The sequence below is a fragment of the Lycium ferocissimum genome, unplaced genomic scaffold (genome assembly GCF_029784015.1).
Source record: "Lycium ferocissimum isolate CSIRO_LF1 unplaced genomic scaffold, AGI_CSIRO_Lferr_CH_V1 ctg7419, whole genome shotgun sequence".
NCBI lineage: Eukaryota > Viridiplantae > Streptophyta > Magnoliopsida > Solanales > Solanaceae > Lycium > Lycium ferocissimum.
Window position 1 is genome coordinate 2,641 of NW_026726777.1, and position 72,089 is coordinate 74,729.

At 35.6% G+C, this 72,089-nt stretch overlaps 2 protein-coding genes and 2 long non-coding RNA genes across 5 annotated transcripts; 1 reads left to right on the forward strand and 3 right to left on the reverse strand.

The window, feature by feature from the left end:
• Positions 1 to 882: 882 nt before the first annotated feature.
• On the reverse strand, positions 883 to 19,646 carry LOC132045637 (uncharacterized). Its single transcript, XR_009412489.1, has 2 exons — positions 19,556 to 19,646; positions 883 to 1,095 (listed from the first exon to the last, which is right to left on the reverse strand). It is a non-coding gene; the product is annotated as an uncharacterized LOC132045637 (long non-coding RNA).
• A 1,047-nt stretch (positions 19,647 to 20,693) lies between these two features.
• LOC132045636 (zinc finger BED domain-containing protein RICESLEEPER 1-like) lies at positions 20,694 to 22,003 on the forward strand. The gene is made up of 3 exons (XM_059436218.1): positions 20,694 to 20,874; positions 21,227 to 21,477; positions 21,551 to 22,003. The coding sequence occupies exons 1-3, from the start codon at positions 20,694 to 20,696 to the stop codon at positions 22,001 to 22,003; spliced, it is 885 nt and encodes a 294-aa protein (XP_059292201.1).
• Positions 22,004 to 37,037: 15,034 nt separating this feature from the next.
• Positions 37,038 to 40,256, reverse strand: LOC132045639 (uncharacterized). 2 transcript variants are annotated; one of them, XR_009412492.1, is made up of 5 exons: positions 39,645 to 40,256; positions 39,208 to 39,312; positions 38,806 to 38,939; positions 38,134 to 38,235; positions 37,038 to 37,565 (listed from the first exon to the last, which is right to left on the reverse strand). It is a non-coding gene; the product is annotated as an uncharacterized LOC132045639 (long non-coding RNA). The 2 variants fall into 2 exon arrangements; XR_009412491.1 differs by lacking the exon at positions 37,038 to 37,565 and having other exon boundaries at positions 37,581 to 38,235; positions 39,645 to 40,001.
• A 7,092-nt stretch (positions 40,257 to 47,348) lies between these two features.
• Positions 47,349 to 48,087, reverse strand: LOC132045638 (pathogenesis-related protein 1A-like). The gene has a single exon (XM_059436219.1). The coding sequence runs from the start codon at positions 48,080 to 48,082 to the stop codon at positions 47,579 to 47,581; it is 504 nt and encodes a 167-aa protein (XP_059292202.1). The 5' UTR covers positions 48,083 to 48,087; the 3' UTR covers positions 47,349 to 47,578.
• Positions 48,088 to 72,089: the final 24,002 nt, after the last annotated feature.

The window sequence follows — 72,089 nt, forward strand, 5'->3', positions numbered from 1 at the left end:
GATTTTTTTCGCAAAAAAGTCAATCTCTTCATATCATAGTATCTCTTCATATCATAGTTATGGTACTAAAAATTTGGTAAAAATACCCCCCCCTTGGGGGGTTTGGTTCAAAAATCCACGCAAGTGTTCAACTCACTTCGTTGCCGAACTAGGACACACCCGAGATTTCTCTCGAGTAGAGTCGCTACTATTCTAGTCCTAACTAAATGGGTTTAATACTTACGGGTTTTATATATATATATATATATATATATATATATATATATATATATATGGAAAATATGGAGTATATCTCCGATTTTTATACTTATATATATATATGAAAGAAAAATACAAGTTGTTTTACTCAAACTCATTTTTTATTCTTGAAGCCCATGTAATCAAACCACATTCTATGTTTCCAGATCTGTCATCCCCCAAGCCCACTTAAGCAGTCCAGTTTTAGCCCAATTTTCAGTGTTGGGTTTCCAAGCCCAGAATTCTTTACCAAAATTTATTCCAAGTCCATGTCTCGGCAGTCCAAAATCTTTACCAACGTCTAAAAAACATTTGGATTGATGTTTCTTTTAACCGTGGTCCAATTGTCCTCAAAAACATTTTCAGCCTCTTTTATCACACTAAGCATTAATAGTTTCATACTTGAAATGGAAGGGCGTTTTTAGTCAAATTTTGAAGGAAGTGATCGGCTCATTTTGGGCTTAAAACCATTTTTTTCTTTCCAGTAAATCCCACTTACTGCTATTGCTTTAAAAATCGAGACAGTTAAAAGAAAAGGAAAGCCAACTCTTGAAACCTTTTTAGTTTAAAGAAAAAAGAATTAAGCCGTGTTTGGGAAGATCGATTCGTTTTGGCGACTTACCTAAATTACTAAATATTTTCCTAAGTTCTAACATGCATAGTGGGTTCCAATAATCACGTACATCAGTACATATACAACATATATTCATAAATGGAGGAGGAAAGAGATCAGATTTCCAACTGATGGGCCTACCCTGCCCATCAGTGCCATTTTCACCCACTGGCTGGGCCTTCAAGACATATTAGCTTCCCTTTCATATTTATTTCCCACGGACTCGATCAAGAGGAATGTTGGGCCTTTGGCCCAACGAATTTTGCGCAGTAGAAACCCCCCAAAACAATAGGATTTTCATGCAAGCAAAGAAGAAAGGAACGTGAATTAGAGAGTACCCAAAATATTCTAAGTACAGAGATATATGACATATTAATGTGTTGAAATGAAACAATTACCATTTTTGGAAGAATATTTAGACAGGCAGAACACATATTAATATTTATGAATTAAGGTAAAGGCCAAATTCATGATTCAAGGCTATAGGCCCAACAATACAAGGACCACGCAAAATACAGAAGAATAAAAAAGGGAAAATAGGGCCCAAATACACAAGTAACATAAAACAGATCACAAGATTTATTCATAGAGTAGGTATACATTCTCTTCCATCTGATATACCACTGATATACACAACTATAGGGATGCTCAAACAGCACCAAAAGGAAAGCTTTCACTTCCTTAATCCTAATGCCACACAAGATCCAAGGGATTTCATGAATCCCAGGCATGGTAGACATTAGGGAAAGCTTAAGCTTAATCCCCAAGTGCTAACTTACTTCCCTAAGTTTGTGCTAAACTTAGTGATATACAAGAGAAAGGATATTTGCACACATGGTTATACCAGGCCAGAACTAGTTAAAATCATAGTTAACAAACTGATAAAGTCCTTGTTGACACCCAATTTTGTCCCGCCTTCCATGACATTTATTTACATTTATAGTATTTTTGGAAATTTAAGAAATGATTATTTATATTTTTACTATAATTATTGGATTTTACCGGCGTTTCATTATTCCATTGCAGTCACTAGCTGTCGTTATTTTCCTTATTGTTACTATTATTATTGTTATTATCATTATTATTATTATATTGTTATTATGTTTGTTATCGTTATTATTATTATTATTATTATTATTATTATTATTGTAATTCGCATTATAATCATTTCGGCATTTTTACCATCATATGCACACGCATTGCATTTATTTCTGCGCGATTAAATAATAGCGTTTATTTACTATTGACTTTTGAAATATTATTGCATGGCTATTACGACGCAATATAATTTTATCCGGGCATTAATAATTACCTACTTTTATATTAAATAATATTTGGAGCCGTTATTATGTAATTAGTTACAATAGGTCTTTTACTTAAATTCAGAAGCCCAAATTATTCCTTTCACCCAGTCCATATTTTAATGGCCCAATCCGTATGAGACCAATGCATTACCCAACCCACATTTCAATACCCGAATCAGCCAGCCCATAAACATTTTCGGACTAATCCAGTCCACCAACCCATTAAACTCAGCCCAAAACCCGGAAACCCGACCCGGCCTGCTTCAATCAACATTAGTGAACCACTAGGGTTCACTTCTACCCTTCAGCCGCCCACGCCCCTCTTTCTCTCTCTTCTTCATCTTTCTCCTCCCTCTCTCTTCATCCGTTCTTGGCAAAATGGCAGCGACCCTTCGTGATAACAGGTCATGCGTGGCCATTTGAGGGAAGAAGTTAATGATCTCGTCCCTCCCCCTCAGATTTGCAGTCGTTGGCGAATCATTTTTTTTTGTTTGCTTCTCATCCTCCCCTGCCTCCGATCTGAAACTCTTAATGAGTTTTGTCGAGTTGTGAGTTCAAATTTCTCCTTTATCAGTCATTTGTTTTCGTTTTCGTGTACGGATTCTAGTAGGTCTTGTCTTCTTCTTCTTTTGGGTTTTTCTGATCATAGACAGAACTCCAACGTTATTTTGAACGCGTTTTGACCAAGAATCCCGCCCAAATTTCAACCCAGAAAGCCCTAGAAATCTTCCTATAAATACTCGCTTCTTAGTCCCCTGAAGGGAGTTCTTTTAGCCACCGGGAAACCCCCCTGAAAATAAGTCTTTTGGCTGTAGAAATCCCCTAAAAAAATTGAAGCAAGTTTTAGTCACGGAAATCCCCTTAAAAAATATTAGCTCTAGCCACCTCAATTCCCCCTAAATTATTAACTCACTGTTTTGGGATATTCGAAGCGTTGAGTCATTCGTTTTATTCTCATTTTTTGCCCCCGTTGCTGTTCCGCACCCGAGTCTACGCAAGCTCGGAGATTTGAAGTGGTCGAGGTTATATCGGAGGCTTGAACCCCATTTCGCTGCACCTGCAAAAGGTCAGCAATTTCCCCTCTTCTTTGAAGTTCATCCTATTTCTGATGTGATGTTTGGTATGAGTTAGCTTTCTAGGTCGACACATATTTGTTTTCGGTTTTAGTATTAGTTAAAGAGTAAGTGTTGTCAAGTGTTTGGTTTGGTATGTTGAAGTTTGTCAGTATAGTTACGTCGTTCGTTAGTCTAAACTAGGATTGCACATGATAAAGTTGATTATGTTTAGTTGTGTTCTTCGTATTTGTTAAGTTTAATCATGTTTAAGAGCATTTAATTCCTGCTTATTTGGTAGCTTTGGTCCTGTTAGTCGAGATTCAGTATGTTGAGTAATCAGTTCTTCTTGACCTCAACTCTATTGTTCTCTTCTTCTCTTGAAATGTGTCAGGAGTCTCTTATATGTTTTGCCTAGACTCTGTCCAGTTTGCCTTTGCAAGACACGATTAAACTAAAGAATTAATCTGAAATAGGATTAGGGACTGCTCCGTGTGACACTTGTTATTTATATGAAATCTGTGAACTTGCATCATTCGCAAGTGAATAAACTGATCAGTTTTCCCTCTAGCATCTGTGAGATATTATTGATCATCAATATGTTACCATTTGGCGTTCTGTTTCTAATAGCTGGTTGTTAGTTCCTAAATCTTGTTAAGTGCAAATGTTTTTCCCTAACTGTCATATTGTAGAGTTAAGGCAGAACATAGGCCAGTTCGAATGTTAGTGTGTGCAGCTATTGTTTGTATATCGCTGTGTAAAGACCATCGAATGTTAGAATGGATGCCTAAACTGAATCTATTTTAATCAACAACATGTAACATCCAAAATTCTCTTGTCCTGCTTCCTATTCCAGTTCATGGGCCTGTTTTAGTTTAGAACGGTTTGTACCTAATTGATTGTAATCTCAGTCTAAAATTGGCTGATCTGGGTCATCTGTTCATCTCTAGAGTCCTTTATGCTTCCGTGTATCTCACGTCTACCTACGTCTAAATGCGTACATGTGGATATTACAGATAGGCCGTGTTTGATTATGTATGTATCTGCGTATATTATTGGTATACTCAACTGAAGCACGTTAATAGGAAGGTTAGATTGGTCATTATGGATCAAGCTTAAACCATCCCCGGTGTTAGCCATGCCTGGGATTCATGAAATCCCTTGGAACTTGTGCAACATCGGGAAGACGGGGGCGAAAGCTTTCCAATATTGACCTTCTATATATCCCCATGGATGTGTATACATGAGTTATATACTTGAATATACACAATATATATACATAATTTATTGAATTATCTTAAGTTTACGTTTATATATATTTAACTTTTCGTTGATTGGATACTAATTCTTTTCCTTTCGTTTTATGCATGATCATCGCATACGAGTCCGAGGGGCTCGTTTTCCTCCGCATTCGGTGTTGGGCTGAAGCCCAACATGACTTCTTCTTCTGTCCAGCCCATCCGCAGCAGTCTATATATGAAAATTCTGGGCTAAGCCCAACAAAGAACCTGGTCATGGCAACCATGAAATGGGCTGAGCCCATTTAACTTATTTATTCCTCTATTTTATTCTTTTTATGCATTTAATTCGTATTGCATTACTAACACTTTGTTTTGTTAATTTAGATAAACCTTAGAGAATTAGTTGGGTTTAGTTTTAGTATAATGGGCAGTTAATTTAAGAGAGAAACTCACAATTAGTACTATAAGTTTCCTTTTTATGTCCAAATTATTTATAACATCTATAGTATATTTTTTAAAATAATTGATTTTCAAACTAGCGCGCCTACATATTTTGAGTTAAGGGAACATACTTTATTCTTACTATTTTAGAAGTTTCGAACGCCATCAATACGCAAATATGAACTCAAATATATTTTATAAATAACCTTTCAAGTATGGAATCAATCACGCATCATTTTAGCTAAGCATAATTAATAAAGTTAATGAAAAGGAAGAAAATTCATGCCTTTTTCATCACATTTAGAGACAATAAGTTAAGGCATTTCTACATTACCATATTGATACAATGTAAATTTTATCCAAAATTCACGTTAGCTATTTTGTACTTTTGTTTATACTCCTAAATTGCAAAAAGAATCATTAATATCTCACCATTTGAATTGTTTGAAATATTGCACAAACCCGCATTTTCTTCTACTTATATGCAAATTATCATATTTCATAAATTTTATTTTGAATAGCACTATCTTACTTCCATTTAAAGTATTAACAACATCTATAAACCTTATTTCAAATAGCATTTTAAGATTTCCTTTGTGCAATTATTAGCCCCCATTTTAAATAGCCTTATTATTGGAAGTCTTTTAAAAGTCTTATTTTATGCAAATCACCATATTTTTACAAGTTAGCTTAAATGGCATATTTATATTTTTTTCTTAAAACCCCAGTAATATTATAAGTTATTTTCCTAAATTTAAGCATCTTATTTAACTTTAATTAATTAACCTAAGTTTGACCGGATAACCCTAGTTAACGGATTCTAAAGGATGCTTCATCCCTTCCCTTTAGGATAACTAGAACTCTTACCTAGAATTAAGATTAAGCAGACCATTAACGGAGGTATAGTTAGATTTTACCTTAGTTAATAAAATAGGTGTCCTAATTCACCTTAAAATCAGTTAGGTGGCGACTCCTTAAAATAAACAAAATAGGAATCTCCAATATGTTGTACCTAATTTGACCCGTTTAAATGGGGTATAACAGTCCTAAGACCCAAATTCACAACCAAACAACTCAACTGAGTCCTAAAAAAGAAGTAAGGAAAGAGAGAAGGGGAAGAGATGAAGACATAGACTTCATTTAGCAGAATGAATCAACAAATAGCAAGCAGAAAATCCTCATGTAAAGGTCATCAACCAAAAAAAAAAAAAAAAAAAAAAACCAAGTCTGGATTCATGTTTACAAGTATGAGCAGTGTTTAGCAGCAAGTTACAAAATTTCAGAGACAGAACACTTGAACTTATATGACTCAACAACACTTATTCTCCCTTCCTCTTTAAAAGGTCTACTCCTCTTTTAGCTAATATTCCCAGTGCAGTCAAAAATTAGTTTAACACAGTAATTCATTCTCCTCTTTTTTTTTTCTTTGCAGGAAAAACAGTCATCAAGATGTGTTGTTCTATTCTTATTCCAAAGTCTAGACAAGTGACTCTCTTAGTCAGTGATGATTCATCACTTAAAGTCATGACAGCAAACTATTACAAAGAGACATGATCAAATAAGGCCATACATGCCATTTGTTTACTTCAATCAAACCTCAAACAAGACAAGACTTTGATGACATAGCATATTGCACAAAGACTCACATAGTTTAAACCTTAGGCCATAACTGACAAAACCAGATTCCAGGAATTCAAGTAAGAGGACCAACGTAAGACCTTCAAACACCATATCTTTTTTTTTTTAAAAGAAATTGTCACTAAGACATTGATCTATTCAATGGTGAGATGGCAGAAATCCCCCTTTTCCCAGTCTATTTTAAAGGTCCCAATTTCAAAGAGTGATATGAAGAATGTGCCATCTAAGAGACTGCCATAGTCCAAATGCTACACTTACCAGATCACAAAGGCCAACAAGCAAACATGCCTCCAGTTTTAAAATATGTAATGCATGGTACAATTTTAGACTACTCCTTTCCATAAGCAGATTTTAGAAAAAAACAAAAGAGAACAAGACTTGTCTCAAACAACTTCATCATAACAAACTTACACCTTGTACCATTTAAAAAAAAAAAAAAAAAAAAAAAGGAAGAAGAAGAAGACAAATCTAAACTTTGGCAAGAAATAGCTAAACCAGTTGGCACAAAAGAAAAATAGCACCAGTTTGGAATCACATAGTAACATATTGGTTCAAACAAGATAAAAAATGAACCTCTTGCACTCAACAGGGTAGGATCAAGCATACTGCCAAGAATTTATCCAGCCAAGGAACAACTCTACACTTTATGTTCATTCATACACATGTTAATCTTTTCTTTTTTCTTTTAAGCTAAACATGATCCAAAAGCATTCTAAGTAGAGTAAACAAGGTCAAGACATATCTCATATAGCACAGAACCCTTCCTTTAGAGATGAGACAGCAAAAACAAGCAGAGTATCTTGGAAATTGCCTACCACTCAAAACAAACAACTTACTACATAGGGCCCTGACCATCAGTCAAATAGCATATGCATACAAATCAACCAGGCTCCCCAAAGGGGTTTAAGCATGAATTCTTATAAGACTAGGTAGCCTAAGCATCCTTCCAAAATAACATTATTATTACCAAACTCCTTATGTGAACTTTACTACACAAATCATAACACCAATATCCCACTGATCCCTATTTACTCTTATGTGAACCTTTTATTTATCAAAAGAATTTCAAATCATCCTATTTAGATCAACTAAACTTGTTTCCTTTTTTATTTAAATCTGAGCAGGCAACAGTCTTCATCATTAAAACCATATTTAAACAGAGTCCTTTTATAGTTTAGACAACTCACATAGCTTCTAAATCAACCAACCCAAACTAAATGAAACTGAAACTAGATGAAACTAAGCCATTCTTATCTAACTAATAATCACATAAACATTAAGCACATGACTAAAACAAGGGGAAAAAAATAAGAGAACTAACTTAAACCAAACATAATAGACATAAACAACAACAAAAGATAACTAAACTAGCAATTCATACTCATAAGAGAATAAATAGGAAAGAGATTAACCTTTGCAAGTGCAACCCCTAGTCGAGATTCAAACTTAAGGATTTGTCCCTCCAAATCGCAAACTCAAGCCACAGAACTCAACAAACACAAGAAAAGAAAAGAGTTTCCCCTTTCCTTTGTTAAATTTTTTTACTGGACTCAGAAATTTCTTTAAAAGACTTCAATCAGATTTTGAAAGAAATCTTCAAGTATTTCGAGTCTAAACGAGTATATTTTCAGAAAAAATATTTCAGTTTTTATCACGACCCGACTAGGGGCCATGACGGTACCCGGAGCTATCCACCGAGCACCGCTCATCGTACTACTATCATCCCAACATGAACACATATAATCTCGCTTACAAATACCAATCATAAGCTATTCTAAAACATATGCATATATACATAAGCCCATTGATTAAAGGAAAGAATAATGTACGGAAGATACAATGAGGGTCACATAACATCCGCTACCCACACATGAGTATCTACGAGCCTCTAACTGAAGTACTGGAATCTTGAAGACGGGACAGGACCCCGTCATGTCCAAGTATATACACAAAAGAATATGTCGAAACCGCACTTTCGGCCTACATGGAAGTGCTCTGCGCGCTCTTCCGGCTCCTAGAAGTCGGGTCGTCTTCCCGTCCACCCGCAGCATGAACACAACATCCAAGGAGAAAAAAAGGATGTCGGTACGAGCAATGTACTAAGTATGTAAGGCATGAATTATAATGTAACAAGGGAACAAGAAGATAAAATAAAGATAAAGAGATAACCGTAAGCGACCGTTTGCCTCTTAAGGCGAGTCATGCATGCATACTCGTAAAATATCATCATATCATGTATTGTCTTTGCGGAATGTGCAGCCCCGATCCATATATCATCATATATCAATATATATTGCTGTGGAACGTACGGCCCGATCCATCACCTATATAGCCCGCGTCCGGGCATCCCGCGTCCGGGATGATATCATAAGATACCAGCTGATCAGGTGGCTATGCGTCTATAACGCCTCACCTTTTCCCATGTCCCCTATATACATATACATATCAAATACATAAATATAATATACGTAGCATGCATGAGAGCCCAAGTAAAAGTGTGCTCTATCGGAGAGACGTAAGGTCGTGAACCTCCGATTATATTATGGTGTCATCATCGTCGCTATGCCCCACCTTGAAGGACTAGTATCATGAGGTGAGACAACAACGAAGAATGGTATCACTGAAATCATAAGCATAAAAACATCGACATTATGAAGTCATCATTGTCATCTTTACCGTTATGGAACGTATCTCATGAGAAGTTCTCAAAGTTCTTCAAATTTCATCTTTAGGGATGTAAGAAGGTCATGGAAGTATAGAAAGGAATCATAAACAAGAGTCATGCCTTAGAAGAAAGGAGACTAGCCCTACATATTTGTATCTTCTTAACGATGTCAACTAAGAGCTCTCCTTCCGGCTTATAATTCTACCTACAAAGGGGTTCGTACGAAGGTTAGATTGTTGAAGGTATACTTAAGCCTGAATTAAAGCGAATACGGCTAACGAAAATTGGGCAGCATTTCGTTTGTTTCAACAACTTTCCCTCTAATAATAAAACAGCCCCCAAACAACACAACGACACCCATAATATCATCATACATAAATTTCCTCAAGTTAAACATTATTCAACTTCCAAATTCATTTCTGAAATCCTCCATGGCCATAACTATAGTACAGCTTCATGTCTATCGTTCACATAATACTTCCTCAAAATCATTAGCACCCTTCATAATAAGATTATACTCATATTATACCATGAATCATAGTTCAACTCCCTTCCAACCCAACGTACCATTATTTGCATACTTGAGCTTATATTCCATACTTGTTTCTAATACGAGTTCTTTAACTACTCAACACCATTACTAACATGAAATAATTGTAGAACTCACCTTTGGTCATGTAGAGATGATATTTGAATGCAAGTACTCCACTTGAGAAGAACTTAACTCCAATACCAAAGAGATTCTCAACTTTTATCAACCCCAAAACCATTCACACCCTTAATTCTACCAACTGTTGATGTTTGATCTTTGATTTTCCTTCTTGGATATGTATTAGTGTGATATGGAGAGGGTTCTAGAAGTTTTTGGAAGGTTAGAGAAATGAATAATGAGAAAAAGAAGAGAAAACCGTGTATATATAAAAATTGAACTCGGACCCGACCCGAAATATACGGTTCAATATACGGACCGTACAATTTATACGATCCGTATATTGGACCATATGTTTCCTCCGAAAACTCCAAAAAAATCACCCTTCAATGGAAGGGTTCTACGGTCAGTTATACGGGCCGTATAAAATATACAGTCCGTATATATGACCGTATAATCCGCAATTTTTTCGATTTTGTTCTCGTCACTTCGTTTGGTCTCGAATCCTTATGGAGCCTTCTTGGTACTTGTGTAACAATTCCTTAATGATCTAACGGACATTATAACTCATCCTCAACACCTTACTAAATATTCGTTAGTTCGACACCCATGAAATTCTCCCCAAACGTAACTTATACTCCATTTCCTCGTGAACCTAGTTTCTCCAAGTCCTATGACTCAAAAATCTTATCATATATACATTAGGGCTGCCAATCACCCTCTTATAGTCATAAAGGTCTCGTGTTCAATTTTACTGACATTAGCCTATTCGCGACGCAATGACATGAAATTGTCGTGGTGTAACATTCTCCCCCCCTCTTAAGAACATTCGTCCTCGAATGTTAAATTCTCGGGGATCCTACGAAAATTTTGCCAGAGTTTTCCCTGTAATTTGGCACTTCCCTCCTATCACAGCAACCCAGAATAACATCGCCACACAGGGCTATAACATCAACAATAAGAAATATGGCCACACACGACCCAGAAGTAATAAAGTAAAGCATTTCATACCTGGGAGCATTGAAGTTTCATCATGTGTCTCCTCTGGGGATGGAAATAGATGCGGATATTTAAACTTCATAGCTTCTTCTACTTCCCAAGTCATCTCCTCTCTGTTATCATTTTTCCATAAAACCTTAACTGAAGCTACCTCTTTGTTTCTAGGCTTCCGCACTTGTCTATCTAGTATGGCAACAGGCGCTTCTTCATAAGGCGCTTCTTCATAAGCCAATTTTTTAGTGATTTGAATGTCGCTTGTGGGTACTATTTTGGTCGGATCTCCAACACATTTACGAAGCATCGATAAATGAAAGACTGGATGGACTGAGTTCAGCTTTGGGGGTAAGTCCAACTCATAAGCTACTTGGTCCACTCTGCGTAAGATCTCGTACGGCCCAATGTATCGAGGACTGAGCTTACCTTTCTTACCAAATCTCATTATCCCCTTCATTGGCGATACTTTCAAAAATACCCAGTCATTGACTTGAAATTCCAAATTCCTTCGGCGATTGTCCGCATAAGACTTTTGGCGGCTTTGCGCTGTCACCAACCGGTCTCGGATTAGCTTAATCTTCTCAACCACTTATTGGATCAATTCTGGGCCTATTAATTGTGTTTCTCCCACTTCAAACCATCCGATAGGCAGCCTACACTTCCTCTCATATAAGGCTTCATAAGGGGCCATCTGAATACTGGCGTGATAACTATTGTTATAGGCAAATTCAATAAGTGGCAAATGATCCTCCCAATTACCGCCAAAGTCCAATGCACAAGCCCGCAACATGTCTTCTAAGGTTTGAATAGTGCGTTCAGCTTGTCCATCAGTGTGCGGGTGGAATGCGGTACTAAATTTCACTTGAGTGCCCAATCCCTCTTGAAAGGATTTCGAATTTAGTATGAATTGTGCTCCTCATCGGCAATAATAGATATAGGAATGCCATAAGCCACACTATCTCTTTGAGATACAACCTAGCATAATCCTCTGCTGAGTATGTGGATCTGACCGGTAGAAAATGTGTTGATTTCGTGAGCCTGTCAATAATCACCCAAATGGAGTCGTATTTATGCCGAGAACAAGGTAATCCAACAACAAAATCCATATTGATCGCCTCCCATTTCCAGGTTGGAATTTCCATTTCTGGAAAGAGCCCATACGGTTTCGGTGCTCAATTTTTACCTTTGACAAGCTTGGACATTGAGCCACAAACTCGGCTATATCTCTCTTCATTATTCCCGCCAATACATTAGTTTAAGATCATGGTACATCTTTGTCGCTCCTGGATTAACGGAATAACGGGAGTAATGAGCTTCTTCCAGAATTTGATGATGCAGTCTCGCAACATCCGAAACACATAACCTGTTTTGGTACCTGAGAATCCCATCTGCATAGATCTCAAATGGTGACATCTCTTTTTGGGAATGTGCATCTCTATAATACCTCAATTTGGGATCCTCGTATTGACGCCTTTTTACTTCTGTGTCTAGGGACGAAATCTTTTTAAGCACATTAACTCCCGTGTCGCCCGAATCTATTAAGCGAACTCCTAAGCTAGCTTTACTTTAAAGCTCGCGAGCTAATTCCTTCCTTTAAATGGAACATCACTTTGACTACCCATGGACTTATGGCTAAGAGCATCGGCCACCACATTTGCTTTACCAGATGGTATAGAATATTTACGTCATAGTCCTTCAATAGCTCTAACCATCGCCTTAGTCGACGCATTCAATTCTTTTGCTTGAAAATATATTGAAGACTTTTGTGATTACGTGCGTATGTCTACATGGACACCGTACAAATAGTGCCTCCATATCTTTAGAGCATGAATGACCGCCTAATTCAAGGTCGTGGGTTGGATAATTCTTCTCATGTTTAAACTATTTTGCCAGTAAGCATAGGCAATGACCTTGCCGTGCCGCATCAATACACGGTTAACCCGACACCAAAGGCATCACAATACACCACATACCCTTCCGATCCTTTTGGAAGTGTCGGGGCCGAAGTCAACTGTTTTTCGGCCTCCCGAAAGCTCCGCAACAATTGCATCCGTCCACCGAAACTTAGCTGTTTTTCTCGTGTTAGTTTCGTCAACGGTCCGAGATAGAGGAAAACCCTTCCACAAATCTCCCGTAATACCTCGCCAATCCCGAAAGCTACGGATTTCTGTAGGCGTTGTAGGCCTTGGCCAAGTCTTCACAGCCTCGATCTTTTAGGTGTCAACCCGAATACCATCAGCTGAGATGATATGGCCAGAAAAGTTACAGAGTTCAACCAGAATTCACATTTTGAAAATTTAGCATATAATTTGCGAGCTCGAAGAATTCCAAGGACAAGACACAAATGTTCATGCTCTCTCGATTTAGAGTATACCGGGATATCATCGATGAATACAAATATAAATAAGTCCAGGAATGGCTGAATACATCATTCATCGTGTTCATGAACACGGTACGGAGCGTTGGTCAAGCCAAACGACATCACCCGAAATTCATAATGACCATATCCGGATTAAAAGCCATCTTTGGAATATCTTCTTCTTTGACCCTACAACAAGTGACGGTACCCCGACCTCGATCTATCTTGAAAATCACTTGGCTCCTTGTAATTGATCGAATAAATCGTCAATCCTAGGAATATTTATTCTTTATTGCCATTTAATATGTATAATCGATACACATCCGTGGATCCATCTTTCTTCCTTACGAATAAGACAAGTTGCTCCCCATGGCGATGAAAAGGCCTAATAAATCCCTTCTCGAGTAAGTCTCTAACCGTGCTTTTAATTCTTTCAATTCCTACGCAGAGTCATTCGTAATGAGGATAGATATTGTTCGATCCGGCAATACATCGATAGTGAATTCAATCTCCCGTTCGGTGGAAGACCCGGAAGCTTTCCCCGAATACATCTAGAAACTCGTTACTACCGAACAAAACTAATATCATTTTGCTTCCGTGTTATGAACTCGAACTAAATGATAAATATAACCCTTGGCAATCATCTTCCTTGCCTTCGAGGTAGGAAATAAACTCCGCCTCTTAGAGATGCAGTGTTACCCTTCCACTCCAAAACTGGTTCTCCCGGAAATTGGAACCGGACCACCTTGGCCCTACAATCTACGTTTGTATGACAAGAAGCTAACCAATCCATGGCCATGATGACGTCGAAATCCAGCATTTCTAATTCAATCAAATCAGCTACAGTGTGCCGGACGCACACTACAATTACACAGTCCCTATACACTTGTCTGGCTAATACTGGATCGCCAATTGGAGTAGACACTTCAAAAGGTTCAATTGGCTCGGGTTTTATCCCGATACGACCAGCGATATAAGGAGTAATAAATGACAAAGTAGAGCCGGATCAATTAATGCATAAACATCATAAGAAGATACTATCAATATACCTGTCACAACGTCGGGAGAGGTCTCCAGATCCTGTCATCCGGTCAATGCATAAATACCGTTCTGGGGATCGCTCGAACTAGAGGCTCCTCCTCTGCCTCTGCCACGACCCATTGAAACCTGGAAAGCTTGCCCTACGGGGAGCACGGACGACGAAAAACCTGCTGCTGAACCTGTAGGCTGGGCCTCATCTCGGCCGCTCCTCAATAGCCAATCTCGCATCAAGTGGCCAACTCTGCCACAGGCATAACAAGCATCCGAGCCTCAGCGGCACTGACCCGAATGTAACTTGCCCCATTGACTGCACCGTGGTACCGGCGGTCTCCTCTGGCTAGAATCACCACGATACTGGGAACTTGAAGCTTCCAAACCCTGACTCGGCCCAGAATAAATAGGGCGATCAAACTTTTGGCCCGCAAATCGAGGAGGTGCACTAGATGCAGGCTGGCCTGAATATCTGGAATATTGCTGCCCCTGGCCTCCTCTGTACTCACTGCTAGCACCCGCTGATCTAGTCCTTTTACCATGTCCCCTATCCATATCTCGCTCTCCCCTATGCGGTTGTTGTTGCTCCTCCAGGTTCTGAGCATGCGCTTGAATATGCGAGATATCCATCCCTTCCAGTAGCAAAGCCGTCAGACAGTCTTTAAATAAGTGTGGACCAAGGCCCCTCACAAATTGATGTACCCGGTCTCCCATGTCTGCTACCATGGCCGGAGCATAGCTAGCCAATGAATTAAACCGAAGGCTATATTCCCGGGCACTCATATTCCCTTGCTTAAGATTCAGGAATCTATCGGCGCGAGCCCGACGAATCTCAGGTGGCAAATAATGCCGAATAAAAGCATCCACAAACTCTTGCCATTTTAGGGGAGGTGCATTTTTCCCTCTTGAAGAAATTCAATTGTTATACCATAAAATAGCTACGTCCCGGAGTCTATACGAAGCCAACTCCACGGACTTGGTATCAGAAGTATGAATAATTCTCAACGTCCTCAATACCTCATCGATAAAGCCCTGCGAATCTTCATCCGGTTTTGATCCGAAAAATTTTGGAGGATTTAAGCTCATGAAATCACGGGCTCCGGCACTAGTCGCCCTATCACTCGAACCCGCACTTTGCCGCTGAGCCTGCGCGGCAACTAACTGGGTTAGCAACTGAACGGCATCCCGTAAGTCCTGATTTGGAGCAATAGGGGGAGGAGTTGGGGCCCTCTCATGCTCCTCTGCTGCTGGAGGATAGGAGAAATGGCATGCGAGTAGGGTGGGCATGGAACAAAGATGGTACGGTATTTGAAACTTCGGTTCGGTAACTTCGGTATTCGGTTTTTAAAAAATATGATACCATTACCATACCAAACTAATTCGGTATGGTTCGGTATTTTTAAGTTCGGTTTCGATTTTACTACGGTTGCATTGCAGAACTATAGTTTATTTGATTTCGACTTATATATACTCATGTAATAAAGGATTATGACTTCGACTTTTCTCAATTATATTAAACTAACACCATACACAAATAGACATATTTAAAAGAAAGTACAAGCAATTTTCGTCATTAATCAATTACACAACGGATATTTGAATCACGATAGTAGTAGTCAAAGTTTCAAAGTCTAAATAACATTAGCCAAAATTAAGCATAATCTTTAGTCCTATACAATTTTACACCAAAATTTCATTCAAAAGAACAGAGAGAATAGGCCATTTCCACCATTTCGAGTCTTAATGTATTGGAAAATAATAGAGACAAATTAAAGGCTACTTTGAAAAGATACGTGAAAGACTCGAAAGCATGAAACTATTGGATAAAAGGTCTACTTTGATGATATAATTTTCTATTAGATACAAATTGGCATTAAATGAGATGTGATGTAATTTTTTCTATGAAACTAGTCTATATATTTAGTAGTAAATATAATATATATAGATTGTATATATGTAGTATAAACTTCATACATCCATTTGATCTCGGTATCTATTTTATAAATACCATATACCATACCGAATACCAAAGAAAATTTAAATTCATACCAAATACCATACCAAATACCGTAATACCAAAAACCGCGGTATTAAAAACTTTGGTATCGGATGGTATTGTATATACCATACCGTGCCCACCTCATACGCGAGGGAGTAGACTCTAAGCCTCACCATGTCCCAACTCCAAGCTTCGAGGTTCTCACGGTGCCTTCCCCCCCGGCATTTAATATTGTACGGATTTTTCTTTTGGCGTCATCGAGGAACCTAAAATCATAACGCACAATTAGAATAAAGGAAATCTTACATTATGGCTCTATCGCACGATCTATGGAAAAAAACGGTCATTGATTCCTAAATGCTTGTTCTTTTGTTTATTTCATGGCGCGCTTCACACCCATAAACAAGACTCTACCGGACACATTAGACACACCCCTAAGACGAAATCGCTTCGATACCACTTTTGTCACGACCCGACTAGGGGGCCATGACGGGTACCCGGAGCTATCCACTGAGCACCGCTCATCGTACTACTATCATCCCAATATGAACACATATAATCTCGCTTACAGTGGACCAATCATAAGCTATTTTGTAAAACATATGCATATATACATAAGCCCACATGGCAGCAAAAGAATAATGTACGGAAGATACAATGAGAGTCACATAACATCCGCTACCCACACGAGTATCTACGAGCCTCTAACCGAAGTAATGGAATGGAAGACGGACAGACCCCGTCATGTCCAAGTATATACACAAAAGAATATGTTAGAAACCGGCACCTCCGGCTATGGAAGTTGCCCCCGTGCAAGTCGATCCGGCTCCTAGAAGCCGGGTCGTCTTCTCCCGTCTACCCGTAGGGTACGAACACGATCTTCAACGAGAAAAGGATGTCAGTACGAGCAATGTACTAAGTATGTAAGGCATGCATTATAATGTAATAAGGGAACAAGAAGATAAAATAAAGATAAAGAGATAACCGGTGACCGCTTGCCTCTTAAGGCGAGTCACGCACGCATACTCGTAAAATATCATCATATCATGTATTGTCATCGAACGTGCGCACGATCCATATATCATCATATATCAATATATATTACCGTGGAACGTACGGCCCGATCCATCACCCATATAGTCCCCGTCCGGCATCCCGCGTCCGGGATGATATCATAAGATACCCGCCGATCGTGGCTATGCGTCTAGCGCCCTCACCTTTCCCCATGTCCCCTATATACATATACATATCATATATATATATAATATACGATTTTACGAGAGCCCAAGTAAAAGTGCGCTCTATCGGAGTGACGTAAGGTCGTGAGCCTCCGATTATATTATGGTGTCATCATCGTCGCTATGCCCCATCTTGAAGGAACTAGTATCATGAGGTGAGACAACAACAAAGAATGGCATCACTGAAATCATAAGCATAGAAACATCGACATTATGAAGTCATCATTGTCATCTTTACCGTTATGGAACGTATCTCATGAGAAGTTCTCAAAGTTCTTCAAATTTCATCTTTAGGGATGTAAGAAGGTCATGGAAGTATAGAAAGGAATCATAAACAAGAGTCATGCCTTAGAAGGAAGGGGACTAGCCTTACATACCTTTGTATCTTCTTAACGATTTCAACTAAGAGCTCTCCTTCCGGCTTACAATTCTACCTACAAAGGGGTTCGTACGAAGGTTAGATTGTTGAAGGTATACTTAAGTCTGAATTAAAGCGAATAAGGCTAACGAAAATTGGGCAGCATTTCGTTTGTTTTAACAACTTTCCCTCTAATAATAAAACATCCCCCAAACAACACAACGACACCCATAATATCATCATACGTAAATCTCCTCAAGTTAAACATTATTCAACTTCCAAATTCATTTCCGAAATCCTCCATGGCCATAACTATAGTACGTACCTTCATGTCTATCGTTCACATAATACTTCCTCAACATCATTAGCACCCTTCATAATAATATTATACTCATATTATACCATGAATCATAGTTCAACTCCCTTCCAACCCAACGTACCATTATTTGCATACTTGAGCTTATATTCCATACTTGTTTCTAATACGAGTTCTTTAACTACTCAACACCATTACTAACATGAAATAATTGTAGAACTCTCCTTTGGTCATGTAGAGATGATCTTTGAATGCAAGTACTCCACTTGAGAAGAACTTAACTCCAATACCAAAGAGATTCTCAACTTTTATCAACCCTTAGGAAGCATTCACACCCTTGATTGTACCAACTTTTGATGTTTGATCCTTGATTTCCCTTCTTGGATATGTATTAGTGTGATATGGAGAGGGTTCTAGAGGTTTTTGGAAGGTTAGAGAAGTAAATAATGAGAAAAAGAAGAGAAAATCGTGTATATATAAAAATTGAACTCGAACCCGACCCAAAATATACGGTTCAATATATGGACCGTACAATTTATACGGTTCGTATATTGGACCGTAAGAAAACTCCAGAAAAATCACCCTTCACTGGAAGGGTTCTACGATCAGGTATACGGGCCGTATAAAATATACGGTTCGTATATATGACCGTATAATCCCCAATTTTTTTGATTTCGTTCTCGTTGCTTCGTTTGGTCTCGAATCCTTATGGAGCCTTCTTGGTACTTGTGTAACACATCCTTAATGATCTAATGGACATTATAACTCATCCTCAACACCTTACTAAATATTTGTTAGTTTGACACCCATGAAATCCTCCCCAAACGTAACTTATACTCCATTTCCTTTGACGAACCTAGTTTCTCCAAGTCCTATGACTCAAAAATCTTATCCCATATACATTAGGCTACCAATCACCCTCTTATAGTCGTGAAGGTCTCGTGTTCAATTTAACTGACATTAGTCTATTCGTGACGCAACGACATGAAATTGCCGAGGTGTAACATCCCCGCTTTCAACAAAGCAAATAGGCCCCCTTTAAATAGAGAAACCCAGAATTTCAAAACCCCTTCTTGTTCGATGTGAGATTAGGATAACTCCCCTTTGTGGGGTTTCCTCCTCACACCCACTTTGGAGGGTTAGGATTAAACAAAAAAGAGAACAAAGGGTCAAATCTGCCCTAAAAAAGTCGATCTTTTAGGTTCCAAACGAACCAATAGCAAACCGAGATTCAAAATTCACAAACGACCAAAATCAATTAAAGATTTGCAGAATATAAACATTCAACGTTCACAAAGCAGAGAAAAGCATGCTAACAAGGACAAGATAACACCTCATTTGGGTAGAGATAGGTAAAAATTGGAGGAGGCAATTAATGTCTTACCTAAAATTGACCCAACCAGGCCTGTAAGAGCCTTACCCATCCTGCAGTGTTGCCAAAAATGACAAAAATGACGACATGAGAGAGAAGGTGGCCCCGCGGCGGCATAGGGTTTCTCTTAAGGAAACCCTCAAAGACCTTTAAGGCTTTGTTTGCCTTGACTGAGAAATGAAGAAGGGGCCTTTCCCCCTTAATTGTTTTAGTGACTTGGGCCGGGTCTGGCCCAGTTGGGCTGGACTCGGTCCATTTGAAAGAAATAGGGGCGGCCCGACTTATATGCCCATGTGTATATATATATGATATATCTATGTATATATCTCTAGAGCTGTTCACATTTTTGGTTAAAACCAAAACCAAACCGAAAATTTAACCAAACCGAATAAAAAAATAGACATTTGGTTTGGTTTGGTTTTAAATTTGAAAAACTGATAATATTTGGTTTGGTTATGGTTATAGTAAAAAATAACCGAATAAATAACCGAACCAAACTGATAATTATATACATAAAATTTATACTTATTTATATGTATAATATTAGCTTTTTCATAAATAATTAAAGATATTTTATACCTTTTAATTATTAATTTAATTTTGGTCTACTTATTTTTAAGGCCCGTGTCTTAAAAGAATATGTCCAACAATCGAAGCCCAACTCTAATAAGTAGTAAGCATAAGGGTAAAAACCCTACTATCTCTTTTCATTTTACATTTCTGATTTCTGCCTCAGCCTAAGAACAAGAGAATTAAGCTCACGTTTCTCACAAACTCACGAATACGTACTCACAAAGTGAAGGCTCTAGAGCATCCTCAACTCCTCAAGTACAAGACTGTCAAAGTTTGAGAAGGTTTGTAAGAATTTGTTTCGAATTTTAAGTTGTTTCCTTTTCTGTTTCGAATTTTTACCTTTATTTTTTCTTATCCGAATGGGTCCTAAACTTCTAATATTTTTCAGATGAAAAGGACAGAGGTTGAAGATTTGGAGGTTCCTAAAGATAGTTCAGTAACACTAACATATGTTGTAACTCAAGCACATGGTAATGCTCCTAATACTTCTTCCGTGCGTAAACCTCCTAAAAAGCAGAAAAGAACTACTCCTTGTAGTCGAGACTCTAGCCCTGGGGATAATGGTAGAAAAATATCTGAAATTTGAGATCATTATACACAGTTTACTAATAAAATGGGGGAATTGAGGGCAAAATGCAAGTACTGCCCCAAAGACTTAGCTTGCCCTTCTAATTATGGGACTTCCAACCTTTGGGGACATTTGCTTAACAAGTGTGAGAAATACCCTTTTAAGACCATTGATAGGAAGCAGACAACACTCAATATTAAACCTATTAAAGGAGGGGGACAGGGAGGTTTGTAAAAGGTTGTTTATAATGTTGTCGAAATTAGAAGGGCCATTGTCGAGTTTGTTATAATTGATGAACAACCATTTAGAGTCGTTGAGGGGGAAGGCTTTAAGAGGCTAATGGCGATTGTTTTGCCTAATTTTGAGTTACCTTCTCGCATTATGTTTTAGACAATGTTTAAAAAATTATGAAGAAGAGAAACAAAAGCTTAAAAGGCTTGTTAAAGTTCAACGTGTTTGTCTTACTAGCGACACATGGACGTCAATCTAAAATTTGACCTATATGGTCATTACTGCTCACTGGATTGATGATCAGTGGAATTTGCAAAAAAAAATTCTTAACTTTTTTCAAACTCCAGATCATAAGGGTGAGACAATTGCAAAAGGAATTGAAGCTTATTTGTTAGATTGGGAGATCGAGAACAAATTCACGGTGACACTAGATAAGGCATCAGCTAATGATGCTATAATCTGGTACTTGAAAGGGAGAATTAATGATTGGAATGGTGTCATCTTGGGAAATGATTTTTTACACGTTCAGTGTAATGCTCATATCTTGAATTTGATTGTAAAAGAAGAATTGAGTGAACAAAATGATTCCATTTCTCGGGTAAGGCGTGTTTGTGAAATATGTTAAGTCTTCTCCTGCAAGATCTGCTTCCTTTAAGTCATATGTTGAGAAGGTAAAACTAGACACCCATGGCCTTTTGAGTTTGGATGTTGAGACGAGGTGGAACTCTACATACTTGATGTTAAATACAGCTGTACAATTTGAAAAAGCCTTTTCAAGAATGTATATTGATGATCATAAGTACTTTAACTATTGTCTTGAATTGAGTGGAACGGTCGTGCATCCATCTTCGGAAGATTGGAAGAATGTGAAAGTCTTTCTCAAGTTTCTTGAGATTTTCTATAAAACCACTTTGAAGTTTTTGAGTACTTTGCATGTTACTTCAAATTTTTTCTTCCATGAGCTTTTTAATCTTCAAAGCATAATTGTCCAGTATTCGAATTGTAGTGATTCAATTTTGACTGATATGGCTAGGAAGATGAAAATTAAGTTTGATAAATATTGGGGTGATTTTGAGGATATTAACATATTGTTATTTTTTGCCGTTGTGTTGGATCCTCGCTAAAAAATGAAGTATGTGAAGTTCCTTTTTAACAATTTTTATGATCCTTTGGAGGGAAATGGAAAGTCTACTAAAGTGATGAACACTTTATCTCGCTTGTATAATCATTATAAGAATTCTGTTTCTGGGATTTCTAGTGAAAATATTGGAGATCAAACTAGTGTGATGAGTCAAATTGGTGCAATGAATAGTTCTGATGTGTGGCAATCGCAATGCGAGAAATTTCTTGAAGATGAGAATGATGTTGATAATAAGTCTGATCTTGAAAAGTATTTGCTGAATGATCTGGAGAAGATTAAGGATTTCAATATCTTGACTTGGTGGAAATCTTCATCTGAAAGATATCCTATTGTCTCTAGGATTGCAAGAGATGTGCTTGCTATTCCTACGTCTACTATTGCCTCGTAATCGGCTTTTTTTGGTCGGATACTTGATTGTTATCGAAGTTCTCTATCGACAAAGACAAAAAGCTCTTGTTTGTTGTCAACAATGGTTGCGGTCAACATCTAAAGAATGCAAGCTTGAAGATCTTTTAGAAGAAATTCAAAAACTTGAGATCGCTGAAAAAGGTAATTTTACATAATTAACTATATGAATATTTGTTTCACTTGCTGCAAATTACTATCTTAGAAAAATAATTGTTGTTAAATTGTAGTTGCATTTGAAACTTTGAGCTTTCTATGGTATTTTAGCTAATTGTTGCCATTTAATATGTGTTGCTACACTTTAACAATCTTACATTTAAATATGTGTTGCTCACATTTAAATATCCGTTGAAGTTTAAGTACAAATTTATGTATCAAGAATATATTCTTTTAATTGGAAAAAAGTGATGCGACCTCCTTCTTTAGATATATAACATGTTCATTAACGTCTGGTCTTATTTTGGATCTAGTTAGATTTTGAAAGAAAAAACATTTATATATTTAGACTCTGCATAAAGGACATCACTATCACAAAATTGACAATTAAAAATTATTGTAAGAATTTATCAAGAAAATCATGGTAAAAGAATTTCACATGGACTTTAAAAATATTCTTTAAAAGGAAGAATGAGAGTAAGTCAATATAACTTTATTCTCTCGTAGGTAAATAAATTTTTTCACATACAATGGCTTGGGAAGTACATTTTCCTTCAGGTGAAAAGCAGGAAAAAGCTTCTTTCTCAACATGTTGTGTCAAGGTAGGTAGTATAAGGAAGACTCACCATCAATTCCTTTTGCATTACTCGGCATTTCTGTTGCTGTGGAGGATTATTTTTCCATTTTGAACCTAGACAACAAATGAGCTCAAACTCTACAGAACTGACCTGATTGGAGCATCCAATAGTTGGCATTTTACTAAATTGTTGCACTTTAAGTTTTGGGCAAAGTTGCTGCTATATTTGTTGGCTGAGCTACTATACTTCTATGTTTTTAGACATTTAATACCTAATATCGTGATTTCTTTTGCAGATTCTCCGGGCACTGTTTTGAGCATTGATTAGTTTGGAGCTTCACTTCGGGGAAGATGGTCGAAGTACTTTTGATTATATTCGGATTCTCTAGTTAGTTTAGTTTAAGTATGTAATTTTTTTCTTTTTAATGGACAAAGTTGTTTGTATTTTGGAACCGCCGTTTGACTTGTTTTTTTGAATCTAAACCGTGTTACAAGTTTGGTCCACCTGATTTGCCATCAGCATGTCTTTCCCTCAATATGCAGCAAAGTTCGCCCTTGTGGGCCATGAGCAAAAAAGAGCTTCACAAGAAATTTGAAGAATGTAGAGAGAATATTTGAATTGTCACAGCTAGTCATAAACCGAAAAACCGAACTAAACCGGTGGTTATTATTTTATTTGGTTTGGTTACGGTTTTACACATTTAAAAATCGACTAAATTTGTTTGGTTATAGTTTTAACCAATAATCGATCCAAACCGAACCATGAACACCCCTATATATCTCATATATACGGGTATATCATATATATGCACATATATATATATATATACATACGCATAATAGGCGGGTGCATTAATAAGCAGTATATATATATATATATATATATATATATATATATACATACGCATAATAGGCGGGTGCATTAATAAGCAGTATATTAATGCATCTATGTATATAAAAAAAATAAAAATGCGAATTAAAGAGTAAAATAAAAAAAAAGATTGATTATTAAATAAATTAATTAAAGCTAAATAACCAATAAATAAAAGCAAAATCCGATTGATTTTCACAAAATTATGAATTCACAAGTATGGCCTTAATTGAATTAAACAATGAATTTGTTATTTCAATCATGGCCCTTTTACTAATTAATTTGACTATTTCAAACGTAGCCACATAATAAGCAAACTCCAAATATTAACCATAATTAATTATGATTAATTGGAAAATTGTCCACATAAATGATTGTGCAGAAATTAAAATTCGGGGATAGAGATGATTATTTTATTTTAATCAAATCAATTTCCTTAAATTAAAAATGGGATAAATATTTGCTGATTAATTTCTGATAATTTGGACAATTAAATTTTCTGATTGGAATTAGTAAAATGCATTTGGATAGTTTATAAAACCATTTTGATTTGATGCCTTTTTAGAAAAAAAGAAATGAAAACATATGTTATCCCATTTAAAATTCAAGTACTTCGATAAAATTAAAACAAAAAGGTCAAAAATTAGGTGTCAACACCTTCCACATCATAACCATATGGAGAGCACGGCGCATTCGTATTAGGATAAGAAGCATGATTCATTGTATTTCTTGAAGTAAGAAATGGATAATCTCTTCTTCTTCTAGGGTGACTCCTACTTGGTCCAATCCACACATTTATACCACTTTGTTTAGAATAGGAAGTATCATGAGTCAATGTACGTGAATAACCTCTAGAAGATTCTTCACAAGGTTCATGCTCAAATTCACTATCTTCACTGATACATTCACCACAAAGCACATAACCATAAGGTTCATATTCATCATAACTTCCTAATTCATGCAAGTCTCCACCAATTGATTTATAATGTAAGTGTGAGGAAGGAATATACCTCAAGTCGCCTCCATGTCCATGGTGTGTAGTATGAGACTCTTCATAGCTCTCGTCTTCGCCGTAGGACTCTTCATTAAGCTCCTCTACTCCTTCATGTTCTTCATGAGACCCATGAGATCCACTTGTTTTATATTCAGCTTCGGAGTAGTAATTCCCACCATCATATTGGTCATGATCAAATTGACCATTGTCGGCTCCATAATCCCTATACTCATCATGGTCATAAGTCACACCATCTCCTTCACAGCCTCCATCACTATCATAGTCATATCCTCCATTACTAGAGGCATAACTCTCCACATCATCACCACACAATCCGAAGCTATGGATGACATAATGCCTTATATCTCCTTTCCTTATGACTTCCCTTCTTGTACCTACAAAACGAGCAAACACGATTAGTAGTAAAGTTCCTCACGTCACTCGTATTTGTACTCAAGCTTAGCACTCAACCTAGAGCTTCTTCCGAAGTTGGCAATGAACCGCTAATCCAAATCAATTCACAAGGTTGCTAATCTTTGTGGAAGAATAGATTTTTGTTAATTGAAAGACGAACGACTCAAAAACTACCAAAAAGAGGCAAAGAAGTTTCAACGAGGTTAAAACGAAAAAAGCTTGAAAGAATTGGTACGAAAAGAATTCGGACTCAAGAACTAGTTATCAACAAGTAAGAATCAATTACTAGTTGTTAATTAGCTAGGAGAATCAAAGAAATAAGAAGAAGAATAAGAAGTGAGCGAACCTTTTCCAAACACTTAAAGAAATTTGGGAAGTTTTTGGCCAACTTAGAAATTCGGAGCTGCTTGCATCATTTTTTTAAAACGCACGTAATTTTTTTGTACAAAGCTCTGATTGACGAACGGTTTGTTGTTTTGGAAAGTAGACTCGCTAAACTTGAATTTAGATAGGTTATCTGTCCGTAACTCCTTATACACATGAAGATATGCCCCTCTAAGTGTTGAATAAATTCACTCTCTGAAGTTGGGCCCCACACGCCCATGAGGCCCGACTGGGCGTGTGTCAGGCGCGTCACTGAGGTGGCTGCCTGTAACGACCTGTTTGGTCGTTCAGCACTTTTGGACTCTTTTTCGTTAAAATACCCTTTCCGTAGCCTTAAATGGTATTCTTAACTTGTGGGAGGAGGGGCACGGTTATATATTGATGGGTAATTTTTTTGAGTATATTTATTTCTAGGAAACATGTCCCTTAAAATTAATTATGGTATTAGTATTGGTTAGAAATGCACTTAATTAGTAGTTTATTTTCCACTTCGTTGGTAGTCTCCGTATGACACTAGTATACGAATTAGTGGTTCAATCAATTTAAGAAATTAAGTGGAAGGTTTTCTTATTTTAAATAAATGAAGTGGGCAAGCCACTTTCATAAATAAATGAAGTGGGAAAGCCACTTTCATGATGTTGCTGTGAATAAGGGGCATAAAGGAATTAAGTGGAAGGCTTTCTTATTTTAAATAAATAAAGTGGGCAAGCCACTTTCATAAATAAATGAAGTGGGCAAGCCACTTTCATGATGTTGTCAGAATAAGTGACATAAAAGAGGAATGTATGGGGAAGGTTTCTTTTTGGCTTACACGTAAAGAAGGCAAAAGATAGAAAAGAGAAGGAATCAAAGTAGGAAGTTATGAGATTTCTATTCTAACTTAGGATGTGTTCTTGCATTATACATTTATTTCAAACGATTTCCTATTGTCCCATTTCCATATATATGAGTAGGGTTTGACATGCCATAATATTGCATTAAAACCAAATTAGAGCAAAAGTGACTGGACAAACAACAACAAACAATTGAAGGCTTCAAAGAGCTTAACTAAAAGCTCTGTATTTGGATATTTTGATTTTCTCAAGTTATAGTAGATGGGGTAGCTGGCTATATACCTACACATTAATTTATATTATATTATTGAGGTAGAATGAAATCAAGTCATATGGTCTTTTGCACGAACAGGGCATTTGGCTATTTTGAGAAAGGTGACAAGACTAGTGGATCATTATGGCAATTGATGATTAAATAATTGAACTTCTATTTGAGATAGTCATTGAGCAAGCTTATGATAAATGGGTGTATGTCTAATTCCTATATTTTTCTAGTTGGCGAAAGGTGTGAAAATTTGCATAGTAATTGATTCATACGTTTTTCTTTCTTTTTGACACCGCACAAATTGTAATCAAAAACTTCTTTTTATGTTTTTCGTGTTTCAATTTCAATTCTTATATATAGGGTCTATGTATCTTTTTATATTAAGTGTATTGGATTATATGTGTATTTCCAAATCCATGGTATTTGAATTACGAAAAGTCAGATTTTGCCCGATTAAAGATGTTGGAGTAATTAAAGGTTTCGAGTCCTAGTCCTAAGAAAGGAGAATCAATGATTGAATAATTTATTTATGGATTAAATTGACCAATTTTAATAATATATAATCCTTAGATAATGGGCGAAATTATTTTCTTCAAATAAAATTCCAATCTTGCCCTTGTGGGCCCAAGGCCACTTTTGGGGTGCGTTTTTGGGTTTCGAATATAAATATAGCAGTATGGGTGTCCTTAGAGTCGTATTCTAACGTAGATCGCATATTTTATAGATTTTGATCGTTCAGAGGCTCTACGCAAAGGGAAGACATTAGTTTGATTGTTCGTGGCATCCGCTCGGCATTGAGGTAGGTTACGGTCTACTTTAGTTAGACTCGATTAGAGAACGTATGTAGTTGTAGAAAGTGACGGACAAAATATAGGCCTTCAAGCGTGAAATAGAGAGTAAATTCCGGTTAGTTTGGCTTTGTTACTTGCTATGTGGGCTTGTCGCCATATGTGTTATTTTCTCGTGAATATCACATAGAAGTATCTCTGTCACATACTAGCTCCCCACACCATGTGTAAAGGAATGGTAACATTAATATGACTTGTATTGGTTGACTATATATTGGTGATATTGTTGAGACTGATATCATGCATGACATGTCTTTTATATTATTGTTGTGATGATTGGTGAGGTGAGTGATCGAGAGACTCCGAGGTCTTTGCCGGAGATTGAGAGTGACAGAGAGACTCCGAGGTTTTTGCCGGAGATTGAGAGTGACAGAGAGACTCCGAGGTCTTTGCCGGAGATTGAGAGTGATTAATAGCCTCCGAGGTTTCTGCCGGAGAGCACGAGTGGTACATGGACTTCGCGGGTCCCCCATGGGTCATGACTAAGAGGCATTGCCATAGCATGTGTGTACGAGAGTGGAGTGTGAGAGGTGACTATTGTATTGCATTGCATTCATCCACTCATTTATTTGGTCGATCATTTGGTGAATTATATCTCGTTTTGCTGATTTCATGATTCCTTTACACCTTACTTGTATATGATACGTGACCATACTCGTTTGCTCTATGTGCTACTTGTTGGTTTCGACTTCTTCGCGTTATCTAATCGTTGTCGGCCTATGATGCTTACCGGTACAAGTGTTGTACTGATACTATTCTTGCTCCACTTTTTGTTGAGTGCAAAGTACGATCTCAGCTCCAGTTCTACGCCCCGTGGCTGATACGTGAGGGTGACATCTTTTAGTTATTCAGGGTGAGCTATCTGTCATCCGTGGCCCCTGAAGGACCTCCTCTATCTATTTCTGTTTTTGTATTCGACAGACAATATGTAGCCTTCGGGTATTTTCAGACTTCTATTCCGTCCTATGTTAGCGCTCTTTGTACCCTTTGACCGCATTTTTGGGGTTGTCGTGACATTTCTTGTTATGATAAGTATTTAAGACTTGATAACTTATTCTTAATTAATTTTCCGCTTATTTAACTTGTTATTAGTAATGTGGTTCGCCTACTCGAAGGGATAGTGTAGGTGCCACCACGACTCGCAAATTGGGTCGTGACACTGCCGACGTGGCGCACTGACGTGGCAATTTTGATTTTTTTTTTTTGTTTGAAAAATCAGAAAATTGGACTAAATATTTATGATTTTTTTTTTATACTTACGTGGGCCCACAAACACTTTTTGACCTCTTGACTTGAAGAATTTTGGGTCAAACACTCTTTTGGGTCTTCTTCTTCACTATGAAGATGCTTATGAACTTGAAGAACATCCAACTTCCAAATCACCTTCAAATCAACTCGTTTTTTTCACCAAAATTCGGATCTAAGCTCCCTTCAACTAGGAGAACAAAGCCCAACACCAATTGAAGCCAATTTCACATTCAAACACCAAGACCCACTTTGAAGATTCAAACCTTCAAACTTCAACAATGATAGAATCTTCAAAACACCTCCAAATGCTATGTAATTTGAAATTTAAGGATTTTTAGTATCAAGGAACTCAAATTTGACCTCAAATCCACCAAAACAACAACAAATTTTTGGATTTTTTGTTTTTGGAATGTTGAATTTTAACTTCTTCTTTTTTCAAATATGAAGAACCTAGGATTGAGGATTGTAGAAACAATATTCTAGCCTATGCTCTGATACCAAATGATACGACCCGGCTTATGGAAGACACAAATTCAAACAAAAAATACGCGAAAATAAAGATAATGAAAAAATCAAGGGATGAGAAGTGAAGAAATTGGGATGAGAAATAAAGAAATAAAAGCAAGACCCAATTAGTAAAGGAATTATAGGCAAACTTAGGTATATGAAACTTAAACCCTCCTAATCGATTCCTACTAACGAACCTATACTATTTGATAATCAACCAAGAGTAATTCAAATGAATCCACAAATGAACAACTCTGTTGAAAATCAATGGAAAAGGGTTTCATAGCCGATAATGAAATCCACCATGATTAACTATCACTAATCACTAGATTAGCACTAATTCTACCAAACAAACTATCACTCAATTTAGAGTATTCATCTTCATTCAACATAATCTAAGTAATGAAATAACTATTTATACCACTAGACTAAAGAAGACTAGGCTAACTATTACAAAAATACCATTAATGAAGTAAAGGCCTTGCTCGGTAGTCTTCTTTAGGAATGATGACTTGAATTTCAAGAATAGCCTCTTTGCATGACTAGCCACCATCTTCCACCTCCATCTTATCTTCACTTCACACGATCAAGCAATCATCCATACGTTAGATGCTCGATTTGAGTCGTGTGTGCTCCTCGGGATCGTATCAACTTACGACTTATTTTGAAGATCTAATTAGAAAGTAATGCCAATGCATATAAATAGTCTTTAGAATTCATGACTTATTTTAATTATCTAATTCAAAACTAAAAGAATAATTTGTACATAATATTCGAGTAATTTGCGATTTTCACCCCTAACGTATGCTCACTTTTGTGACTTACATCTTATCCTATCTTTTTTAATGATTTGCACCCTAATCTCCTTAGTTCTTTTCAAAATCATAAAAGTACCCTTTTTCAGTTATTTACAAGGATAAAATAGAAAATTACATATAAGAAAAACAGAAAAGTGATTTAAATAAAAAAAATAAAAGCAATATTGAATACCAGACATTTGCTCCTCCTTCTCCATTCAAAGGCACAATCTTCCCGTTTACAACTCTACTTATAATCAACGTATGATAGAAGTAAGAAAAATCAAAACATATTAGCAATAAGAAAAATCAAACTTGTTTGACTACTTTCATCGACTCCAAAGCAGAAAAGTCTCCTTCCGTCAAAACTTCCAAAGACACTAAATCTCCTTATTTTTTGTATTATTGTTTCAGCCATTGTCTATTCTACCAACACATTGAGTAGTCATGGAAATTACATGAAAAACAATTATTCAATTTCCAGTACTCTTCGTGCTCTTTTTATACTTTAGTCTCAACATTAATCTCTGTCTTGGGGTAGCCACCATTTCTGCAGATAAATCTCTTTCATTTGGCCAAATAATTGGTTCTTCCAACTAGGGTAGTTTGGGCAGAAAATAGGGATAAACCACTTGATTATGGTGCTGCTAACTTAACAATTCTTCAAGGCGACCTGGTTCTTCAAAAGGAACAATGTCTGCTATTCAATATTCCTTTTATTTATTTTTAATTTAAATCACTTTTCTATTTTTCTTATATGTAATTTCCTATTTTATCCTTATATTAGTTGAAAAAGGGGATTTTTTATTTTTTTTGGGTTTTGCAAAGAACTAAAGAGATTAGGGTGTAAATCATTAAAAAAAGATAGGAGAAGACGTAAGTCACAAAAGTGTACATTAATTAAGGGCTCAAATTGCAAATTAATCGAATATGAAGGAATCCGCAATGTAAGTTTATATAATATGATAATGACTCGCCTAATTCTACTTTAAAACCAACCATGCATATTGCCCACCTTCTATACACAAAATGAATTTCCCCCATTTTGCTCAGTTACGTGTCAAGTCGGCTCCTATACCGCTAGTAAGACATTATGAGCACCAAGGCTAGCAAGACAAGTGAACGAAGCTGTTATAAGCAATAGTGATCAATACAATGGCGAATGAAGCACATAAACAATGAGTTCGATTGAATTCGGTATTTCTGAAATGAAGTATATAGATATATAAGTAAAAAGTTACTATGTACATTTTCAAAAGAAATAATATTTTGAATCCATAATATCAAAAGTGTGATGGGTTTAGTGACAAAAAATTAAAGGCTGAACTCATGAAATTAAAGTCTTGAATCCAGCTTTAAGTGAATACATTTATATATCACAAAGACAAAGCTCTCTCAGATTATCTCGCAAAATAAGTGTCACGTCCCAAATCGAGCAACGTACGAGCACCTACCATTTCCCGCCAGCTTGGTAGACGAACCCTTTCCTAATCATTCATTCAACCACAATAAAGTTATAAAGATAATCGAAATATAAGTCTCAACATAGATAATAATAAGGATAAGTAAATAAGTGCGGAAGTAATACAACAATCCCAAGCAATCTGGTCTAAGGCCGTACAAGAGCCACTACTACAAATACTACAAGTCTAAATATAAATACAAGCCTGAAAATGGAATACTGTCTCAGATTATCAAAATAAGACAAGTTGGTATCAGAGCCCTAGGTTACCTGGTCTATAAGTACAAGAGCATGTCTAGTAGAGTCTTGCGGATGGATATGATGAGCTCCGTGCTTATCTGCAATAAGCTATGGGACATTTAGGAAACTTCAAATTCTTTCATTCTTTCATGCTACTTTATTGAAATTGGTATCTGGAACTTTCGAATTGGTATTTGATTCATTTATATTCTCTCACAGATGGTGAGAACACAAGCTAAGATTGTAAGGGACAAGGTGCCCGAGCCCGCTATTAGGGCCGGCGCTAGAGGCCGTGGAGCTACATCGGCGAGAGGCGTGTGCGAGGTGGCCCCTAGCCCCCGAGGTCATGTTTGACCTAGTATTTCAGGCGAGCATGATCGGCTTTCTCCAGAGCATGCCGAACGATAACCGAGAGAGAAGCTAGGTGGGAGAGGTATAAGGTGTACAACCCGAGACCCCGAGGTCATGTTCGACCCGATTTTGAAGATGACACCGGGCCCGTATCCTCCTTCATCTCGATGCCCAGCATGCCGTTGATTATGGTCCATGTGTGCACTATTTGATAGATTCCGGTGGTTTCCCGTGTGATAGGTGATATCACTCATGTTCATACTGTACACATTTGGATCGGGTTGTGTATCGCAACATATATTGGACTTATATTGGATCGGGTTGCACGCCACAACATATATTATGGGGACGCGCCCCGCCGGGATCATAACATATTTTATGGCCCCGCGTATTGAGGGTATATTTAACCTTCCCCCCGAAGATTGTCTCTTATGGAAACAATTTAACTTTATAGATGATTTACAGCCAACACAAATATCTAAGGCTTGTCTTGGACCACACATTAAAAGTCTTCCTCTTATTTCTTAAATAGTTTGGGGATCGGATCCCATCACACGGATTTTGAAGATGGAGCCGCCAAAGTTCTTCGGCACGCCTAGCGAGGATGCATACGAGTTCATTATAGATATGCATGAGATTGATTTGAGGAATTATGAACATCATGGAGTCTCACCATAGGTTATGATTCGGTTGTGATTATGTGTCCATGTGTGGCACCATTGATAATGATAGATTCTCGTGACATGTGTCCATGTGTGGCACCATTGATATTAATAGATTCTCGTGACATGTGTCCATGTGTGGCACCATTGATATTGATAGATTCCCATGACATGTGCCCATGTGTGGCACCATTGATATTGACATATTCTTATTGGTATAGATATCACTCATGCAGTCATACTCATACATTTGGATTATATGATTGAGGTATATATATATATATATATATATATATATATATATATATATATATATATATATATATATATATGACGGGTTGCGCGCCGCAACATATATTATACTTATATTTGATCGGGTTGTGCGACGCAACATATTTTATACATATATTGGATCGGGTTGCGCACCGCAACATATATTAAACCTATTTTGTCCCGAAAAGATTGTCCCCTTTCCATATTTAGAAACAATTTAACTTTATGAGATCAAGATTTATGACCATTTTATGATAAAGACTCCAAGCTGCCAAATGGCTTCATGGGTCCACTTGAGAAGGTCGTAGGAACAACACAAATATCTAAGCCTTGTTTTGGACTACACATTTCAAAAGTCTTCCTTTATATCTTAAACTTTGTGCCAAGTCAAAAGAGGACAATGCTTCTACTTGATGTTGTGGCAAGTTTGGGACGGAGAGAGTATATATAACGGATCGTTAAGCTATGCGCCGCAGCACAAAGTGAAAATAGTTATGGATCACGGGTCCCCCATGGGTCATGACTATCGAGGCATGGAGGTATTCCACCCAGAGTGTGTGTGCGTATCATTGCATATGCATTCATCATTATCATCTCATTGTATCTATGGATCGAATTCATGGATCGTACTTGTGGTTGTGATTGATTTGAGGAATTGTAGGAAACATGGCAGACTTGTGTTTAGGTGCTTCACCATAGGTTATGATTCGGTTGTTGATCTTTCGGTGTTTGTGATACTATTCTTGGACTGTGTTGATTGATACTTGATTATGAGCATGATTATCTTTCAGACTCTTTCTTTATATATGTGATTATTCCATAATGGTCAAATGTTGTCATGATAATGTTAGTATGATACCTACCAAGATATAGTGTTTGTATATATATATATTCCTTGCTGCATTCTTTTATGAGTGCAGTGTACGTGATAGGGTCGACTTCCTCTCCTCATGGCTGATTTCTCGAGGCTTTGCTGATGAGCATCCAGGGTGAGCACATGGACGGATCCGCAACCCGGATGCCTCTTCTTATTTACTTCTCTTATTTTGATAATCTGAGACAGTATTCCATTTTCAGGCTTGTATTCATATTCAGACTCGTAGCATTTCTAGTAGTGGATCTTGTTATATAGTTTTATCGCCTGCCTTTTAGACATGTATTTATTCCTTGGGATTGTTGTATTACTTCCGCACTTATTACTTATCCTTCTTATTATCTTTGTTGAGACTTATATTTCGATTTTCTTCATTACTTTATTGTGGTTGAATGAATGATTTGGGAAAGGTTTTGCCTACCAACGATTTCGGACGTGACAATAAGATAAGCATAATGCTTATGAATAGTCATTATCACTTCCAACTAACAACAACAATATACCCAGTGTAATTCCACAAAGTTGTCATTCTCACATCCAACTCTACAAGAAAAATGTTTGCGAGGGATAGCTAGGTAATAGACATTTCCTTGGTAAAAGACAATACAGAGAAATTAGTATCAGACTAAAGATATTGAAGCAAATCACTCAAATTACTTAAAATTCAGTCCCATGGTTGAAAATTAACAACTGCCTGGTGCCCTTCACTTTCCTTGACCACATATATCAGAATAAAAGGCATTGTTCCAGATGAAATTGCCTTGCCAATCCCTCAGATTTACTATTTTGAATGCCAATAAGAAACCACCAAGAACAAGGTTACCTAGCAAGATATTGCAACACTAGTTTATAATGGAATCAGCAGTTCTGTGGGAAAAAAATATATAAATGAATCATAAATTACTGTGTTTCGTGTTACACAATACTCAATTATCAAACAATAGGTTTCGCATGAAGATGATAAGCTGTGTGCTGCAGCCACAAGGAGCAATACTACTTGACCGAAAATTCCTATCGCAGAATATATATATATATATCATGGAGACTATCTTACAGAACCATTTGGAGGAATTTTTGGTATGGCTATTTGTTAACTAGAATCGCTAGCCTAAAGTGCTTAGAGTTACCAAAGTCAACATTTCAAGTCGTGATTCGAATAAGATAAGTAATAGAAAAGTATACTAACGTGTTAGAATTAAGTTAAGGAAAGAAAAGAACCGAAGACTTTTGTAAATATTATGTGTGTAATTCTCCTAATAACTTGTGCCATTAGTTCCATAAAAGAAAAAAAAAATAATAAAACCGAACACAGTTAGATTGTGTATGTGCCCGCGCCTTCTTTTCTCAATATTTGTGGAAAACTTGAAAAGGGGCCAACATCTCCTTTCGACATAAGTGAATCTGAAATTCGATATTGCTATCGCCTATGTTAGAGAAGATACAAATAATATTTAGAAAATTCTCAGTTCTTTTCTTTCCTTAACTTAATGCCAACACGTTAGTATACTTTTCTATTACTTAATTATCTTATTCCAATCACGACTTGACTTTAAATTCAAATGCTATGATTTATTTGTTGTAAATAATTACTATATACGTACCCGCGCGATGCGTGGATAGTTTCAAGGGAAAAAAGAGCGTAGATAGATAATTGTAACAATTTAGACTTTAAGTTCTAATCATCTTGAAAATTGCTAACATTAAGAATTTATACTTACACTGTAACACAACATGTTAATAACATGTAAAAAGTTGAACCACAAAAAAATTGAATTCATCTTAAAAATCATAGTGATGCCAAAGATTCAATTTTCTAATTTTCCTAATATCACGATTATCATGAGGTTTTCACATCTACACAATTTGAAATAAATTTGTTTATAATATTGAAGATTTCAAATTGTTTAGTTTCAAGCATTTATACCTATAAAATAGAAATAGAACCTGCTTTTACAATTCTAAATAAAGACAAGCATTTAAAACATCTTGTTTGTGACAAAAATAATTTCTAGAAATAAAATAAAAATCTGACATTTAACTAAATATATTCTTAAGAATCACTAACGACTTCAAGTATTTTCTAATGTATCTGACGGGTCATTGAAGTCATCGAAATCTAATTTTCCGCAGATCAACTCCAGCAATATAGCTGCATATACTAAATCAAGCCCTCAACATCCTAACCAAATTTATATACTGACAAAAAATTAACTTAAGGATTTTAAAACATTAAAGGATTAAACATTTTATTTTTCAAAATTTTACAATGTGTGTACCTTTGGTATCTCTTTGTCCATCCCATCAAAGATAACTTTAAGACACACTTGGAAATTGGTATGACAATAATGTTACGTTGATATAATTGGAGTAATTAATAAGGCAACACTAAAGGAAAAATAAAAATTTAGTAAACAATATTAATGTCTTTAACGAATTAACTAATGATGACCGGGGAGAAAAACCGTACTGATATGTAGAACAATCAAAAGCCAAACAACATAAAAAGAAGTGTGAAGTTATAAAAATACATAGAATGCTTTCGCTTCTTATTCAAGTTTAGTACCCCCTCAATACAGATACAATTTCTCTGTGTTAGAAAGATTCTAAACTTGCAGAGACTTGGTTTAATCAAATATCTTATTATCAAAGAAAAGGTACATCGCTTACTCCTAGTAACACTATTGAAGCATGGTTGAAGATTAGAAGATAGATGAGATCAAAGAAGTTCCAAGTGTGTGTATTATTCTTCATTAGAAAACAACCCAGTTAGTGCTTCTGTATCCAGTTTCTTGTAACTATTAGCCACTATACATCATTTTCTTCCGAACCTTCTAAACGACTAAGAAATCCACAATATATGAGAATTTACACAAAATACAGATTTAAATAAAATCAAATAGAATACGTACACTTCTAGTTTAAACACTTTGAGTATTGAATGTCTGTAACGAATACGCCTTTACACTTCCTATGTCTTGTAGTCGTAGACAGACAATTCTCAAACTCTACCATTGAAAAGAAAAAGAGAGGAAAGAAGTCCTAAGTCCCAATCTTTTTTTGTACTACAACCGCTAAGTACACTTAGCCAAAGGCCTTGGTACTAACACGGCAGGACATGGCATTTTCATATACATGTGCGAAATAGATACCCATCACAAAAACACCTTGTGTACATCATTATGATGCGTATATAACAGACATCTTTTATTCTACAGTATGTGCAAAACACACAAGCATCTTAATCATGCATAGCACCCAAAATTATCATCATAAGCTCATTCGAACTCATCATTTCCTATGTTGTAGGAACTGTAGTCATCAGCTTAGTAGGCAATTTTTACCATTCCATAAACCACAATATTTGGAGTAGTTTAGGATGAAAACCTGCAAAAGGCAAGTATATATCAATAAATGGAAGATTGAAATGGAGGAGCTCGAAAAATATCTATTAGTGAGGAATTCGTTCGGTTTGTGATTCAGCTAATCAAAAGTACCGATGCTTGATGCCTTGCCTTGGGCTACACAGCCATGACTATAGTTTGTGAGATGTACACACTAAATATATGCCACCAAACGATATGCAGTAACGCATATGTTTAATTAGAACATCTATCCTCATGGAAATTAGATCTCTTAAAGTGAACTTTTGGGCAAGAAGAAAATATATGAGCATTCATCAAAAGAAAAGTTCAAATTCATAGAGATAAAGATATCTAAATCAGTAATCTCTTAGAAAAAAAGAATTAGAAGTACTATTTTCAGAGAGATTCAGAATTTAACCTCCACCTGCAAATAGAATCGACCTTTAAATTGTGAATATCCACATGTATATGGAAATGTCATTTTCCGTTGTGTTGGTACTAAAGCCTTTGGCTTTGTGTAGTTAGCTGTCAGTAGTACATAAAAGATTGTGACAAAAACTGTCTCAAAACTCAGCATGTTGGGCTCGTACTTAGCATTATCATTTTGAGTTTTTCAACTCCTTGAATAACATTCAGTTGCCGGTATTGATTTTCAAAATCATGTCCATCTATACATATTGGTTTAGACCAACCTGATAGAAAAGATGGAAAAAATAGTCACACAACTTATAATATCTTAGGTTCAAATGAACTAAATAAAGAGTTGAAAGTCTGGTTGTACAGTTTAGCTAAAAATAACTAAATAAATGACAACCTCAAGGAAAACAGATTTGAGACATTCAAATCTTATATCTGCATATGCACAGATTTGAGACATTCAAATCTTGTATCTACATATGCACATAAAATGATCCCAAAACACTACAACAAAACACTCGCAACATAAAAACTTTAAACAACGCATTTTAATATTGAGAGCAAAAAAAATTTAATATTCAGATTGCTTCATGTTACAACATCCTGGTACATTCCACTTAGATCTAAGAAGCAGAGTAGTATCTATATTAAGATATCATACAATGATTTATGCTAGGCAAAATCCTTTTCTTTTTTTTTTTTTGGTTTCAATAAGTCCTATCAAGTTTAGAAGAAGGATACAATTTTTTTCCCTTGTACGTAATTTTAGCATCACTAAGTGTTGATCACTGAATGATAGTACTTATTACCTTCCCTAAAAAAAATCAAAGAAGATATTAACTTACTCTTGAATTCAAAAGCTTGCTTGCGTACTTCCGCCAAATAAATTTAGAAATAAGCCTTACGGGAGAGAATCTTCTCCCAAATGGTGGATCTCGCCCAAGAGAAAGTGCCTCCTATCCAACAGCGTCTTCTTAGTCTTCTTCACTATTCATCGAATGAGGCGGCGCATAAATCAACCATGTAACGAATTAAGGATAAATTAGATAGAAACTTGAGAAACCATACACAATAATAAATATTGACATCCATTCATTTAATAAAATGCCCATGAAACTAAATAGTAGATTCATAATAGACATTTGTTGGTGTGCGCGGATATTGACATCCATTCATTTAATAAAATGCCCACCAAATAGTAGATTCATAGCAAACATTTGTTGGTGCGCACGGATACACTTTTATACCTCGGATCGATCTTTAAAATACTGCTTGACTTTCCCAAATGAATCTCCATTGTATTCCTCCACCGCTTCCTCAAGTGACCGAGCAAGCCATGGACCGGATATTATCTGCATCACAAGATTACGTAGGAATCTTATATCACCAACATTCCCTTATACTTGGAATGAACAAAAAAAGGACTACCAACAATGTTAACTGAAAAAGCTATTTGAACACCAAGGGAGTAAGAGACATCAGTGAAGCATAAATTCCAGACAGACTATCACAATAAATCAATTACTATTAGTACTATATTAATAAAAACACTCAACATACATTCTCAAAATTTAAATCTTTTAAGGAACACCCAAAGTTTGATTCACTGCATGTCCACAACGCAAGTACGATTAAGAAAGGAAACTAAAAACATGAATGCAAATAGCCAAAAGTTAAATGCAACCTCTTCTGGCCTAGACTTTCCCCCAAAAAAATAAAGAATAAGTAATGGTTTGGAAGTTCCGGACCATTATCCGGATTTGGTGGAACCAAATTGTCCCTACATGTGTTACTTATATTTTATTTTATGTCTCTTTTTAAAGTTATAATTTTACCAGTTGGTAACTTCCCAATTTTAAAATACAAAAATTAGACATTTTTGCAGTTATAACTTTACTTGGTAACTTCCCAAGAACGTGTTTTTTATGCTTATATTTCTGAAAATAAATTTGTTACAAAAAAGATCCAAAAAACGTGTTTTAGAAATTTTTAAAGTTTTAATGCGTGCATGCGTGTGTTTGTGAATTAGTGGGGGAAATGGGGTAAGTGATGTGCATCGTGTGATTTTTATTATTTATATATATGTGCATTTAGGTTAGCTTTTTTTTTTTTTTTTTTTAACTTTTACTCTTTCAAAACAAATTGAGAATTCTATATCTCATTTCAATTATTTACAATGTTTATTAGCAATGTCCTAAAATTGTGTGGCACCGGTTCCATCTTTGTTGCCCACTTTCTTTCTTTCTTATTTTCTTTGTAAACCACCTTCTCTTTTTTCTTTTCTTTTTCCGCTTCATTTTTTATTTTTCTCAAGTAAAATTTAGAAGAAATGAATTACAAATTCTTAAAATTTGAACGTGGAAAAGTCTTGATCTGGCAAATTTTTGTTACTAATTTAAAATAGAATGTATAGATGTATACCATTAATTATTTTATTTCTAAATTTAAAACAATAACTAATAACTAATTATTAACTAATTAACTATTTGTTGTCCTAAAACTACCACATGTCATGATCCTACGCCGACACTTGTCAAAATCCTATGGCAAACTATCCTCTTTTTAATAATACTATTATAGGTACCCGCGCGATGCGCGGACTGTTTCAAAGTAATAAGAGAAATAATACAAACACATGTATATGAATCATGTGTGATATTGCAAATTTTATGTCACTTTTTTGTATCAGTATTATTACAGACTAATATTTTCTATGTATATGTAGTTGTTATTGCTTCATTACTGACCATTTCTTCAAATAATATAAAGTCTTTTATATCAATTGACTAAAATTTGACTAAAATATATAGCTTCTATTGCTTCATTACTAACCATTTCTTCAAACAGTATAAAGTCTTTTATATCAATTGACTACAATAAATAAATAATTACAAAGCAAATTGAATTAGAGATAATATCAATGATTATGAGTGTTCTTTTATTACGTTGAATTAGAGATAATATCAATGATTATGAGTGTTCTTTTATTACGTCCCCGTAATTTCATTCAACACAAATATAAGCTCCAATATTTCTTTTAAAAAAAAAACTTGATAATCATAAATAGAACTAATAATCATCATCAATAAAATAGGGAGAAGAAACAACATTGGAATAAAGTAAAAATAGTAAAGACATAAGACTCTTATTTTAATTAGTTTTGTCTTACCATTCAAAAAACTAATTTACATATAGCACTTATTCTAGAAGATGGAACTCGTTTATGCCAAAAATTTATATGCAATTCAAATATATATATATATATATATATATATATATATATATATATATATATATATATATATATATATATATATATATATATATATATATATATATATAACATAACATGATGGTCGCATCTAAGAGTGATATACATACATAATATATTCACAGTCATTCTTTACACAAATGATTCAAAGAAACTCCTTTATATATTTCTGTTCTCCATTGTGCTTGTTGATTTTTCAAATATTCCTTTTGAGCTATTTGTATACATCAGATCTACGGAAACTTCAAATTCCTTAATTTTATACGTGACAAAAGATAATGTAGTATTAATTGTAAACAATAAAAAGATAATTTAAAAAAAAAAAAGTTAAATTAAGGATGAACAATATTCCTTGACAATTGTTTAGTGATATTTGATATATATGACCTATATAATCTTTTTATCCATTGTAAAGATCATGTATGACAAAAACAAAATTATTATATTAAGATATAAGGATATGAAAACTATAATAATCAATTTATTTACTTGAACTATAATTAATCTTTTCCTTATATTACTAAAGTCATAAGACTTTTGTTGGATGATTATTTGACAACTTTATTTCAACATATAAATTCTCGTAAGTGGTAATTGGAAACTCAATGATTTTGATTAATTATTCAACTACAGAATTCAAACAATTTGAATTTATATTAGCTCCTATTTCTTCAAGACTAATCTTAAACAGCTAATATAAAAAATCTGATACTCCCTCCATTCCATATTAAGTGACCTTTTAGGCCTTTTATTTTGTTTCAAAATAAGTGACGCTTTAGGATTTCAAGAAGAAATTAATCCTATTCATCTAAACTTACCCTTATTTATAATCAAGAATCATTCAATAACTTTTCTTTTTCTAAGCATTAATTAGGAGTAATACTCATAATTTTCTAGGAGTAAGCAATTTCTTAAAGGGTGTGCATGGGCTAAAAGAGTCACTTATTATGAAATGGAGGGAGTATTTTTTTTCTTTTTTTAAAAAAAGAGTCCTAAACGTGTTTTTGATTGTGGGTGCACGATTTTAGGACTCAATATTTATCTTTTAACTTATATTAAACAACGATTAGTTTAATTAAAATTTATTTTTTAGTTTAAATAGTTAATATAAAAATATGATAACTTCCAACAACGAAAATAAAATAAAATAAAAGATAGAGAATCCTCAACGTGCCTTGAATAAATGGCTGCAACTTTTTAGGATTTCATTGTGCATACATGGAGTAGTTGTTTCAACCGCATATATGTTCTCCTTAAAAAAATATAAATATTCAATATATGCAAGGATTAAGAGTAAAATACATTTCACTCAAGATTTTCACTATGTTCAAGCCTGCTATAATCCTCCAAATAATTCTTCCTCTTGTGTGCCATTGAAAGTAATTTGAGACACATTAGATCAATCCATCCGTCAAAACGAAACAAAATATATAAACATACTCCATTAAAGATGATGATAAAAATATATACAAAAATTAAGAGTAAATATTAAGTAATATACTTTCAAGAAGTAGTGATAAATTATCGATTCAATACGATATATTCAGATAAAGAAAGTGTCAAGAACCTCAACAAACATGGGCAATAGAAAGGGAATGCGGGTTGGATTACTGTGAAGAAGAAGAAGAGTAGTGGCGACGATGTTATTTGTTAAATGAAATTGTGGAGAAGAAGAAACATCTGCGTCATTTTAAATTGGTGAAACTTGAACGCTAACAGAGGAAGATGAAGATGAAAATGCTCACAAAATCTTTTCTGATGTTATGTGCATGCCTGTTTGCCGAGAACGTGGGATGGAAATGGGATACGTGTATTATGTAGTTAGTAAGTTTTCATTCTCTTCTTTTGTTTTTTCTTTTTAAATGTAAAAATTAAAAACTTTATCTTTTATTAGTTTAAATTCAATCTCATTCTCAAAAGAAGTTATATAATCGTCATCGTTTTATTCATCTTCACCCTATGAGATATCCAAAAGACTTTTTTCAAAGTAATGAACTATCTTTTAATTTAATTTCAAATTCAAAACTTTTTTATCTTACACCTCAATTCAATGTTATGACATAACTTTTCTTAAAATTGTTAAGTGGTTTGTTATTACCTTGCCACTTGGCTAGAGATAAAAGTTTTTGTTAGTCGGTTTGTAATATATCGTACCCAAAAAGCTATTTCTATTCAATTCATGGAATCAAACAAAGTTGTAGATTGTTGGGATCGTACGTTGGAGACGAAGAATTTGAGGAATTTAGTGAAGAAAGGTTAGAGAGAAACTGACTTCTCTTTTACTTTTTTTTCGTCCTTTTGTTTTTTGTTCTATGTTTAATGTTATTGTATCATTCATTGTGAGCATTGTTATATTAATCGAGACTTTTTTAATCGATTCACTTGACATAATATCCGAACTCCCATTTAACAAAATTTTGATAAAATATATATAATTTTTCTTATAGCGGATATCTTTAAAATATTATCGTATTACTCAAAGTTCTTTGATTATTTGAATTTATCAATAATATTTGTGAGTATTATTTATTTAAATTATTTTATTTCGGAATTAACTTAAAATTATAATCTAAAATATTATTTCGTTGTTCTTTGTATATCATTATCGTTATTAAATTATCTATTACATAACATTTTTAGTATTATTTGATTACTTTATCTTATTGTTTAATTAATTTAATGGAAAAAGTAGCCTCACATTATATGTATTTTCATCTTTATACTTCTTTTCCCTGTTATAATATCTTAATTAAAAAAAATTCATTTAGTGCTATAATCCATATAAGGTCATAGTTTAAATTAAATTTTTGACTAAGTATAAATTGGAATAGAAAAGTCCTTTCGACTAAAATCTTCTGTTTTATATGTTAACCTATGCTTTCTTTTCTTCCCTTCAATCCAATTCTGTACCTAAACATGTAAACATAAAAGTAGGCAAACGTAATAAGTACAATTCATATCACAAACCCACGCATATACAAAACTGAAGCTACTGTACTACTATTTTTTATTTTGCAAAGTAAAGAATTTATGACCAAATTAAATCTACACATATATACAAACATAAAGATAAAGAAGCACAATAAGTACGATTTATACCATAATTTATCTATATATTAAATTGAAGTTATATAACTTCTCATTGTACTTCAAACATCAAACACCCTTATAAGCTACAAGTGATCTTTTATTTTTCACAAGACAAACAAAATGTGACAGAGAAAAAAATCAAGAAACTATCGACATTTCAATTAAAACCTATAAAGAAATAATCAAGCATCTAGGATAAGATTTTCGTACCTCTGGTATACATTGAAAATTAATGTTTTTCCAGTTTGCAATATAAATTATTATATTGATTTTGTCAATTTGACGTCACCTTTTTGTTCTATTTCTTGTCAATTACTCCCTTTCTTTCTTCTTACTGTTTCTTTCTCACAGAAAATCTCATATCTAAGTTTCTCTTAGACCCAGATACTGAAGATACTCAAAAAGAGTGAAGTGAATAGCTTCACAAACTCATAGCAAGCACTTGATTTTCTCATATACATAGATTTATCGTTAAACATTAAAAAAAAAAAAAAAAAAAAGAGGAAGAATTAGAAGAAAAGTTGCAGTTATATATAGTACGCGGATGATTTCTCTGAACCCAAAAGAATTTAAAATATTAAATCGAACACATAACCTTTCCTCTCGTCCCAAAACATACACTAAGAGTAAGTATGTTCTTTGTGATGACATTTATGAAGAGAAAAACGAAGTGAAAGAATATGATTTGTAATTGTTGATACTGCATGTAACCGTCATAGCTAGGTTTCAGGAAGTTGTTCATTTCCCACTTTAAAATTAATTAAAATGAGTAAAACTGTAAAAGTAGCTTAAATTTAGGACACGATTGAGTTAGTGGGGAATGGGGTATGCGTTGATCATAGAATGAATCAACGCTTTAATTATTTTTTTTATTTTGTGTTTTAAATCGAAATTAAAATGAGTAAAACTTTTTTTTTTTTTTTAAGTAGATCCCGTTTTAATATTAAAATTTTGATCGAAGTGTAAACTTGCTCTTTGCATTTTTTTTTAATGTTACATTTTTTTATTTTCTTATTTTGTATTTTTAAAATTGTGATTTTTATGGTGATGACACTTGTCATCCTACTATTCTTTTGCTTCTCCTATTCTATATAGATAGATTTCCTTACTAAACCACCTTTCCTTTTTTCTTTTCTTTTTCCACTGCATTTTTTCCTTCCTAAATGCAATTTAAAAGAAAATGAATTACAAATTCTTAAAAGTTGAACGTGGAAAAGTTGTAACCACATCTGGCAGTTTTTTATTTATTTTAAATTTAAATTGGTAACTTCCCAATTTAAAATAGAATATATAGATATATAATTAATTATTTTAAAATTCATTTTAAAATTAATAACTAATTATTAACTAATTAACTATTTTTTGTCCTAAAACTACCATGTGGCTTTATCCTACGCTGCCACTTGTCAAAATCCTAGGACAAACTATCCTCTTTTTTTAATATATATATAGATATAGATATAGCTAATTATTTTAAAATTCATTTTAAAATTAATAATTAATTATTAACTAATTAACTATTTTTTGTCCTAAAACTACCATGTGGCTTTATTCTACGCCTGCCACTTGTCAAAATCCTAGGACAAACTATCCTCTTTTTAATAATATATAGATATATATAGATATAGATATAGATAATTATTTTAAAATTCATTTTAAAATTAATAACTAATTATTACCTAATTAACTATTTTTTGTCCTAAAACTACCATGTGGCTTTATTCTACGCTGCCACTTGTCAAAATCCTAGGACAAACTATCCTCTTTTTAATAATATATAGAATATAGATATATAGATTACTGTTACGGTTATTAGTCAATTTACCTTGTTCTCATTACTTTTACCATCTCATAAACAAAGAACGTGGTCATGAGGAATAGAAATATATGGGCCCGTTACGATTGATAAAAAAGTTTAACTTATCAACCTTAACCTTAAACTTTCAATTTTCATGCAATAGTGCCAAATTGCATCCAAGCAACTTTGACTCCTAATCTGAACATATATATCAGTCCAAAATCGTCATACGCACATATTGGAACCTTCAAATCATGAATCCAAGCTCGTTTGTACTCAAAATGTTGACTTTGGGAACTCTAAGCACTTTAGGCTAGCGCTTCTAGTTAACAAATAGCCATACCCAAAAGATCCCAGATCCATCACCTGTACCCCCAAGTCAAAAATCAGCAAATGAACTTGCGAAAAGTCTCAAATAAAGAAACGTCCGTGGCCCTAGAACTCAAAACCACTAGTCGAGTCGGTACATCATTAATCATGTTCAACTTTGTGATGACATAAACATGTGGTACAGTATCACTTTTAGCAAATGTTTGAAAGTCTCCTTGTATGAACTTCGTCTGCTTACTATAGTAAGATAACATAATATAGATTATGTGATTGCACCATGAAAAATATAATCAATATTTTGGGGATTTAAGTTGTATAACAGGCAGTGTAAGTTAAGATCTTTCACACGATATGTGTAATCTAACCTATTATAAGAGGTTATTTAGTCACCATTTTTATCAGATTACTAAATAAGTAATGTTTATCCTAGAGATTATCTGCAATTAACTTATTAGTGATCTGATTATGTAAATATTTTTTACGCGCATTGTATAAATTTAACGTATAGAGTTAACCTAAATAGTTGTACATCCAACCACTTAAATAACTAGCAGTTGTATATATATACACAATATGTGTATATTTATGTGTAAAATCAGTGTATTGTGTATGTATACAGTCTAGAAAGAGTAAATAGTAAATCGGGCCGGCTATTTGGATAAAGATCCCAAATTTAAACTCTCTTATAGGCCTTACGTCAAGCGGTAGTTCAGTTGTGAAAACTAGCTACTTTTAATCCTCCGACCATCTAAATTGGTGTCCATGGTTTTGCCCCTCTAACAGATAATATTATATTAATAATACGTGGTATATAATAAGCTGGTTTCCTATTGTTTAAAAATGCATGTGGTTAAGATTTTGATCATGGCATCGCAGGTAGTTAGACCATCAACACATGATTTCTTAAGAGTATTAATTCATAATAATGAGAGCATACATCAAGCCGAAGCAGCTTCACACTTGTTACAACTTGTACTTGGTCTCTTAAAACCACTTATCTTACTATATAGAACGTCCACTCCATATAGGAATACAAACATACTTAATGACTTGGTTGTTTTTTAGTGCTATTATTTAATTTCTTGATACAAGCTGAAGTCCGTACGTATAATGTGAAATGGACATCTTTTTAGTATGGACTTTGACCTCTATAATTACCTGGAGGATCATAGTTGCAAGAGACAACGTATCCTCCATTGTTGCATTGAACCCTAGCACATCCCAAACGAACCGAGTTACGCCAAACCACTTGAGTATAATGTCCGCACACTTTTCCCTCATCACATGAATTCGAGTCATGGTGATAGTATTGTTTCTCGTTGACCCACAGCTCCACCGCCTGCGTGGCCGTCAAGTCACCGCTACCGCCAGCTAGGTTTTCACCGTATTGGCCTTGAGAATGGACGAGGTTGCAATCAGCAGCCAATTGGGAAGCATACTGTTGGGCGTAGGCTGCCACCTTGTCGTCCCATGTTAATGGCCCGACTCCCACATTGGTACGAGCTGTGTTGTGGGCATCCAAATAGTCTTGTTGAGAGTTTTGGGCATGACAAGAGTGGGATATTAGGAAGAAGAGAAGTGTAGAGGCAAGAAGAAAAAATGAAGTCATTTGGGAAAAGAGATAAAATCCCATGATTATAGGTCTTTCCTTTTCTCAAAATGGTTTTTGAATGAAAACTAGACTTGCTACCTATATATAGGAGAAATCTTGAAGATTTCACGGCAAACATTGCGGTACAGGTGTATGTAGCATTATGGTTATGGGTTTAATTGAACTCCTAATTTTCAACGCAAAATATAAATTTATGTGTAAAAATTTACTAAAATTGCAATAGATTGTAGATATGAACCCATAAGTATAAAAGATATAATGAGTTCAATGCTAATAATAATCTTAAAATTGAATTATAGAGTTTAAATCCTGGATCCACATCTCCCTGTACTAACTAAAATTTTCTTTCAGGTGTACATGTGTTCCACATTAGCATGTGTGTCGCGACTTCTTTTTCCAATCACGACTTGACCTTCTATTTTCTTTTTCCAACCGCGACATGACTTTAATTCAGATGCTATGATTCATTTATCATAAATTATTACTGATGCGGTTATTAGACAACTTACCTTGTAACTTTTACCATCTCATAAACAAAGAACATGGCAATGAGGAATTGAAGTATATGGGCCTGTTATGATTTGCAAAAAGTTTAAAATCCTGTAGGGTGTTTTTAGTTTTAACTAATTTTAGTCTCCAAGGGAGAAAACCCCAAAGCATCTTAATAACAGTCACTTACTTTCCCTTGTATTGTTAGATTAAATATAATGTTGGTTTTGATTGGTACATGAGTTTTATTGTATCGTACCATTATATTTTATCGTTGTTATCTAAAGACGAAAATGTCTCATTTGATATTACGATCGATTTGGTGATCACATCATTACCTCTTTTTCTCATTTTTGTCTTTTAAGCTTGTTATCTAATAATCATATTTTATTATTTACCCCACCTTTTTATAATAGCGTTATCCCGTGCACTTACTTTGTTGTAAGTTTATCTTTTAAATTGATGATATGTGTGGCATTATGTAACAACAGAAAACAATACAATCAATCCAAGAAACATATTCGAGGTCGTGCAATGATATCATAGACTTTTAAATTAGATAGGGCATTCATCAGATGATATTTTCCATTTTTCTATGGAATAATATTTTTCATCTTTCAATAGTTCTTTTAGAACTTGCGACTTATATTTCAAAGATCTAACTAGAAAGTGATGCCAATACATATAAATAGTCTTTAGAATTAATGACTTATTTTTATGATCTAAGAGCCCATTTGACTTAGCTGATAAGCATTAAGTGTTGATAAGTACTTTTAAGTACTAAAACTAATTTAATAAATAAGCAATTATGTGTTTGGATAAAAGTGTTGAAAATGATAATAATCAGCTGATGTGTTTGAAAGTGTTGTAGGCATACTTTTCCATTAAAATGACCTTAATATCCTTCAAGTTATTTTCAGTAATAAGAACGTAATTTATACAAGATTTTAACTTTCATATTATTTCAAATACGAAATAATTTATGTCTCACTTTAATTTTTATACAAAATTGATTAGATAAAATTATTTTTATATATAAATTATCTTATGATAAGCTAAAATATAATCATAAGCTATAATGTAACAATTAATATGACACACATGCAAGCTCACGACAAAAACAAATCTTATTTATCACTACTGCAAATTATACATTAATATTACAAAGAATACAGTGCAACGCAAGCATGAGTAAAAGATACATATATGACATTAATATATCAAGAAAGAACCAAAAAATGATGAGAGGTTCAAGATAAGTGTGTGTATATATCTATATGTATATAGGAATTTGAAGGTTTTTACTAAGTCTCTTTTAATCAATCAAATAAGTCCTTGTATTCCTACCAAAGTCATCTTATCTCAAAATGGTCCAAGTATAATTCCTCTTATTTTTGTCCCTCAAGCTTTAGGGCTTTAGACCCAAAAATATTCCAAGTTCTTTTAAACAAAATGAAGTCCAATTTCAGTTTTATATAAAGAAAGGGTCCATTTAAGTTGAAGGCAAATCTGATCTTTCTCTAAGTTTGCACAGAACAGTCTAAGTTACAACATATATCCGTGTTATTCAAGCCCAGAATTTTGTCCAAAGTTGAAGGAAAACAATCCGTTTGTTTTTTTTTATGTTTAAAAAAGGGTTTTACACGGGTTCAGGCCCAAAACTAAATTTATGTTTCTTCTTGTCCCTTCTATTTCCAGTCTTTCTCCAAAGAGGCGGAAGGCCAAAAGATTTATTTCTTTTTTTTTATTATTTTTAGAGAAAATCCCACTTAAAGACTTTTGAACTTATGCAAACAATTTTAACCAAAAAAACTTATGCAAACAATTTGTGCCTAGACCGTTTTGTAATAAACTAGTTTTAGCCTACGTACGTTGCACGTGTGTATCGCGATAATATATATATATATATATATATATATATTTCACATTTTTTGTTTAAAATGTATTTTTAAGTTGAGTTCTACCGTACTTGTGATTATATATAGTTGATCAAGTTTGAGATAATTTTTTTTATAATTCAAACATGAATTTAATTATCTGGAAAAATTATGCGGTAAAAGTCATTAATAAAAAGTGTGATACATGCATGAGATTTTTTTGAGAAATTAACCATAAACGAAGTAAAGTTTAGCTAAATGTATCATAATTAGTCTTTTAATAATTTTAAAGGAATCTTTAAAATCTCAACTCTATTTCTTTTACATTAGTATTTATGAGATAATTTAATTCTAAAGCGGTTTAATGGTCCATCAACATTAAAGAACTATTTCAATATTTTGATATGGGGCTTAATTCCCACTTTTATAGGAAGTATAGAATTGAAAAATATCTTGTATAAAATAGATAATTGATTAAATCAAATTTTGAATATTTCTACCTTGGTTTAACATTATTAATATTGATTAAAAGGTCTAGCATTTTAAAAAAGTATCGTGTTTTTTTTTTAATTTAAACCTAAAAATTACTTATAGTCTTTAATAATAAAAAATTTAATCATTTATTTGTTTAACTAAACTGTAAAATAAACTTTGCTGCATATTTTAATCGTATTCTGAAATTCAAAAGCACTTGTTTGAGAGATTGGTCAAACATAATAAACATGGTTATTAAATATTGAAAATAAAATTTTCAAATAAATTGATCAACACAAATTGATACTTTTCAAAACTATTAATTAAAACTAATAAGTATAATAATACTTTTAGTTACGGAAGTTGGTTAGCAATCTTTGTCCAAATCAGCAATTTTCGTTGATGCAAACTCTTTAAAAAAGTTACTTATAGTCTTTAATTATAAAATTTAAATCATTTATTTATTCAAATAGTACTAAATTATAAAATAAACTTTGATGCATGTTTTAGTCGTAATTTGACATAAGCAAAGAAACTTTTTGAAAATATTGGTCACATAATGAACATGCTTGTTAAATATTACAAAAAAATAATTTTAAAATAAATTGATTAATACGAGACTAATAATTTCCAAAAATATGAAGTAAAACTAATATAATAATCTACTTTTTAGTTAAAATTTGGTTAGCAATCTTTGTTCAATCAATCAACAATTTTCGTTGATGCAATTTCTTTTTGTCGTGAGCTCATGGTTACAATTTATGTACAATTTGTTTTACCTCTATACAATATAGTATATAGATTATAAATGCCAAACAGATTTCACTCAATAATGTTAACGTCAAAAACCAACACAAAGCATCAATTATTATAAAATTACAATAATTCCGTGCAACAATCTAGATTTTATAATATTATCGTAAAGTGATCCGAAATCTCATATAACATATTGGATGGAAGTTGTGTTACATTAAAAATTATAGGAAAAAAAATACTGTCTAAGATTTGCTTTCCGCATGTGCATTGTACACCTAGTTTTAATTAATTTTAAAGTCCTAAATATTAGGAACCAAGATACATTCGGGAAAATATTATCCATGAAAACTATTTTCCTTCGTACGCGCTAATTTCAGTTTCAAATAAACAAAACAATCATTTAATTATATCATTTGCTTACATCCCTAAAATTTAGAGTATACTCCTAACATATTAGGAGTATTTTTCTCTTTTACCTCTGATATTAAAAGTGACTTTTCCCCCTAAAATCTAGGACTTCTTTTCCTACCTTTTAGGTTTAAAATTATATCTTTCCACCAGGTACTAAAAAAATCTCGCCCAGTTTCCCTTCGTTTTAGATTTATGAGTTTTGTTTCCCTCATATTTTAGTATGTTTACACATTCCTTTTGTTATTAAATTTGAACAGATTACTAATGCCATATTCTAGAGTTAGATTCGAAAATAATTCGAAACAGATTGAAAAGGTTTATTAATAAAATTTAAATAAGGTTTTACATTGTGATTTCTTATAAAGTATTTTTAATATTTTTGTAATTAAAGAGTAATAGAAAACACGAATCTATATATAAAGCGCACCATAAAAAAATCTTATTTGAAGAATAATATTATTCTTTCCCGAAAGATTAAAATATGAAAAAAATAGATCGTGGAAGTGGGTTGAAGTCACATACCATGGCATGATGATTCAAGAGAATTTTCCTTGAGCAATTGATGTAAAAAAATGTTGAGCCCGTCACAACTAATTATAAAATAATGAACATAATCGATCTCTTTCAATGACCAATTTCATCTCACCTATTAATATGAAAAAGATTATGCAATAATGAAACTAGACAAATACAATTCTTTCAAGAAAGATTAAACTATGAAAATATAAAATAAATTTTGGAAGTAGATTGAAGTCACATACCCTGACGGCTTGATGAGGATTCAAGAGAATTTGCCTTTACATAATCGATCTCTTTGAATGAGTGAAACTTAACAATTTTATAACCACCCGGCCCACCCCTACCCCTATCACCACCTACCCCAACCCTTACCTCTCACCTCCCTACCACCACCCCATCTCTCAACTTTGCAAAACTAGACATTTTGTGAAAGTAGTAACTTTCAAAAATAGCAACTTTGCAAAGGTAATCACATTACAAAAGTAGCCGCTTTTTTAAAATATTACTTACTGCAAACGTAGCTACTTTTCAAAAATAGTCGTTTTTGCAAAAGTATTCACTTAAGAAAATAGTCACTTTGTAAAAGTAGTCACTTTTAGAAAATAGCCACTTTGTGAAAGTAGATACGTTTTAAAAATAGTCACTTTTTGCAAGTAGTCAATTTTCATGAATAGTCATTTTATGAAAGTAGTTACTTTAAAAACTAAGCTTCTTTTCAAAAGTAGCCATTTTTTAAAATAGCTTCTTTGTGAAAGTATTAAAATAACCATTTTTGAAATGTGTCATTTCCAAGATAGTGGTCAATTTTGTAAAGTAGCCATTTTTTTAAAGTGACACAAAAATGGCTACTTTTGTAAAGTGGCCATTTTTTGAAAAATGACAAAAAAGTTGCTTATTTTTGCAAATTTGCATTTTTAGGTTTTTCCAAGAAATAAATTTTTGCAAAAATAACCATTTTTATGTCACTTTATAAAATGGTCAATTTACAAAAATAGCCTTTTTTTGTCACTTTCAAAATGGCTAGTTTACAAACATAGTCACTTTTTGGGGTTGTCTTCAAAGTACAAAGTAGTCATATATGAAATAGACGCTTTGGAGGGGGGTGGGTGAGGGTTGGGTGGAGCGGTGGTGTGGGATAGGATGGAGTTGGGGTGGGTAGGTGAAGATGAAGTGCGTTCGAGGGTGATCGTTAGGTGGGGCTGGGATTTGGTTGGGGAGTGGGTGGTGGGGGTGGGGTTGGGGTGGATATTTTCCAAAAAGATTTCTTTGAGGTCGTGTCATTCAAAAGGTTCGAAGTTATATTCTTCCCACAAATGTTGAGGTGCAACTATGTACTAGGGATTGGATTTGTGGACAAAATGGTAAATTAATCTTCTGTATATGGTTACTGTATTGCCAACATCTTTGATAGCTTTGGATAATATGGATATTATGGATATCTATATTATCCGACGTAACCCATTTTTTAACCGTGTTAAATATGGGCGGGTCGGTAACCGATCCGTTTTTGTCAACCCATTTTCGACCCGACCCATATCCGACTCGACCCACCCGTTTGCCACCCCTACGTGCTAGTAGTATGAAAAAGATTATGCAATAATGAACTGGACAAATACAACTCTTTCCAGGAAATTAAAATATGAAAATAGAAAATAAATTTTGGAAGTAGGTGGAAGTTACATACCTTAATGGCTTGATGAGGATTCGAGAGCAGATAAGTATAGAGTGTTTATTGCCGAGCCTTACAAAAAAAAGGAGCCATGATAGAAGAACGAATAAGGAACTAAGGTTGGGACACTTACCGGGATCAGACTCAATAGTGCATCACGACATGATTGTTAATTACCTGTTGCAAAGCGAAAAGACAGAGAGCATTAACAAAGCAAATAGAAAAGACAGAAAGCATTAACAAAAACAAAGTTGGGGACTCCTAAATTATATAAATTTGCTGAACAATAAGGTTTAATCAGAGACCTTCACGTAAAAACAATAGGTTTAGATTTTGAGTTATATTAGGAGGCTTAATAATTACGGTCAAGGAATTATTATGCTACGAAAAAAGAAGAGGAAAACCAAAAATATAAAGGAAATATTAATTATACATTTGAAGTCCCAAATATAAGATGGAGTTGTCTGTTTATTTTGAACTCTAATTATGGTTGATGTACGAAATTTACTTTCCAACTCAAAGTGTAACAAAAGAAATTGGGAGTATCACATTTATGATAGAACTTTGTATATGGAACTTCAATCGCTGCCCAACACAAGGAATATTATTTGAATTTACGTCCAAGTGCAAGAATTCTACCTGGAAAGGAATGAAAATATTAAAGTCCTAAATAACAGGGAAATATTAAATGACTATTTTTAAATATTAAAAAAATAATTATGTGGTATTCTAAATATTGGGAAAATGATAAATGACAATTTTCTTTATTATAGATGCTTCTTTGAAGGCTTTTTAAAGTTCAATCAACATTTCTAAGGCTCTTCATGCTTTTAATATAGTATAGATTCATATATACCGGTTTCATGTTTGTGTTAAAGATTAAGTGAGTTGAAAATATTTTAGGTGACTTCCTAATAATACTATGTGTTTTTTTTTTCTAAGTCCTAATTTCTATAGGGTTCCAATATTTCACATAGTTGTTCACATACAAATACATATACATATAAATGCAAAAATGAAATGAGATAAGAGATGCATCGGACTGGTGGGCCTACCCAAGCCCACCGGTGACTATTTTAACCCATAGCTGGGCCTTCAACACACATTAGCTTCCCTTTTCCTACGGACTCGATCAATGAACAGGAGCAGTTGGGCCTAACAGGTTTTCCGATGTAAAAGAAGTGGCCCAAATGACCCTTAGGGGTATCACATGCAACAAACAAAGGAGGTAGTAGGATTAGATAAGTGTTTTGGACTTTAATCATTCACTTAATATAAACTAGATTAAAATTACAAAACACACTTTGCATCATAATATATGTTTAGGCAGTTAGCATGCATAATGCAAAAAGTCAACCCAAAATCACATATACCAAAAGAACATTCAAACTTGCGGACCCAGATTAAAGTAATAATGACCAAGAACTTCGGCCCAAACAGAGTTAAACAACAAATATAAAAGCAAGCCCAATAACAAAACATAGAGAGAGGCAAGCCCAAACCAAAACATCTAAAAATGCAGGGATTAGTGACTATGAGCCCACTTGGATGATATACTAGCTTTATATTAAATATACGGGTTCGTATATACCAAAAATATATAGGAACTGTATATACCTACTATATTTTGTTATATCATCTGTATATTCAACCTTTTAAGCAAGAAATCAATATTTTTTCGGTTCGGAGGCAAGTCCTGCTCTATTTAGCATATTGTTACCATTTAAAGGGACACAAAAGCAATTTCAAGACATAACACCAGTGATATATCTCATGTAAACCTTAATGTATAGATCCTTGGATACCAAAGGCATATAAAGGCTGTATATTTAGATATACCTGAGTATATCCCCCACATATTCAGGCGTAGACTCTTATCTAGACATAAGCAGCATGATATTTCAGTTTATTTAACATATTTTATGAGGCTAAAATAGTATTTCACAAAAAAAGGCACAATACTCAGCAATAATATCAATCAAATGTACCCAAAGGATCCTTATTTAACATGGTAATGTACCAGATGCTTAGACATATAGGACCACATAGACATATCATGAGTTTTGACATAGCCAAACTGAATGCAAACGACCCAAGAGGCAAAAAACCAGATTTTCATGGTTTACTTTGACCTGGTACATGCATTAAGAATAGCTTTCCTTTGTTCACAGTGTGTCATGACCATGGAGAAACAAAAAACATGGATTTTATACACAAGCAGTAACAGTCATAAAGGTATTCTTATTATTTTTTTTTCACTCAGACCGAACTTCACAAAAAAGGCATAGTAGGTTCATGATGTGATCAGGACAGGTTACATATTATTCATAGGAGTTAGAGGATGAAGAGCATACTCAAGTATGCAAACAAAACACTAAGCTATCAAGTACTGAGCCTCAGACAAACAACACAGAGCTTTGGAGATCACATATCGAACCACGCATACCACCTTTTAAGCTTATTACACATAAAATGCTAACTAATGAAAAGGAGGGATTAGATGCTCATTTGAAGTCCCAAATAAAGAGAAGTAGTATACAAGATGCAAGTTACTCAAGCAACTATACATTTAAATAGGGGGGTTGAGAAAGGTAACAAAAACATTTCCAAACTCCAATAAAACAGTGACATTGTATATAAAGTTCCTTTTAAACCAACAAAAAAGCATTTATCAAACTTAAGGATCTATATCACTTTTAACATACTAGGCTTGTCATATTTTGCACAGTTTAACATATAGGCTGAGTTCCTTATGCAATACTTTAAAAATATAAACCAGCACATACTCTTTTTAAACATTACTTATCCAAATTGAAGTGGGAAGATATATTGAAGATTTGCCTGGTCAAGAACATTGAAAATTTGCCTATGTATTAGTGTGCTATTTAATTTCTAGGCTATCGCTAAAACCCTAAGTTTTGAGAGAAATCAAAGGGAGATTTTTACACTTTGGAAATTTCGTGTCGTTTGCATTATGAGTAAACTAACGCAATCCTAAAGTGGACATAAAACCCTTACAAGTTTTTTTTTTTTTTTTTTTTTGGGGGGGGGGGGGGGGGGGGAGAGGTATTACCTTTAGGGGGATATATAAGGGCCTCTTAGATGGTTAATGAAGTTTTATACAAGTGCAAAGAAGGTTCTATAAGGAGGAGGTCAGAATCGAAAAGAATGCATTTTGGCCAAAAATTGGAGTTTGTGGACTAGTTTGCTGTCGCAAACTGAGTTTGCTGTGCAGCAAACTGGCTGCAAACTCACCAAATTCGCATCCCTCACTTCCCAACCCCCTCCCTAAGGAGAGGAGGGGAGATGCAGCCGCATCTCCACCGCAAATTTTGGGGGGGGGGGGCAACTTAACACCTTTTTGAGTCCCAAAAGGTCCCATTTTCATATCCACCTCCCACACTTATTTCCCCATATTATTAGAGGGTTCTGGAGAGTTCTTGAAGCTTAAACAATATTCCAAAACTTTCCATACCTTCAAGAGAGAAGATCAAATATCAAAACCTCAAGATAATCCATGGAAGGTGATTGTTCTTGTTTCCCTTCAAGGTGGTGATGAGCTTGATCGTGGAAGGAGTTGAGTAAGGGGAAGTTCTTCCATTAAAAGGTATGTTCTTCATCCTATTCATATGATTGAGTTGATTTAATGGTTTAGCAAGTTTTGGAGAGGAAATAATCATAGAAGAGAAGTCATAAAGTATTAAATTGAAGTTAATGACTATGAGGTGAACTTGAAAGGGGATTTTGGATAAATTTGAGATTAAATTGAATATGATTTCTTGATTTTGGTATTTTTGATGTTATTATTGCTGTTTGGGAGTTGTTTTGGAGTTTGGTAGAAGTTGATAAAATAGGGGAGGTGCTGCCCAAATTTCGCTAGCTCGCTAATTACTCTAGTTTGAACTTAAGAGTGTTTTTAAGATTTAACCTTAGTATGAATTATCTTGAATGTAGATTTGTAAGATTGGGAGGAGAACGTTAAGTAATTAAGGAGACGTAAAGGTATGTTAAGGCTAATCCCTTCTTTCTTAAGGCATGATTTCAGTTTATACATGATATTCATAATGTCTTCCCATGACGACTTCATTATTGTTAAAGCATAATTCTTGATGCTCTTATGATATTATTAATCTTTTTCTTCTTTGTTGATCCCATCGTATGATAGTTGAACCTAATGAGAAGATATAATGATAACGATGATTCCATAATGGTAATCGGAGGTTCACCTACCTTGTGTCACTCTGATGGAGTTGTAATGTTTCCTTTGGACTCTCATTCATGCTTTATATGTATATGTATGCATTTTCTCACACCAAGTCGCGCTATAGTCGGTCGGGTATAACACCTTAACCACTGCAGTTGGGTACGGATACACCGAGCCTTATTATGGCCAGGTACGGGGGAACACCGAGCCTTGTTATGGCCGGGCATGAGGGACACCAAGCCTACATGGTCGGGTACGGTATTATTATGTATGTATGTAGGATAATGTTTTCTTTAGAGAAAGATGAAGTATGCATGACAGCCTCCCTCTAAGGTATAATTTGGACTCTTCATTTTGTGTTATTCGCATTATTTCATTATGATGTTATTTATGCCTTACATACTCATTACATTATTCGTACTGACGTCCTTTTTTGTTTGTGGATCTTTTGCATTCATGCCCGCGGAGACAACGGGGAGACGGACTTACCCCTAGGCCGCTTCATCGGCGATTAGAATTTCCTTTTTCCTGATTTGAGCTTTAGTTGGTACTATTTTTTGTGTGGACATACTTGGGCATGGTGGGGTCCTGTCCCGTCTTTATGATGTTATGTACTTCTAGCAGAGGCTCGTAGGCAGATGTATATAGTTAGATGTTCCATAACCTTATCGGTTCATATTTTTGTATATTATTTTTGACAGCCTTGTCTGCTTATACATATGGGCATAGTTGATGATGTTTATAGAGGTGTGCATATGTTCGATGGAACTTGTGTCTCCTCAGTTTATGGTAATTATGAGTTAGTCAAGTGGCTCACCTAGGTGTGATCATGAAAAGTATGTTAAGAGGTGCTCGGTAGGTTAGCTCCGGGTGCCCGTCATGGCCCTCTGGTTGAGTCATGACCAAAGTGGTATCGAGGCGCTTGTCCTAGGGTGTGTCTACGAGCCGTGTCCAGTAGAGTCTTATTTATGGGTGTGAAGCGCGCCACACTAATAAACAGGAGGCTGCGGGGCATTTAGGAATGATTAACCTTCCTTTCTCATCTTAGTTCGTGCTATAGAGCCATGTTATAAGGACTCTTATTTCCTGACTGTGTGTTATGATTTCAGCGATACAGTGAGAAAAGCAACAATGCCCGAAGGGCAAGTCGCCGATATAGGACCGAGCGTGCGCCTATAGATATATACCTATTTTGACTAAGTCATGCGGGTACTTATCTTTTCCACCTCGGTAAGCGAACCCTCAACCCAACGATAAGTAAGACATAAATAAATAAATCAAGCGGAAAAGAATAATTATGTAAGTCTCACAATAATATATAATAGAAATAGTGCGAAAATAAGGAAAATACCCCCAGGGTCTTGTCTAAGCCATACAAGAGCATCTAACCGAAATTATACAAGTCCGGAATATAAAAATACATCAATGTCTATGTCTCCGAGTAGAAAAGTAAGACATAATAATAAGAGGAGTCTTTAAGGCGGCGAACGACTCATGCTCACCCCGAAACTTGATGCTGAAAGCCGATGGTGACTATCAGCCACGGGAGACGGAGGAAGACCCAACCTGGTACTCTGCATTCATAAAAGAATGCAGCAAGTGCAGATCAATATAAAATCATAATACTGGTAGGTATCATAGGCCGACTAAGCATTGCTAACATAATTCAGATAATAAAGCAAGATAGGCAAATAAATCAACAAGTATAAGTCAAACATAATCGGAACCAAGTACACGTCATTGCCTAAGTACAGCATCTAAACCTAAATGTGCCAAGTCTCAATATGACCAATCCAAAGCCAACATCACAAGTAAAGCACCATACCATCTCAATATAAGCCGTAATGCAATGCAATAATATATGAATGCAAATGCAATGCCATGCAAAGTTGTGTACACACGCACTCGGATGGAATACCCAATCTCGGTAGCACAACCCAAGGTGCGACTCGCGAAGTCTAAATGCCACTCGTCCGAATCTTTGCCCAAGACGACAGATGAGACCCCGGATCTTTGCCCGGGGTTCTCGCCAGCACCGCCTGGGGGACCCGATTCCATGCACTTACTCAATCCACTATTCCAGGACTAACATCGGATATCGGACTCTCACATCATTCTCATTTAAAAATCGAGCCCAGCTCATCACGGTGTCTCATCAAGTACCAACAATGTATCAACAGCATATCATGAGAATGAGTGCAATGCAGGTGTCAACATCAATAATCAGAGTCAATATCACAAGTACCAACATGGGTACGCTAACAACATATCAATGTCACAAGTACCAACATGGGTACGCCAATAATATCATGAAAGACTACACAAGTCATATAGAACTCTATCCTCGTATCAACGTCAACCCATAAGATACTACAATATCACAATCAAGTTGGGACAACAGAATCCGATATCTACTAACAACACGTGAAATCAAGCCAACACAATAAAACAATCAAGTCATAACATAATGGGGTGGCTAGCCCCAACCACGCAACAGGGCCCAACCTAAGACAATATCCAACCCAACTTCATACCCAAAGGTTTACATGCTTTCTCCGACAATAGCATCTAAATATATGCTTAACGCTACACGAAGACTCACCAAGGGTAAGCCATAACCTACCTGGATGGCTAAACAGCAATACATCAATAATCACTATTTTGCCTTGCCCTTCCGCTGAGCCTCAAGATCAAAGAAGTCTAGGCATATTCGAAATCTAGATTAGAAATTATGAAGATTGATACTAATATTGCTATTATTCAATTTAGGTCAAAACCAATCCTAGAATTTGGGCAAACGGGGCCCACCAGGTCAAAATGGAAACTCGGGGTCAAATATCAAATTAAACACTAGGTGATCAAAACCCATCAACTAATTGCTAAATTAACTCGAAAGATTCACCCAATTTTTATGAAATTCAAGTAAAACCCCCCAATTTTGAGTATGAACCCGAACTCTTAGATTCAGGGATTCAACACTAAGAATGGAAGATATATGATCAATAACCTTAGAAATATCATAATCTAGCATAAACTCACTCAATGTCATCATTAATAACCCTAGATAGAAAATTCATAAAAACCCACTTTAAATCTTCCATTACTAAGGGACTAACAAGGAACGAGGAATTCTAAGATGAATAGGAAAAAGGAATTAGTAAAGAGGTTAGCAAGACTTACCACCAAGAGTTTTTTCCGAGATTCTTCTAAAACAGTCCCCAAGAGCTCAATTTTTGTAATGGTGATAAACGTAGATTAAGGGATTTTTAATACACATTTAATGAAATAACGTTCGATACCGCCATATCTGCCACGGCGGCCGCCAATCGCATCGCCGCGCATCCTCCCGCATCATCATCATCGAGGCGGTCTGGGCAGAACACACTTGGCTATCCCAGCGGCCATCCCACCGCAACAGCAGTGCCGCTTTGGCGGACACCAGGTACCAGAATCCCCAAAGATTTCTAAGACTCAACCGAAATCCAGAACCACTCCTGAGGCCATCTGCTCACAAACCACATACACAAACCCATATAAAAACAAGCTATGAACGCACTCGTGGCCTCGAAATTTCCAACGGAGGTCCCGTTGACCTAGTCAATCCCCGATACCTCATTACCAACTTCCTAACCCTAGTCCCAAAATGCATCCGAGTGCATAGGGAACCGAACCAGATATACAAACAAGTTCTAAACGAGCATCCAGACTTCTCGGAATCGATGAATTTTTTAAAAAGATCCGTTTACCCAAAAGTCAACTTTGGGTCAACTCTTTTTTGCTTAAAGCCCAATTTTCAGAAAAAGTTTCCCGAATCAAATTTAGAAATCTCGAGAATCATGTCAACAGTCCTCTCGCATAAAAAATGAGCTAATCGGGCACAGAAAGTATCACGACCCAATTTAGGATCGCGTGGGCACCTACCTTTCCCTCCTTGGTAGGCGAACCCTCAATTAAAAGATACTTCTATCAATAAGGACAAATTGAATAAACCAATAAATAAGTACAATTAACAGCAAAAACCCATTCATTCCATAGCTCAAGATTTAAAAAGGTTACAATAGTTTAATAAATACAAACTCATTCCGACTTCCCATGACCTGATCTAGACGAGTACAAGAGCGATTAAATGATCTAGATTACCATAACACTCTAAGACTCGACCTCTCTCTCGGAATGAAGTGGGAGGAGGCCTTCCAGATAGGAAGACAACCATAAGGCTCAAGAATAGAAATTAACATTAGAACCCTCATAAGAGATTTCGGATTAATAAGGAAGGTTTGGGATTTTAACCCACTTCTAGATTCCATATACAACAACACTAGGGGTTTTTCCAATTTTTAAGCTTATATTGAGAAAGACCCATTTCCAAGATCCATGAAAGAACTCATTTTTAAGAAGAAAGAAGGTAGGAATCTAGGTTATTAACTCATTTAGGTGGAGAACATGGAAGATTATTTAATGGAGTTCATGTGAAAGATAAATCTAACCCATCATTACTCCAACTCTAGGGACTTGTAATACCCATTAGATGGTTCTCTAGGTGAAGACTTTTAAGAGTAATTTACTTGGTCGAAGGAGAATTTGAAGGCGTTAGAAGGATTTTCATGCCCAACAAATCTAATTTTTAGACTTCCCCAAGGACCTGGGCAGCTGAAATTTAGGGTTGTGAAAAATGGGACCAATTCCCGAAATGATTTCACAAACAGGTATTTCACTGAACGTGACCGCCCCAGCAGTACGTTCATGTTACATCTCGGAGATTCTGGTTTGTTGCGATGTGAGTAGACTAACGCAAGCTTAAGGTGAACATGAATTCCTTAGGAGATTAAGGAGAATATTTGATAACTTTAAGCGCGTACCATAAGATTTTGGAGTCATATGAATCGATGAAACTAAGTTCGTCGAAGGAAGTGGAAATGTAAGACATGTTTGGGAAGGTTTCTCAACAAGTGAGCTATGATGTGTTTAGTAATGTCTTGAGGGGGAGCTATAGGGCCCCTTATATGGTTAATGAAGTGTTATAGAAGTGTCAATAAGGTTCCACAAGGATTTGAGGCTGAACAGATCGACGAGAGTAAGTTTCAGGAAAATACGAGTTGTACGGTCGTTTATAAGTACCGTATAATTTATACAGCCCGTATAATGGTCCGTAGAACAATTCCAAAAAGGGTGAACCCACGTGGATTATACGGTCCATTTATACGGACCGTATAAATGGCCGTATAATCGGGTCGGGCCATTTTTTTTTTATATATATATGTATGACCCTTGTCCTCTATTTTTTTTTTCATTTCCCAATTTTCCCAAACTCTTAAAAGCTCTAGAACCTTCCTCCAAGCATATTCCACCCAAACCCAAGAGAAATCAAAGATCAAATAGCAAAAATCAAAATATTCAACTGTTAGGAGACTCACTAGGGTTTGTAGGATTCAAGAATTCCATGGGTGTTGAAGTTAGGGTTTCATTCAAGTTGGTAACTTGATCCAAAGCTCATTCCTATGTGATAAAAGGCTAGTTTTCATGCTTATTTCATGTTATTAAGCATGCTTGATTGTTGAACAACTTGAGTAAGGGAAGAAAGTGGAAGATAAAGTTTAAATATAGATTTAATGATATTTTGGGTAGTAAATTAACTTGAGTTACCATTGTTAGAATGTTATGAGTGTAATCTTGTTAGGAAGGATAATAATGATGACAAGGAAGTGTCACATACAATTGTACAAAGGGTTGATGTGAAGTTGTTGATATGAATTGATTATGAGAATGAATTTTGAGACTTAATGGAATATGACTACTTGATTATGATATTGTGGATGTTGTTATGGTTGTTTGGGAGTTGTTTTGTAATAGGGTGGAAGTCGATGAAATAGGGGAAATGCTGCCCAATTTTCACTAAGCTTATGAATTATTCTAGTTTGAACTTAAGAGTGCCTTTAAGACTTAACCTTGGTATGGATCCTTTTAAATGTAGATTTCTCAAGATTTAGAGGTGAACGTTAAGTAGTTAAGAAGACGTAAAGGTATGTAAGGCTAACCCTGCCTTCTTAAGGCATGATTTTATTGTTGTACACCTATTCATAAAATTCACCATGTCTTCCATGACGCCTCCATTTCTAGAAGTGCTAAGGCTCATAAGTCTTGATATTCTCATAATATCGTTGATCTCATCCTATGATAGTTGGCCTCTAAAGGAAGACATATTGATGATGATGATGTTGATGCTACTTATGTACTCTCGTGTGTATATGTATGTATATATGTATGGCCATTATGTAACACGGAGCTTGTATGGCCGAGTATGATATTAATTGCGCGTACATCAGTACAGTTGGGTATGGACAACACCGAGCCTTGCTATGGCCGGGTATGTGTGACACCAAACCTCTACGGTCGGTTATGGTACTTCTATATATGTGTGCGTATGTATGGAAGGTTTCTATTAGAAAAAGGGTAAGTAAATATGATGGACGTCTCAAGAGGTATATGTATAGTTCTCCTATCTCATAGCTCTTCTATCTCATGTTATTCTTTATGTTATCATTATGTTACTGCTTATGCCTTACATACTCGACATACATTATTAAATCGACGTCCTTTTGTTTATGGATGCTACGTCATGTACCCGCGTGGACGGGAAATAGACTTGATCCTTAGACTATTTATCCAGAGACTGTGTAAAGGAGCTCATTCGATTCGGAGCTGCATCTGTTGGTACTATTCTTTTGTGTATATATATGGGCATGGCGGGGCCTTGTCCCGTCTTTATGATGTTACATACTCTTTTTAGAGGCTCGTAGACAGTTGTGTATAGCTAGATGTCTCTCAGCCTTGTCGATTCATAATTTGTATAACATTTTTTTAGCCTCAACGGCTATGGGCGTAGTTGATGATGTTGATATAAAAGTGTTCTTGCCTGATAAGGTTTGCATTATTGATGCACATGAATTGCGAGTTAGCCACGTGGCTCATCTAGTTATGTTTGTGAAAGTATGATGGGAGGTGCCCGGGTGGGTTAACTCCGAGTGCCCGTCATGGCCCTCCGATTAGGTCGTGATAAAAGTGGTATCAGAGCAGTTTTGTCGTAGGGTGTGTCTACGAGCCGTGTCCAGTAGAGTCTTGTTTATGGGTGTGTTGCGCGCCACACTTATAAACAGGAGGCTATGAGCATTTAGAAGTGAATGACTTTCTTTCTTTATAGATCGTGCGATAGAGCCATGGTATAAGGATTTCTATTTTCTTAACCGTGTGTTATGTGTTTCAGAGATGCATGTAAAGAGAAAGGCTACGGCAGCCCAAAAGGGTAAGACAGTGGCAGGGGAAAGGTGGACGAGAGGTACCAGATAGATATAGAGGAGGGTGAGTCCCGGAATGAGGTTCCATCTCGGTGCTCTCATTCGTTGCATTTTAGAGGAGCGTGAGGGAGCCTCGGCCCGGCTCCCGGCCGCATCCCCGGTTCCCCACGGATGCTTCGGGCCAAGATGTGAAAGAGGCCATTCATTTGCTTGAACTCGGTTAGTTGTCGCTCGGGCCGGCGGCGGTACAGGGCCATGGTGATAGGGGCTGTTGGTGCAAGAGCCCGTGATTTTATTAGCTTGAACCCTCCAAAATTCTTCGGGTCAAAGCCGGATGAGGACCCTCAAAGCTTTATTGATAGGATGTTGAGAACACTTCGGTTAATGCATGCTTCAGACATCGAATCGGTAGAATTAGCTTCTTATAGATTACGGGATGTTGCGGTTCATTGGTACACAGTTTGATGTCTTCTAGGGGAGTCAATGCACCTCCCCCGGTATGGCAATAATTCATTGATGCTTTCCTCCGACATTACTTGCCCCCCTGAGGTTCGGCGGGCTAGAGTCAATAAGTTCTTGAATCTTAGGCAAGGAAGTATGAGTGCCCTAGAGTATAGTCTCCACTTCAATTCTTTGGTCAGGTATGCTCCAGCCATGGTAGCGGATATGGGTGATTGAGTGCATTGGTTTGTGAGTGGCTTAGGGCCATATTTGATGGATATATGCTTGACTGCATCAATTCAAGATGGTATGGATATTTCTCGCATTCAAGCCTATGCCCAGAATTTGGAAGAAAGCCAACAACAGCAAAGAGGTGAGCGTGAACTTGATAGAGGTTATAACAAGAGGGCTAGATCTTCGGGTCCGACTAGCTAGTTCAGAGGAGGGAAAAGACAACAGTTTTCTAGGCATTCAGGCCATTCCATGACTAGTGCGCCTCCGCGATCTACGGGCCAGAGATTTGATAGATCTATTCATTCCGGGCCAAGCCAGAGTTTTAGAGCTTCAGGTTCTCATTACAGGGGTAACTCCGGTCAGGCAAGGTCGCCCATACCACGATGTTCTCAGTGCGGGAAGCTACATTGGGGCCGGTCTTGGATTGGGTTCGGATGTTTTCTGCATCGTTTGTCGGCCGAGCCATATCATGCTTGAATGCCCTCGATTGGTGGTAGGGGCGAGGGTCCGACCCTCGGGGGTCGGCGGTGGGTCTTCATCATCTATACGCCCTCCGGGGAAGGCTCCATGAGATACCGATTAGTCGTGGTAGAGGTAGAGGAGGAGCTCCCAGTTCGAGTGGCCCTCAGCACCGTATTTACGCATTGGCTGGACGGCAGGATCTTGAGTCCTCCCCTGATGTTGTCACAGGTATATTATCGGTATTTTCTCTTGATGTATATGCATTGATCGATCCGGGCTCCACATTGTCATATGTTACTCCCTATATTGCTAGTCGATTTGGGGTGAAATCGGAGTCAATCAAACCTTTCGAGGTATCGACACCCGTTGGTGATCCGGTAATAGCTAGTCGAGTATATAGAAATTATGTAGTTGTGATTTGTGATCATCGTACTATGGTTGATTTACATGAGTTGAAAATGGTAGACTTTGATGTTATTATGGGCATGGATTGGTTGGTTTCTTGCTATGCCAATAATGATTGTAGAACAAAAATGGTTCGCTTTCAGTTTTCGGGAGAACCAGTTTTGGAATGGAAAGGAAATACAGGTTCTCCGAGGGGTAGGTTTATATCCTATCTCAAGGCCAGAAAAATGATTGCTAACAGTTTTATTTATCATTTATTCTAGGTTCAAGATATAGAAGCCAAGTCACCGACTCTTCAGTCTGTCCCCATAGTGAATGAGTTTCCGGATGTATTCCCGGATGAGCTTCCAGGTCTTCCCCTAAAGCGAGAGATCGATTTTGCTATTGATGTGCTACCGGATACCAAGCCCATATCTATTCCTCCTTATAAGATGGCTCCCGCAAAATTGAAAGAGTTGAAAGAACAATTTAAGGGCTTGCTTGAAAAAGGCTTTATTAGGCCTAGTTCATTCCGTGGGGAGCACCCGTGTTGTTTGTAAGAAAGAAAGATGGCTCCTTGCGAATGTGTATCGATTACAGGCAATTGAATAAGGTGACGATCAAGAATAAATATCCGCTTCCAAGGATTGATGATTTATTTGATCAATTGCAGGGTGCCAAATGGTTTTCAAAGATAGATTTGAGATCCGGGTATCATCAGGTGAGAGTCAGGGAGGAAGATATTCCTAAGATGGCCTTCATAACGAGATATGGTCATTTCGAGTTCCTAGAAATGTCATTTGGGCTAACTAATACACCGACAGTATTCACAGACTTGATGAACAATGTGTTCAGGCTTTTCCTAGATTTATTTGTGATTGTGTTCATTGATGATATCCTGGTATATTCTCAGTCCAAAGTAGAACATGCAGATCATTTACGAACTGTCCTTAGAACTCTGCAGGCTCGAGAGCTATTTGTAAAATTTCAAAGTTTGGGTTTTGGTTGAATTCGGTGACCTTTTTGGGGCATATTATTTAAGCCGATGGTATTCAGGTGGATACCCAGAAAATTGAGGCAGTGAAGACTTGGCCAAGGCCTACAATACCTACGGAGGTTCGTAGTTTTTTGGGTTTGGCAAGTTATTACATAAGATTTGTGAAAGATTTTTCTTCTATTTCTGCACCATTGACGAACCTAACTCAGAAGGCAGCTAAGTTTCAATGGACGGATGCTTGAGAACGCAGTTTTTAGGAGTTAAAGAATAGATTAACTTTGGCCCCGGCTCTGACACTTCCAGAAGGATCGGAAGGCTATGTACTCTATTGTGATGCTTCAAGCGTTGGGTTAGGATGTGTGTTGATGCAGCATGGCAAGGTGATTGCTTACGCTTCAAGGCAATTGCGGAAACACGATAAAAATTATCCAACCCATGATCTTGAGTTAACTGCGGTGATTCATACATTGAAGATGTAGAGACATTATTTGTATGGTCTCCATGTTGATATTTATACAGATCACAAGAGCCTTCATTATATTTTCAAGTAGAAAGAATTGAATTTACGGCAGAGGCGATAGTTGGAGTTGTTGAAAGATTATGATGTTAACATCCTATACCATCCCGGGAAGGTGAACATTGTGGCTGATGCTCTTAGCCGTAGATCTATGGGTAGCTTATGTGATGTTCTGCCAGAGAAAAGAGAGCTAGCTTATGAGCTCCAGCAGTTAGCTAACCTAGGAGTCCGAGTAATGGACTCGGGCAACATGGGAGCTACCATTCAGAATTCAGTTGTTTCGTCACTAGTAGTTAAGGTGAAAGAGCGTTAGTACGAGGATCCCATACTAGTTTATTACAGAAATATACACTTCCTCAGAAGGAAAAGTCATCCTTTGAGATTTCTGGAGATGGAGTTCTCCGATGTCGAGGCAGGTTGTGTGTTCCCGATGTTACAGGATTGCATCGTCAGATTTTGAAACAAGCCCATTGTTCCCGTTATGATGTTCACCCCGGAGCGACGAAAATGCACCATGATCTTAAATCCATATATTGGTGGAATGGAATAAAGAAAGACATAGCAAAATTCGTGACCCAATGTCCTAATTGTCAGCAAGTGAAAATTGAACACCAAAAGCCCGGTGGATTATTGCAAGCTATGAAAATTCTGACTTAGAAATGGGAAGTGATTAATATGGACTTCATCGCAGGCTTACCTCGTTCTAAGCATAAATATGATTCTATATGGGTAATTGTGAATAGACTTATGAAGTTAGCCCATTTCGTACCTGTTATAACTACATATGCAGCGGAAGATTATGCAAAGCTTTATGTCAAAGAGATAGCGCGACTCCACGGTGTTCCGGTATCCATTATTTACATTAGAGGACAATGTTCCTTTGCCAACTTCGGAAGTCCTTCCAAAAGGTTTGGGGACTCGGGTGAGTCTTAGTACGTTTTCATCCACGGACGAACGGACAGCCGAACGTACCATCCAGACCTCGAGGATATGCTACGGGCGTGTGTTTTGGATTTTGGAGGTAGTTGGGATAATCATTTACCTCTATTGAATTTGCTTATAACAACGAGCTTATCATTCTAGCATCCAAATGGCCCGTATGAGGCTTTATATGGGCACAAGTGCAGATCGCCAATTGGGTGGTTCGAAGTGGGAGAAACCACACTAATAGGGCCGGACTTGATCCATCAATCCATAGAAAAGGTCAAGCTTATACAGGATCGATTGTTAACAGCTCAGAGTCGTCAGAAATCTTATGCAGGTAATCGTTGACGAGATTTAGATTTCTGAGTGAAAAGATTGGTATTCTTGAAGGAATGTCGCCAATGAAGGCGTCGCGAGATTTGGCAAAATGGGTGGTAAGCTTAGTCCCCGGTGATATTGGACCTTATGAGATTGTACGTACGCAAGGTAAGCCAAGTGGCTTATGAATTAGATCTACCTTTGGATTTGGAATGAGTCCATCCGATTTTCCATGTATTAATGCTTCGCAAGTACATTGGAAATCCTTCCAGAATTGTACCTGTAGATGATGTTCAAGTTATCGAGCAACTGTCCTACAAAGAAGTTCCCATTGCCATTCTAGATAGGCAAGTACGGACACTCAGAACCAAAGATGTAGCTTCAGTTAAAGCCCTATGGAGAAATAATAACATAGAGGAAATGACCTGGGAAGTAGAAGAAGACATGAAATTAAGGTGCCTATATTTATTTCCACCTCCGGAGGAGACCCAGGCATAGACGTCATTGTCCCCAGGTATGTAATGCTTTCTTTGATGCTTTTTTGGTCGTGTGTGGCCATTGTTGTTGTTATTGTTGTTGTGGCCCTGTAAGGCGATATATTTTGGGTTGCTGTGATAGGATCGTAGTGTCATATTACAGGGAAAACTTTAGCAAAATTTTTGTAGAATCCCCCGAGTCTAACATTCTAGGATGAATGTTCAAAGGGGGGGGAATGTTACATCTATGGGAGATTTTGGCTTGTTACGTTGTAAGTAGACTAATGCAAGCTTAAGGTGAATATGAAGTCCTTAGGAGATTAATGAGAGTATTTGATAACTTTAAGCACCTACCATAAGACTTTGGAGTCATATGAATCGATGAAACTAAGTTCGTCGAAGGAAGTGGAAATGTAAGACATGCTTGGGAAGGTTTCATAACAAGTGAGCTATGATATGTTTAGTAATGTCTTGAGGGGGAGCTATAGGTCCCCTTGGATGGTTAATGAAGTGTTATACAAGTGTCAATAAGGTTCCACAAGGATTTGAGGTTGAACGGATCGATGAGAGTAAGTTTCGGGAAAAAATGGGTTGTATGGTCATTTATACAGACCATGTAATTTATGCGGCCCGTATAATGGTCCGTAGAACCATTCTAGTGAAGGGTGAACCCCTGGTGGGATTATACGATCCATTTATATGGACCGTATAAATTGTACGAACCGTATAAATGGCCGTATAATCGGGTCAAAGCAGCTTTTCTTTTTTTATATGGGACGACCCTTGTTCTTTTTTCTTCATTTCCACTTTCCCCAAACTCTTAAAAGCTTTAGAACCTTCCTCTAAGCATATTCCATCCAAACCCAAGAGAAATCAAAGATCAAATAGCAAGAATCAAGATAGACTCTCTAAGGTTTGTAAGATTCAAGAATTCCATGGGTGTTGAAGTTAGGATTTCATTCAAGTTGGTAACTTGATCCAAAGCTCATTCATATATGATAAAAGGTTAGTTTTCATTCTTATTTCATGTTATTAAGCATGCTTGATTGTTGAACAACTTGAGTAAGGGAAGAAAGTGGAAGATGAAATTTAAATATAGATTTAAGGGTTGATGTGAAGTTGTTGATATGAATTGATTATGAGAATGAATTTTGAGACCTCATGGAATATTACTACTTGATTATGATATTGTGGATGTTGTTATGGTTGTTTGGGAGTTGTTTTGTAATAGGGTGGAAGTCAATGAAATAGGGGAAATGTCGCCCAATTTTCGCTAAGCTTATGAATTATTCTAGCTCAACCAAGAGTTGCCTTTAAGACTTTAACTCTCGTACGGATCCTTTTAAATGTAGATTTCTCAAGTTTTTGAGGTAACGTTAAGTAGTTAAGAAGACGTAAAGGTATGTAAGGCTAACCCTTCCTTCTTAAGGCATGATTCCATTGCTGTACGCCTATTCATGAAATTCATGTCTTCCATGACGCCGCCATTTACTTTGTAGCAAGTTGCTAAAGCTCATAAGTCTTCGATACTCTCATGATATTGTTGATCTCATCCTACAATAGTTGTCCTCTAAAGGAAGACAT

What these genes read in the sequence shown, in the direction of transcription:
- LOC132045636 (XM_059436218.1), top strand. Translation starts at nt 20,694, where the DNA reads ATGGGGGAATTGAGGGCAAAATGCAAGTACTGCCCCAAAGACTTAGCT. An exon ending in TAAAGGAGGGGGACAGGGAG is followed by an intron (nt 20,875 to 21,226) that starts GTTTGTAAAAGG and finishes TTCAAACTCCAG; the next exon opens with ATCATAAGGGTGAGACAATT. An exon ending in AAAATGATTCCATTTCTCGG is followed by an intron (nt 21,478 to 21,550) that starts GTAAGGCGTGTT and finishes TATGTTGAGAAG; the next exon opens with GTAAAACTAGACACCCATGG.
- LOC132045638 (XM_059436219.1), bottom strand. Translation starts at nt 48,082, where the DNA reads ATGGGATTTTATCTCTTTTCCCAAATGACTTCATTTTTTCTTCTTGCC.